The sequence below is a fragment of the Oryctolagus cuniculus genome, chromosome 3 (assembly GCF_964237555.1).
Source record: "Oryctolagus cuniculus chromosome 3, mOryCun1.1, whole genome shotgun sequence".
In the NCBI taxonomy this organism is placed as follows: Eukaryota; Metazoa; Chordata; class Mammalia; order Lagomorpha; family Leporidae; genus Oryctolagus; species Oryctolagus cuniculus.
The window spans coordinates 35,894,402-35,966,490 of NC_091434.1; the positions used below are offsets into that span (position 1 = coordinate 35,894,402).

The 72,089-nt window shown below is 44.4% G+C and overlaps 1 long non-coding RNA gene across 1 annotated transcript; it reads right to left on the minus strand.

The window, feature by feature from the left end:
- Window positions 1–8,655: 8,655 nt before the first annotated feature.
- Window positions 8,656–19,051, minus strand: LOC127491574 (uncharacterized). The gene is made up of 3 exons (XR_011387576.1): window positions 18,739–19,051; window positions 13,029–13,726; window positions 8,656–11,792 (listed from the first exon to the last, which is right to left on the minus strand). It is a non-coding gene; the product is annotated as an uncharacterized lncRNA (long non-coding RNA).
- Window positions 19,052–72,089: the final 53,038 nt, after the last annotated feature.

Sequence of the window (72,089 nt, forward strand, 5' to 3'; positions counted from 1 at the left end):
CAGTGAATGAATATAGGATACATTTCCACTTATTTCATCTTTTTTCCACTTATGTCTACTTTTTTCATCAGTGTCATAATATTTAGTATACAGATCTTTCACCTTCCTGTTTAAATGTATTCCTGAGTACTAGGAACTGTTTGTAAATTTCTTTTTCATATACTTCATTGTTACAGCACAGAAATGCTGCTTATTTTTTGTATGTTTATTTTGTATCCTTCAACTCAAAATTTCCACAAACCAAGGAAAACAAGGAACAGAGTAAAAAAGACAGTCTATGGAATGGGAGAAAATATTTGTGAACCACACATCTGAATAAGGGACAACTCAGTAACAAGAAAAAAGCCCAATTCAAAAATGTGCAACGGACATGAGTAAACGTTTCTCAAGAGAAGATACGCAAATGGTCAACAAATACATGGGGGAAAAAATCCCAAGATCATTAATCTCAGGAAAATGCAAATTAAAACCACAATGAAATATTACTTCACACCAGTTATAATGGCTGTTATTAAGAAGACAAAAGATAACAAGTGTTTCCAAGGGTGTGGAGAAAAGAGAAACCTTGCACCCTGTTGGAAGGAATGTAAATTAGCTCAGAGATTATAACAACAGTACGGAGGGTCCCCAAGAAATGTAACTAGCAGATGACTCAGCACTCCCAGTACATCCAGCGGAGATGGAATCAGCCTATCAAACAGGTATCTGTGCCATCATGTTCATTGCAGCAGTGTTTGTAATAGCCAGATATGAAATCAGTCTAGGTTTCCATAATGGGTGAATGGATAGAGAAGCAGAAGGTGGAATGGTGGTCCCGGGACCTGGGACCTACGGAAGTGGGAGGAAAAGAGGAGACATTGGCAGAAGGATACAAAGTTTCAGTTAGGAGCAATACATTCTGGAGTTCTAGTACAGCATGGGGACTGCAGCTTACAATGCACTATAGGTTACACGATATGTATAATACACTATACATATAATACACTATATGTAATACACTATAGATTACACTATATATACAATACACTACACATATAATACACTATATATGATTACACTATATATACAATACACTATACATATAATACACTTGAACATTGCTAAGAGAATAGATCTGAAATGTTCTCACCACAAACAAAAAAAGAACTATGTGCAATGATGGATATGTTAATTAGCTTCACTCTGGTAATCATTTCACAATGTGTATATAAATCAAAACATCACGTTTATACTGTCAACTATTTTATTTAACAACCATACTCCAATAAAGCTGGAATTTTTAATTAAAAAAATAAAAATCAAATCCCCAAGATATACAAGACATTTCCTTTTTTTGTGTCATTAGTCCCAAAACATGGTGAAAGCCTGAGTTCTTAAGCCCTTCCTTTAGGGAACAGGATAATTTCCTTATTGGTTCCATATGTCTGACTAGCGTGGCCTCGGAGGGTAGGAGTCGACATTCCTCCGTTCCCCAGGTTCCCCGGCTTCCTAAAGTCCACAGTCAAGCAGAGGTGACGACCAGCACCCTGATTTGCAGGTCCCACTGGGTCTGTAGGGACCACCTCCACAGTGCCTCCATCTCATTCACTTGCGTGAGTGACGGTGTAGCCAGCCAGTGTCCCGAGAACCCACGGGGCACCAGAGTTCTAGAAAGTGTCATTGTTGCTGTGTGGGTGCCACTGAGTGCTCACTTGAAACTCCAATTAATAGAGAGAGCATGGGCTCCTCAATAAGTGACTTTCTCTTTCCTTTCCTATCAGCCCACACTTGGACTCAGTCTCCTTCACCTAGAACGGCTGGTCCCGACATACGGGGGACAGTGCGAGCTACGGTGCTTCACAGTCTATCTGTCCCTAGGCAGTCGTTTTTGCCCACTGCCAAGGGAGCATCCACTTCCTTCCTTCTCTGGGGTGGGACGGGGTAGATTGAGGATCTGAAATCCGAGATCAAACCTAACTTCTCCAAATCAAGCAGCATAAAATGAAAGCAGATACTGTCCGGGAGAGGGTGGCGAGTCTGGAGCTGGAGACGCGGGTTCTGCCTTGTCCCAGGCACTCCACTAATTTGGTAGATGATTGGACCCATAGTAGGGACTCTGGCTCCGATGTGTCGTAGTAGGTGTGGGGAACAGCATGTGTCCCTCCTGCCCCTGATGGACAGGTCCGGGTAAGAGACAACAGCAGTAGCACGGAGCCAACGAAATGGAGCTGTAACAGACAATAGTCACTAAGCACCTACTGAGTACCTGGTGGGGAAAGCCCTGGCAGGGAGGCTAGGAACTTGGCTAATTTTAAAAATGGGGACAACTCCAACTTCCTTACCAAGTCACAGGACTAACCCGGATAACACCTGAAATATCTTGTAAGGTGTGTGTGTGTGTGTGTGTGTACACGTGCACACGTGCAATACTTTTTATCACTATGTTTCTCGCTGCAAGGATGGAAGGGTGAGACACTCGCTCCGGTTCACGATCAAGGTGACCATCAGGATGACGTGCAATGCCGCTGTTGAGTCCTGCCTCGATTTCCAGTGTCACCCTGTGCAGGTTACTTAACCTCTCAGGGTTCTCATCGGAGAAATGCAATCAGTCGCATCGGAGGGATAGGGCTGTTAAAAGCAAGGAAAGGACATTCCATGCGAAATCCGGAACAGAGAGCCTTAGATGAAGGAGGCACTCAAAAAAAGTTATTTCCTTTTCCTCGGGCAGAAAAGCAAGCCCAGATGAAGCAATTAGTGAGCGACTGTACGAAATTGCTGGTGGAGCCCTAAGTGCTCAAGCGAGGTGACATCAAAGTGGGCTGGAACCTCCAGGGCTCTGGAGAAGGCGGAGCAGAGCCGGCCCTGGAGGGTGGGTCAGCGGAACCGCTAGCAGGGCCCAGGCTCACCTCTATACCCTCTGGCTTTGAAACCCACGGCGGCGTTTCATTCCGGTTGGACCTCGTGATGTTTAAAAGCAGTGAGCGATAGGAACGAAACCGCCCCAATAAAGACACAGAGTTGTAAACCGACAACAAGGCTCTAGCGGAATGGGAAGCTGAAGAGGAGAATTGGTGCCTGGCCCTGTTTGCAGGAAGCCTGTTTCACGCTTTCCCCTTCTCCGACCGACCGGTGGCAGGATGGAATACAAAATTCCCAGCTGCTGATATCAGCAGAAGGGACGAGGAGGGGGTGGGGCGAGGCAGAAATCATCTTTTAGTTTAAATTGTTGTAAATCAGACCCGAAAACGAGGCTATACATTATGCTTTTGTTACTCTGAGAGTTAAATTACAAGGAAATGAACTGTGTGTAATAATTCCCCACGTCACTGACTTTGCTTCTCAGCTAAATGTGCTCTCCTGGAAGCGGGCAGAAGGCTGACAAGCCATCGCTGGGCGCAAGGCGCCATCTAGTGGCCGTGTGACGCAAGGCCGTCGGAGGGGGCAGGGGAGACTGGAGAGACCGCGGGAAACAAAGAGGAGTCTTATCCTTGCCCGGGGACCAGAGACTGCAGTGTCAGTTATCCTATGTCGGGATCAATCCCTTCTTGGTCCAAGCAGGAAAAGAAGAGATAATAATGTGGGGTCGGCTCTGTGGCATAGCGAGTTAAGCCGTCTGTAATACCCGTATCTCATATGGGTGCCAGTTCGAGACCCAGCTGCTCCACTTCCAATCCAGCTCCCTGCTAATGTGTCTGGGAACGCAGTGGAAGATGGCCCGGGTGTTTGAGCCCCTGCACTTACCGGGGAGACCCGGATGAAGCTCCTGGCTCCTGGCTTTCAGCCTGGCCCAGCCCTGGCCCTTGCAGCCATTGGAGAGTAAATCAGCAGGTGGAAGAACTCTCCCTCTCTTTCTCTCTCTCTGTAACTCTGCCTCTTAAGTAAATAAATACATTTTTAAAAAAATACAAAATATCAAGAAATTCCCATTTAAAGTATAAATTCGTAGCATGTCTTCCAACATTTGGTGAACACTGATGAGAAAATGTCTGCTCCCATGCACACACCCATCCGCTCAACCGTGGTCCCGGTCTCGGGGTTTCCTGAGCTCTGCTTGCTAAGATAGACTGGCTGCCCCCAGTGAGAGGCAGCAAACACAGGGAAAGGCTCAGACTGCAACAGGGTCCTGCAAAGCCTTTGACTGCCATGTGTTTGGGTTTTTTTCTTTCTTCTTTTCTTTAGAGCAAAGCATTTTTTTCTTTTTTTGGTTAAATCCGAGTTTCAGCAAAGAGGCTTCCACCTGACCAGGTGCAGACACCCCCTGAGAAAAGGTCTCGTTGAAGCAGTTTCTACCCAGGATTTCTTCCCTCTCCCGAGCACTTAGAGGCAGGACAGAAAGAAGCCACCCTGACCAAGGACACCAAGGGCGACCTCTACCCGGAGTCTCCCCTGGCGCATGCATCCTCCTTCCGTTTTTTAAAGTGGGCCCTGTGGCGTCAGGATCCCCTGCTACCTGCAAATGCTGAACCCGAACGCTCTTCTTCCTCCTTTCCACCCCAGGCCCTCCCAAGCTGAGACCCAGAATATGTGTGTGACTTCACAACTCTGTTACGACCTAAAACCCAAAGCCTTGCTGGGTGCACACGCGCGCGTACACACACACACACACAAAAATGGGAATTCCCAATTTCTGAGCATGCACAGGACTTCAGGCCCTGGATTCCTGATTGAGCTGAAGCGAGCACCCACATGCACACTGCGCTTAGAGAGGCGTCCGCGGGCTGGGACGCAGACGCCGGCAAGCAGATGCAGGCGCTGTACTTAAGCATTACATATGGGCTTAGCCACTGACAGGCTCACAGCAGAATTTATGGAGAGCCTCATTCAGTGTAACAGCAATCGGCTCCATTTTAATGAATCCCCTTGGTAGTATAATCATCACTCAGACAGGAACAACTGCTACACGGGGCTGTGCACCCCTCACTGACCTTTGCACCTTCCCGCTGAAACTGAATCCTTCCCATCTTTCTTTCCCCCCATTGCACACACACACACACACACACAAATCACTTTTAAAATGAATCAATATGTGTGCATGGGCAGTGCCAAGCGGTGGGGAACAGCAGAACCACAGTGCAAGCCCCGGAGTCTGGAGAAGAAGGTAAGTCGGCTTGCTTGCAGGCATGGATCCCCCTCTCCCCCCATAAATACCATGAAATAGAATTTCACGTTACAAATTAATGTGTGTGTGTGTGTGTGTAGTTTTTTTTTTTTTTTTAAGCAAGTGCTTTGTTTCTGGGAGCGTGCATAGGCGCCACATGCTGCGGTTGCTATGGTAATTACTAGCCTCTGTTGAATAAGGACGCAAGGGGTTACATAGAGGAGAACCAACTGCCGAAGTGCCTGTTAGAATGAACAAACCCACTTATTTGCAAAAGGTTGTGAGAGGTACTCGAACAGAAAATAAAGGAAGTGGAGGTTGGGGCACATTTTTATGAAGATGCAAAAAAAAAAATTTGCCTCCAGCAGTTTTCGACACATTGCTGTAGTTAAAAATGTCAAAAGCCCTTGAGACATTTGCCCAAAGGTTTCTATAGGCAGAAGACACAATCCAATCCAAAAGCCCCACAATACTATGCAACAGTATTCATAGTCATAGTAATAACAATTGTGCTGGTAACAATGGGGTGATCGGTTTTTTGGGTGAGTGCAATGTATCCATGCTTTTCCTATTTTAATCCTCACAAAAAGTCCGAGAGACTTGCATTAATTCATTTATCCCGCATATTTTAAGCAACTCCTCTGAGGAACTAAGTTGAACCCTGAAGATATTAGATGGGGAAAATATGGCTGCTCCACCCTGGAGCCCGTGGCTCCTGTGACAGATCAGGGGTCAACAGGCTCTTGCTGGTGCAAGGTGCTGAGTGCAGAAGACATTCCTCATGGGTCCTTGGGGTACCACTGGGGTTGGGGAGGAGAACCCAAGCAGGCATCTACTAGGGGAATGACGTCCAAGCAGGGTCTAAGAGTGGTGAGCATTTAGCAGAGCGCCAAGGAGAAGGGGAATTGGAAAGGCTCCATCTGAATCCAGAGCCGGAAGGGTTGCTGTTTAGGGGACAGTTCACGGCAGCTGGAAGGTGAACCGAGTTGGAACTGGTGGGAGAGCCAGGAGAGAAAAGGCACAGCCGGATTAGAGAGGGTTGTAGGACCCACACCATGGGGTTTGGACCTTGTCCCTGGACAATGACAAGTCACGAAGGGACATGCAGCGGGATAAGAGGAATGCGATCGGCTCTGACCAGCACACAGAGAATGGATGGGAGGACGGTGACTAGACGCAGGGAGATCCGAGGGAAGGCTGTGTAGTCATCGAGAGAGAGAGACGTGACGGAGGCAGGGAGGAGTGGCGATTTGTGGCTGCTCAACTCACTGTGTGGTGGCCAAGGTGGGGTGGGGGTGGGGTGGGGGTGGCTAGCATGGAAGTAAGCCAAGGCAATATCAGCCCTGGGTTACTTAGGAGAGAGCTGATGCTAAAAAATGCTAAACAACTAATTGCCCTGTGACTAGGTGAACTGCTACTAAGAGCAGCACTTGAATCTGTGATCCTGACTCCAGGATCTCTTTTTTTTTTAATTTTTTTTATTTGATAGGTAGAGTTATGGACAGTGAGAGAGAGAGAGACAGAGAGAAAGGTCTTCCTTCCGTTGATTCATTCCCCAAATGGCCACCACGGCTGGTGCTGCGCTGATCCGAAGCCAGGAGCCAGGTGCCTCTTCCTGGTCTCCCAGGAACTCTTCTTTCCAATGTGTCATCTCCCCTACATGGCCAAAGAGGAGGTTCCTGGCCCAATCAGCCATAGGTGTGCTGCTTACAAACGAAGAAAGAAGTGGATGCGACTAACTGAGGAATTCAATGACCAAAGGTAGCCCAGGGAATGTTAGAGATGATTAGTGTGCATTAGAAAGAGAAATGCAATTGGAAACAATTTATGAATTTTGTAGCTGGTTCTCTCTTAGCTTAGCCTCCTATAGAAATATGTTCACTCGGTCACAATAACATGAAATACCATTTGCTTTTTTAGGAAATTGATTTAAGAAGTATTTAATTAACTTAAGAACCATCATCAACTGTGTATTGTCTACAAAACCAAAGTTAAAGATATTTGCTTTGTACAATGTTCCTTCTGGAAGAAGCTACATGATTGACCAACTAATTAATCAAGTGTTATACCTTATTCCAAGAAGAATTTAAGATAAAATACATGCTTATATTTCTTCTACAATTTAATAATAGCTACCAGTTTAAATTTCCAGTTAGAAAGGTTTTTGAGAGAGAGGAGAGAGAATAAACAAAAAAAGACAACAAAAATATAGAGAATTATATGACCATTTTATTTTAAGCTATTAAGTTTTAGACTCACTTTTTCTTTCATTTAAGTTCACCATGTGATACATGTTTGCTTTAAGTTATTTCTGAGTTCTCTTCCTTACTTTTCTAAACTTCTATTTTCTGTAGTTTTAAATGAAGGCCACTTCTGTTGGTTTGGGAAATAGGTAAAAATAAAGGTAGCAACCGTGGGTTTGGGTTCATGCGCTGTTTGCTGTGGCCATGCACAACTGCACCAGAGAGCACACTGCCATCAGAAACCGAAACCAGATCATGGTGCTTGGAATCCTAAACACAAGGAGACCTGGCTCCGGGAGACCACAGCGTGCCAGGCTCGGGCACCACACAAGCAATTAACAGTCTAGCGTAAAGGCCCACACACTGGGTCTGGACGGGCCTTGAAATCTAGGGAAGGGAACCAGAGGAGCTCTTCTCGGCTCTCCTCATTTGGCTGTTCCTCACCCCCTCATCACACTCTCACTCCTCACCTGGACCCATTGTACTCCAACCCTTGGTTCTCCGCGATCTGGGGGGAGGTGGGATATGGGCCAGGAGAGGAGTCTAAGTGCAGCAGAGAAGAGCTGAGACGGGAACGTGAAAGCCTGAGGCACTCACACCACGGTCATCGAGAGAAGAGTCCGAACGTGGGTCTGGTGGGTGCCGAGCCACTTTGAGAAGCAAGCCACTGCTGAATCTTTAATATGGGAAATGCTTAGGCTTTATGAGGCTCCTTTTTTCCCTAAGATTTATTTATTTGAAAGGCAGAGTTACCCCGACACACACACACACAGAGAGAGACAGAGAGAGAGAGAGAGAGAGAGAGATCTTCCATCCACTGGTTCACTCCCCAAATGCTCACAATGGCCAGGGCTGGGCCAAGCCGAAGCCAGGAGCCAAGAGCTGCATCCTGGTACCCCATGTGTGTGCAAGAACCAAAGCACTTGGGCCATTTTCTGCTGCTTTCCCGGGCACATTAGCAAGGATCTGAATCAGAAGTGAAGCAGCAGGCCAGCGCCGCGGCTCACTAGACTAATCCTCCAGCTTGCGGCGCCGGCACACCGGGTTCTGGTCCCGGTCGGGGCGCCGGATTCTGTCCCGGTTGCCCCTCTTCCAGGCCAGCTCTCTGCTGTGGCCCAGGAGTGCAGTGGAGGATGGCCCAAGTGCTTGGGCCCTGCACCCCATGGGAGACCAGGAGAAGCACCTGGCTCCTGCCACCGGATCAGCGCGGTGCGCCGGCCGCAGCGGCCATTGGAGGGTGAATAACGGCAAAGGAAGACCTTTCTCTCTGTCTCTCTCTCACTGTCCACTCTGCCTGTCAAAAAAAAAAAAAAAAAAGTGGAGCAGCCAGGACTCGAACTGGAGCCCACACGGGATGCTGGCGTCACAAGCAGCGGCTTTACTCATACACCATAATGGTGGCCCCGAGGCTCCTCTTTGTCACCACACAATCCAAAGCTGGAATCAGGAGGTGGTAAATCACCCTACTCTTCTTTAATAGAAACACAAGCTGGAGCTGCCCGGCAACACCTAGCACGGAGTGAGTCATCCAACAAAGCGACCCAGAGGAGAGCAACGCCCTCCCTCGCCGTGGAGCATGTATCCAATGGGCTACATTGCACAACCGCATTTAGGAGGCAATGCTGTCAGTAGTGTGTGGTGGTTCTTTTATGTCCCCTTGGGACTCGGTAAACTTTAGAAGCCTAATTACATTCACATAGCACTGTGAATGTTTTCTAGGAAAGTGGGTTCCCCTTTTCCCTGCTTCTGCCTCCCGACATGAACAATGACTGATCTAGACCTACCCTACAAGTTCTTTCCCTTTTCTTGATTGGCTTAAGGGTGACTAGGGGGCCCAGTTCTAGCCAATGAGACGACAGAGGGGAGAGAATGATTCTTGGTGTTCTTAGTGTCTTCTTGACATTGGACATTGTTACAGGAAGTCTTAATGCTTAGAATCAAGGTTCCAAGAAAATTTGGAAGAAGCTGTTGCAACCTAACCGGTACAGGTAGAATGGTTAAACCTGCTACTTGTAACAAGTGGAGTAGTTGAGAATTTATCTTTCAGTGCCTCCCTTCGGAGACAATACTTGTAGGATGTCCCTACCTTCCTTTGTCAGGGAGCAAATGCTTCTTCGGGTTCCTAGGACTTAAAGCCTTTGTTAGATTTTCACACTTAAGTCCTGTTTCTGAAAGTCCAGGTAGAAGGCAGAAGTGTGGCATAGCCAGCAGCAGACAGCAGGGCACTTCTTGGCACATGGGCCCCGCAGCATCAGCGCCATGCTTTCCTCCCAAATCCCAGCTCGTTCCGTCCAGCTGTCTCCCATCCAGACCAAGCTAGCCTCTTGTTCTGAACCCACATCTGTGCTTTCCAATCAGCTGGGCAATGAGTTCCTACTGCACCACCAGCCTGAACGGCTTTGCTGTAATGACTTTCACGGTCTGTTTTGACCTCCCTGAATCACCTTTGTTGAACAGTCGGAGCCTCTGTGGGCTATAATTACAATTGCGATTTATATCATTGAGCAGTGACACACCAAGAAGAAATACAGTTTATTATGAAACAGAGAGCACACCCAAATATACTCATTTTGGGTCCTTAGAAACAAGCTTCGGGGCGGGCATTTGGCCCAATGGTTAAGATGCTGCTTGGGATGTCTGCATCTCATATCAGAAAGCCTGGGTTTGAATCCAGCCCAGCTCCCAATTCCAACTTCCTGCTATTTAGCACCCTGGGAGCCCATAGCTAGGTGATGGCGGTTGAATCCCTACCGCCCATGTGGGAAATCTGAATTGAGGTTCCAGCTCCTAGCTCTGGCCTGGCGCAGCCCCAGGTGTTGGTTACCATTTGGGGAGTGAACCAGCAAATGGGAAATCCCTGTGTCTTTCTTATGCCTCTCGCTTCCTCTCGTCCCTCTGCCTTTCAAATAAATTAAAAACCATGTCTTAAGTTTGATAAATTAGAACAAAAGAAAGCTTCTTCTGTTTAATAGTATGTGAGACAAAAGAGAATTCCTTTTGAATTGTTGAATGGTGTTTTAAAAAGGCAAATCCAAATTTGAGCTACCAGTCTTTGTTGGAGCTTGGCAAGGGTTGGTGTCTCTTATGAGACTTGTGTACTCAAATAAATTGAAACATTGTGGTACAAGTATATCTTCTCTTCACACATCCTTGAATAAAAATTTTGCAAATCAAATCCCATTTTAAATGTCACTGAGTGGTTCCATATTTAAAAGAATCATTTTAAAAACTGGGTAATCCACATATATGAAAATACTGAATTTGGGGTAGCTTAGCTTCAGATTCCCTGTGTGGTACTTTATTATGCCGAGGAAAGAGACAAAGACATCTGCATTGGGGAAATAGTGTTCCTCTACACCGCCCACTTGGAGTGAAGGCAAAGGACACCATATTACGTCTTTTGGTGGCAGCACAAGGACACATGCCCAGGAAACAGCATCTTGGCTTCTACAGGATCACTCATCGGAAACAGCCACCAGAAGACCAATAGCAATTCACCCAGGAAGGCACACTTCTGAGTGAGGGCACGAGGCAAGCTGCTGGAAACGTTCACCAGGAAGAGGAAGGCTGGGAACTCATGGGTGCAGGGGTGATTTCACAGCCTGAGCCCAGAGGCCTGCCGCCAGCCCCACTGCTGTGTGCACCGACTCCAGCCCAGGGCCAGGGTGCCAGCTGTGCAGGAGCCCGGCCCCCTGCGCTCCGTAACACAAACCCCTCCAGGACAGCCCGATTCCACGGGGCTGCTAGAGGCTCCTAGCACACTATGAGAAAAACGACAAACACGTGCTCCCAAAGCACCCTGTTTTCACCCTTTTCTAAAGGAGTGCAAATGTGTGTGTGTGTGTGTGTAGAAAACAAGTTTGTAAGAACTTTGTAGCTGGACAAAAAGAGCATAAAATTGGTTTCTAGACACAAAGAACTCTTCCAAAAGTGGGTAATCTTTAAAGAAACTCCTAAGAAAGACAGAGATTTTGTATATTCAGTGAGTCCCTTGGAATAACAATTGCTTGTGTTTTCACTGCCCAGGAGTGTTAAGAAGCAAACAAACCAATTTACATTTCCCTTAGCTGTAGCTTGTTTGTTGTTATTTTCTTTAAGAGTATCAGGGTCGCTGGCTGCAAATGGAATTTAAATATGTAAAGAGGCAGTCAGACTAAAAGTAAATGAGATTTTGAATAACTTCTGTAATATTTATAATCTTGTACAGTGAATTCCCATCATCTCTTACTCATCCAAACAAACTCAAATGGGTTTTTGACCCATGGGCCTCCTTACCACTAGATACAACCCACACACATGCACACACACACACACACACACACGATCTGACCTGAGACATTTTGATGATACAAGAGGATGGGTTTGGAAACCTGGAGACTTCCTCCCAGTACGGGCCTGCAGTGGCTTTCCAATCAAATGTTTTCGGTCCAAATCTGCCTCCACACGAGTCATGCTGAGGCAAACACATGGGGCTGGTCAAAAGTAAGCGTTGAGAGGGGAAAAGGGATTAGTGAGTGATCACATTGAGGCAAAACCTGGGAGAAATAGCTCTGGGGAGCAAGAGGGAATCTGCCTGGGCAGGAACACAAATTCTCTACTAATCCACCACCCCCAAAAAGGGGAACTGGAGAATGTCAGAGGCCTCCAGGGCCCACACAATTAACTCCTGGAATGGAATCAGCACACCTGCCTCCTTGGAGCGCACACGCTCTTTCCGGGGACGGCGCGTCTCCTGGCCTCAGCGAGCTGTAAATACAGCGGGCTGTAAATACTCTCACACTGGAGCTTCTCCTTAGTCTCACTCCCATCCACTGGTAAGGCACTGGCACCTGCACTATCTCAGCTGCCTTCCCCTACAGTCTTGCAAAGGATGCAAACTAGGCATCATCTCCATCTCTCGTGCACAGGTTAGATAAAGGGTGACTTGTCACTGTCGCAAACCAGGGCAAGACCCAGGCTTACTGGCTTCCAGACTGGTGCTGCTTTTTTCCCTGCCACAGCGCTATCCACGGAGCTCCAGTTTTGGTAAAGGGCTAAGCCCATTACCTCCAGCATTCCCCTTATACCACACCAACCCAGAGCTACTGAAAATCCACGCTAAGTCCCCACTCATCTGTGCTTTGATGAGTTAAAGGTAAGTGGATCCAACAAAGAGGCAAGCCAGGGCCGAGGGGCCGATTGATCTCTCCATTGTTCATCTCCTTCACATTCGGTGTTGACCCCCACCCCCAGCACCTTTCAAACTAATCTTGGACGGTCTGGAAGAAAACCCTGTTTTAACAATTAACGAATCTCCGTGAGCCAAGCACCGTGGCCGGATGCAGGAGATAGAGGAGTGAACGGCAGTTTCCTGCGCCAAGGAGGGTCCCCTTGGGATGGGAAAGATGACGGTCAGTACAGACTGTGATGAAAGAAAAGATGGAGACAGGACACGTCTGGGCAGCGCATCTGGGGAGAGGCCCCAAGGGCTCTCCCTCCCCTCACGCTCCTCCCGCTCTCCCTCCCTCCGACAGGGGTGCTTCTAGGTGAAAGTCCACAGTGAGCACAGTGAGCCCCTCCACCGCCCCTTATCCCCACCCTCAGCCCCGGGTGCTGTCGCTGGTTCCAGAAATGTGCTGCCCCAAACGCCTGCAGTGTGGCCAGTATCCGATCTGGAATAGGATAAAAGGAAGATGGGGAGGTGGGAGGAAAATCTTAGGCAGACTCACCAACACGTGTGTGCGCCCAGGCAGGTGAGTGAGGGAGAGGGCGGAGGTGGGGCGCTGGCCAGACAGAACTCCAGGTACTGGGGAGCAGATTCACCAGCATTGCCTTGTGCACCTGAGGGAGGGGGGAGGGGGGGGAGGCATGGGGTGAAGCCTGCCTGCAGCAAGAAGAAAACCTGCCTATGCTCCCCCAAGGGCCAGGTGGATTCAAAGGGAGAGATTTTAGGAAAGGAACAGTTGCCCAGGGAGGCAGGACTGAGGCAAGACCCAGAGCGAGAGGCTGGCAACCGGAGTCATGCAGGGTCAGGGCCGAACGCACAAGGGGAGGCAGTTAGGCGAGCCGGGCCCAGGGTAACTGGAGCATCGGCGGAGGGGCCGCTGACTGAAGGGCACGGGAGATCCTGCTCTCACTGAGACAGGGAGTGAGGACCTGGGACTGAGGAGGGAGAAGCCCACCCTTTGTCCTCTGCACTCTCCCCTTCTGCGGGTGCTTCTCATTGACTAAATCCAACCAGGCGCCAGGCCACAGGGGAGTGTGATGATGGAGCCCACGGGAGCCAGCCTCAGTCACCCAGCCCTGCACATCTGGGCAAATCTGGGGGCCGCAGAGCGAGACCAGCACGCTCGGTTCCGAATGCCAACATTACAGTGAGTGAAATCAGCCAATCCTCAAACGACGGATACCGCATGTTCTCCGTGATCTGTGGTAAAACAGAGGATCAAAAATGCAATGCATAGGAGTGAAATTGACGTTTTGAGCTTGGATGATTGTTTATAGCCCTGAACAGTGTGGTTTTTTTTTCCCTCTCTTCTATTCGTTGAACTCTTTACTTAGTGCAGGGTTAATCTTAGGAGTATAAAGTAAACTGAAAGTAGATTTTTGTAAAAATTTTGAGAGAGGGATCAGGAGAGGGAGGAGGAGGAAGAGTGAAAGAGAGGGCAGGAGGAAGAGTAGGGTGGAAGAATCACTATGTGCCTAAACCTGTGTACATGAAATACATGAAATTTGTATACCTTAAATAAAATTTTTAATTTTTTTAAAAAGGAATGCTAACAAATGGGCCAAGCAAATGAAGGGAAACTCCATTTGCCTTTGTAAAAGCAGTATTAGCGAATCATACGTTATACTTGCCTCATTACACGCAGTGCAATAACAATTACAAAGTTATTAAATATAGAACACAACCTTGTTTCATCGAATTCAATGAATTATTTCAGTGCATGACAAACTTAGCTATGACATGCACTGTGCCCATTATATATAACTAGATATAGCATATCTGTAACACATAACTTTTGTGTTATAAAAAATAAAGATTTTGGCTCACATATTAGATGAATAAGATGTAACAATGGTGGAGGAGTTTCAGCCCTGGGGATTGGCATTGTGGCGCAGCAGATTCAACTGCCACTTGGGACACCCACATCCCATATGGGAGTACCTGGCTTAAGTCCCAGCTACTTTACTTCCCATCCAGCTTCCTGCTAGTGCACCTGGGAGACAGCGAATGATGGTCCAAGTAATTGAGATTCTGCCACCCACGCGGGAGACCCAAATGGAGTTCATGGGTCTTAGCTTTAACCTGGTCCAGCCCCCTCCTCCACATTGTGGCCATGTGCAGCATGAAGCAGTATATGGAATCTCTCTCTCTCTCTCTCTCTCTCTATTTTTCATTCTCATCAGTCTCCCTTTCAAGTTAATAAACCTTTTTAAAATCTTTCAAAAGAATTTTTCATCCTGTTAGATAAATTTTCTAATCTGGAAGTTCAACAGGCGCCCTGCTCCCTGATACCGCACAGGGGTAGCAGCAGTTTGACTTTCCTGCCTCTTGTGTCAGTCCTCTCCGTAACTGAGCTTCATCTCATGGGACTAACAGCACATCCAAGGCCTCCATGAGCGCGTGGAGCTTAGGGCATCACTCCCCGGAATGGTGGACACCATCAGTCCCACAGATGTCAGAAAGAGATGGGAGTAGAACAGTTCCCTCGTCTCAAGCCCTTGTTCTCTGTCTGCAATCCCCCTTAGCAAGCCCAAGACCAAAGAACAAATAGTACATGCTTATATGGACTTTCTGATGAATAACTAGGGCTGTGTTGGAATTACAGCACAGGAATGTTAGCGATTGGCATTTCCGTTAGCTTGGACTTCCCCTGGAATCTCATTAGGAAGCTACTTTTTAAAAGCCACCAGGTCCTACCCCCTGAACAATGTCCAAAGTCTGAGACCACAACTCACGCCCTGAATTGTCCTCTAGAGTTAATCCTGTGGCCCTGTTGCTATTGCTATTACAGGTTTAGGAGAAAGGCTCCTACGGTAGGGCTCAGGCTGCAAGTGCCCCTGGGGGCTCCCTTTCAATGCTTCTACAAGCTGCAGGCCTGCTGGAAATGTATTAGTTGACCTATTAAAATAAGCTCACCTCCCAAGGACAAACCTTGACTTTTCCGGTAGTCGTGAAGTCTCAATCCATATGGAAGGGAATAAAAGAACATTTACCCAATTAAGTAGCCAAGCACCTGGCTTGACCTTAGAATCCATGGCTTCCCCATTATCATGATGAGCAGCTTTTATTTGTTTTTTCCATTCTGAATGAGGGGCCCTGGCCACATCCCAAGAAAGGGCAATATCAGCTTTTGATGGCTACTCTCCGTATTTCCAACAGAGCCTCTGTCTGTCGCTCCCCCATTCGCGGAGGAACAACACAGGACCCTGCGCTGTTCTTTTGTCTGCTCGGCCCTTCCCGGGTTTGCTGCTGGTCCTTCCCGGGTTGGCTGGCAACCCCTCCACCTCCGTGGAGGGGCGGTTCCCTCTGCCACTTTCCCCACTTCCGCGAGGGAGCGGCACACCGCCTGCCGGCTCTCTCGGGGGCTGCTCAGATGTTATCCGGATGTTCCTGGTGCATGTTGTCTCTCTCCTCCTTTATAGTCCTCTTCCACCAATCCCAACTCTGCTACCCATACGCCGAGCACGCTGCTCTCCTCCAATCAGGAGCAGCTCCTGCAGTTTATTGGTCGAACTGGAGGCAGCTGCGTAGAAGCTGTTTACTCCTCTCCCAGCGCCATATTGTGGGAGAGCAGATGCATAGAATAAGTCTTAATTCCAGTAACTTAGTCTAGTCCAAGTTGCTCCCCACATCTGTCTATTTAAATCCAGAACTCCTCCCCTTAGGGTGGAGCAGATGAAGTGGCTCTCTGAGATGCAGGCTTGTATGTAGCACTGGCTGCATCATTAGCAGGCCCACTGCCATATGAAAAGGTGAGTTTCCTTTGACCAAAATTGTTGCAAATTTCAAGGTGGCAACAGCGGAGCATGTAACCAAGAGTGGAATCTTTGTGCCCGCGAGCCTGCTGCAGACACAGGGACAACATGCCCATGAAGCCAGCTCTTCCTGCAACCTTCAGGCCATCTGTACCCCACTGCATGCAAAGACCTAACAACACACACAGTGAGCAACATGCCCGGGGTGATGAGGACCCTTGAAGCTTGGCAGAGCAGTGCTAACCCAGACATTGGGGCGGAAGGTTGGTTTAAGAGACATCAGGTGGGGCCGGCCTTGTGGCACCCCGGGGCAAAGCTGCAGCCTGTGTGAGCATGTCACGAGGGTGGTGGTTCATGTCCCTGCTGCTCCACTTCCTATCCACCTCCCTGCTAATGCCCTGGGAAAAGCAGCAGCAGATGACCCAAGTATTTGGGTCCCTGCCACGCACGTGAGAGATCCAGGTGGAGCTTCAACCTGGCTTAGCGCTGGCTGTGGAGGCCATCTGGGGAGTGAGCCAGTAGATGGAGGATCTTTCTCTCTCTCCCCTATTCTCTGTAACTCTGACATTCAGAACAGATGAATAAATCTTAAAAAAAAAAAAAAAAAAAAGACAGCAGGTGATCTCCAGGAGTCCTCAGACTAACAACCTAAAAATTTTCCCTGACTGCTAAGCCCTCTGCTTTCTAAATCTCTCTCTTGCCCCAGCCCAACTTTGCCCACTGGATTCTCTCTTATATTAGATGCTCGGACAGTCCGCAGTATCTGTGTACTCTCAGCACCTGCTTGCCAATACAACATAGCTGATGCTTTAGAGCAAGGTGGCCTGGAGACCTGGGCAGGTGGCTCTGGTAGGACACACCTCTCATACCTCATCTCCTAATCTTTTTTAGTTCCACAGCAATATTCCTGGCTGCATATGCTGAGTACATGAAAGCTATTCAGCAATGCTTGCTAAAATGGGCTGGATGGCTTTTACCCACTAGATTAGATAAGCTGGTCATGACGAAGGCACTGGGCCTCTTGTCTGGGCTATGGTTCAGTGGTGTGGAGCCTCAGAGAAGCTTCACGATCTAATGCCCTGGATTAAACACCAACAGAGAGAAACAGGGTAGTGATTTAGATTTTGCTTTGTATTGTGAGCTGGATGTTCAGGTTATTGTGTCAATAAATCTTTACATACCATGAGCTTTATGTACCAGGGTCAGTAGGTGTTTTTATACCTGTAGGAATGAAAGTACATTTTAAACTTGAAGGGAGAATGAAATAAATTTGTTTTTAATGATAGTCCTCCTTTTAAGAGTCAAATACTGCTATCAGAGAGCTATTTTCAAAGCCTAATTTGGGTTGCACTGCTCTTACCATTACAAATGAGACTCGCATCAGCTTCCTTTTCAGCCTTTAAAGAGTGGTAATTCTGGGCCTGCACTGTGGAGTGGCAGGTAAAGCCACCCCTTGCAGTGCCGGCATTCTCGTATGGGCACCAGTTCAAGTCCTACCTGCTCCACTTCCTATCCAGCTCTCTGCAATGGCCTGGGAAAGCAGTGGAAGATGGCCCAAGTCCTTGGGCCCCTGCACCCACATGGGAGACCCAGAAGAAGTTCCTGGCTCCTGGCTTTGGATTGGCACAGCTCTGACGATTGCAACCAATTAGGGAGTGAACCAGCGGATGGAAGACCTTTCTCTCTCTGCCTCTCCTTCTCTCTCTGTGTAACTGTGACTTTCAAATAAATCTTTAAAAAAAAGAGAGAAGGAAGGATTCTCCTCTTATGTTCTCCATTTAAAAAAAATAAATAAAATGAAGAGTGGTAATTCTACCATAACATTTTTCCTTGACCTGAAATTCTATTTTTTTCCCTATATTGCAGCATCCTTTCAAACAAGCTGCTGGTTCCTTATTAGCCAAAGAAATCTCCTTGAGAAAGATGGTATAAGCCTCAGCCCTGCGGACTTCAGTGGAAACTGATGTAATTGTCACAAGGCTCTCACCCTAAGTACCTGAAAACTTGGGAGAATAAAGGCAGGAGACCCTTTTAGGTAGTCATTTGCAGTTCTATACTACAGAGAAGTGAAAAAAATTTTTTTAATTTGAAAGCCTATTAGTCCTGATGTTTTTTTTTTCTTGAAGGTTAGAAAATGTCCCATGGGATTCTTCTTTTGTAGCTTGAAAAGTGCTCCAGACTAGTAGCCGGAAAGTGAGTGTGGTGCGCTAGCGTTATAGAGCCATCATGGGGGCTCTCCTCTTTCCCAGGCCAAGTCTGTGAGCATCATGGCTTGTTCAGCTGAGCTCCTTGTTGGAACCAGGGGCCAATGAGAACCTCCACTGCTGTTCTTTCCTTGTTTCCTTGTTTCGCTTCTGTAGCTACACACACACACACACGTGCACACACACACACACACATATGTCAGTTGGCCAGTCTGTCAAGCATCCCTTTAGGCTTAAAGCAAATACCACCCACCTTGCTGATAGAACATTTTTCAGTGCACTTCAATTTCTCCAAATCCATCAGGAAAAATGGCTCAGTCGCCAGGGTGGACCCAAGTTCGTGCTTGATGACTGTAAAGGGCCCCAGTCTGCAGTCGCAGACATTCCATCGACACTACTCCAGGACAGCGACCATTCAGTGGAAATCTGGAGCAGGAACAATTTCAGGATTAGGCATCCAAACATTTGCATTGAGGCTTCTCAATGGCCAATTACAGCTGCTTGTATAACTCAGTTACCAAAAGCATCGTGGTATGCCTTGATGAATAAACACTTGTGACTAATTGGAAAATGTATTTCTAGAGTGCCATGCTGCAGCCCGACATGGCTCCTTTATTATCACTTTCTGGCACGCTGCCCATCGCACAGAGACCACTTGCCTTTGAATACGGCTTAGCTGTGACAGGCTGACTCCGTCTTCCGCCGGCTTCAACAACACAGCTGATTATTCTACCATTTTCTCTACTCATTGCTGCCTTCTGTTCTTTTTTTTTCTTTCTTTTTTTTTTTTTTTTTTTTTTTTGTTTCTTACCATTCAAAAATTCTGGCTGTGAGAAGCTACAAAATTACTAGTTCTCTGAAAACATGCCTTCAAAGCTCACTTTGCATCTGGTGTATAGAACTGTTTCTCTTTAGCACAGTTGGGAGTAGTGGTGGGGGGTGGGGGTAGCAATGTAATTTCAAGCAGTTTTCTTGTTTGTTTACGGGAAGGTGGAAATGCAATCAAATGGAAGTTAAGTTAAATATCTGCAAGTGTGTACATACAGGCACACACAACATATAAGGAAACATGTCAAAGTTAATGAGTGAGTCTAAGAAGTGTGATGAATATGAATTTCTTTTCTATTTCCTCATTTTTGTCTTAACTATGTGTCTCCGATATGATCAGAAAATGCATATAAGATGCAATTAAATGCTGTTTTCTCCATCTATGATCTTTTTTCTAGAGATGATGGTGCAGCTCAGAAGTCAACATTACTTTTTATTTTTGGTGGGTGGGATGAGGAGAAGTCATTGGCAGAGCAGTGCATGAGAAAATAAATTCTCATTTGCATTTCTAAAAGTGTCTGCCAACGTGGGTAAGAGACAGTCTTATGTCAGGGATACAGAGCGAGTAGACAGGGGAGAGGCTGCCTCTCTGCCCCCTCTCAATGCCTCCTCCTGTCTGCTTGCTCTCTTGTTCTCTCTCTGACAAAAGACACAAAAGCAACTGCAGGGAAACAGAACATGTTCTATGAAGGCTACATCTAAATCCCAAGATGGGACAGTGTTTCGGGCTCTGAGGGCTCACCATCTTATGTCATTGTAGAAATTAAAAGAAGAATAAGAAAAGGAGGAGGGAAGGTGTGAGTGAGAGAGGGAGGAAGGATGGGGAGGGCAGTATCATTTTGCTGTTAAAACTGTATATATGAAATGCATGAAATCTATTCCCTTTAAATAAGTAAAAAAGAAAGAAAAAAGCCAACAATATGAGAAGCAAGTGCTTGAAAATACCACAAGTGAAAATTCAGGGCAGGTTACGAATATTGAAAACTTCCTTTCTATTGAGGAGGTGAAAGGGAAGGACCAGCTTAGTGAATTATCGAAGTTGTAATGAAGTTTTCCAAAGCACGTTCTTTCATATACAAAGAAAAAAAAACGTACTATTGTTTTGGGCACCGGAAGGACTAATTCTGCAAAACTCTGAAAGTCGATGCTGATGTCCAACAAGACTCATGAATCCGAATCCTCTGTTTACCTGGGAATTGCGAGGTTTTCGCAGGAGCAGGGGGAGCTGTGTGGGTAAAATAATGTCAAAGTTTAACTTTATCAAAACGGAGTGTGTAACGATGCTCGACAGAAACGTCTTCTAAAGGGAATTAACGTGGTCTCCTTGTCTGAATCATTTATATTTTATAAGCCAGCACGGAAATTTCGGCCAGCCTTCACACAGCCTTACAGGCCTAGAAACAACAGGTGTATCTGTTGCTGGAAAAATTACCGAAGTCTTTTTCCCCAAAGGAACAACGCTAAATCTCAACTGACGAGCAATGCTGTCATCCCAAGCCGTTCTCTCATGATCTGTACCAAGTCACTTAGGGCTTCGGAAGTGACCCAGTGTCCAAATGTGACATTTGAGTCTAGGAAGTGGGTTGAGATCTGGTCCATATCATAATCCAGTGCTTATGGTCTAATGCGGAGTAAGCAGTAAACTCGGGAATATTTGAATAATATTGATGGATATTATCAGGGATAGCAAAAATGAGCAGAACACTGTTCTTTCCCTCAGAATGTTAAAGGTGGGAAATGGCCATTAAAACATGCTGTGGCCGGCGCCACAGCTCACTAGGCTAATCCTCCACCTGCGGCGCTGGTACCCCGGGTTCTAGTCCCGGTTGGGGTACCGGATTCTGTCCCTGTTGCTCCTCTTCCAGTCCAGCTCTCTGCTGTGGCCTTGGAGGACAGTGGAGGATAGCCCAGGTCCTTGGGCCCTGCACCCACATGGGAGACCAGGAGGAAGCACCTGGCTCCTGGCTTCGGATCAGTGCAGCGTGCCGGCCGCAACGCACTGGGGGTGAACCAACAGAAAAAAGGAAGACCTTTCTCTCTGTCTCTCTCCCACTAACTCTGCCTGTCAAAAAATAAAAACATGCTGTAACGACAGTTACTACATCTAGAAATAATCCTAAGGAACTACTACCATTAAAAAAACCCTTCATTCTCAGGGAGAAGAGCCAACATGATAATAAAGGAACATTTCTGAAGCGCCCCTGGGCACAGTGGAAAGAGAAAAGGTTTATTGTGTGCAAGCTCCATACCGTGGGAGGGGATTTTCCTGACCCACTCTCATTTCCGCCAACCACCCAACGCGGCTTACTGTCATTGTACCCACTCTACGGATGAGGAATCTGAGACCCAGAAAGGTAACAGATTTCAGAAAAAGAAACTCAGCTACAAATTGTTGTGATTTTTTTTTTCCCATTCTCCTCTCCCCTTAACCCAAGGAGAAGGGGACTCTCTCTCCCTCAGACAGCCCAGGGTCATCATTGTTGCAGAACATGGGGAGTAAGGGTGAGAAGACCAAGTCATTCTCCAAAATAAAAGGAAAGAAGAGTGTGGGCTGAGACAAAGGGAGACTTCTGAGAAATTCACCTTGGGAAAGAAACCCCATGATAGAGAGAGTGAAAGGGAAAGAGAGATGGATGGTAAGCAATTTGTGAGACCCATCACGAATGTATTCTCCCATCTGTCTGCTTCAGAATGCCCACAGTAAAGAGTTAACTGTGTTGTGCTGATTTTAATGTTGGAATTAAGCATCTGGGACAGTGCTGTTGTATTGAGCTAGGGGCCAAGAGGAGGTGAGCATATCAAAGGTGCCCGTCATCAGGCATGAGTGACAGGATGAGTTTTTTTTTTTTTTTAAGATTTATTTATTTATTTGAAAGAGAAAAGAGGAGGAGAGGCAGAGAGAGAGAGAGTCTTCCATCTGCTGGTTCACTCCCCTCTTGGCCACAATGGCTGGAGGTGTGCTGATCCAAAGCCAGGAGCCAGGAGCTTCCTCTAGGTCTTCCCACATGGGTGCAGGGGCCCAAGGACAGGGCCAACTTTTGCTGCTTTCCCAGCCCATAGCAGAGAACTGGATTGGAAGTGGAGCAGCCAGGACTCGAACCGGCACCCATATGTGATGCCAGCACTGCAGGTGGCAGCTTTACCTGCTAAGCCACAGCGCCAGCCCCAGGATGGGATTTCAAACTCTTGACCCTAAGAGGGAACTTTGTGGAGATCCTGCACCCCTCCCCTTGCCTCTCTCCTGGAAGACGCTTGAATTGTAGATGGGAGAGGAGTGCCCAGAAGTATCTCTCCACCAAACTGTCTCTCCCCGCCCCTCTGTTTCCAAAATTAGAGCAAATGGAAGGAACCTGACAAACACTTTACCAGCATAAAAGATGGGGTTAAATCTGTAGCAAGGCAATCTCAAGAGACAGAAATATTTCCGTCAAAATGACAAGAGATGTCCCTAACATGTTAGGATGTTGAGAAGCAAAGCCACTCTTCCACTGTCATAATGGGCCTCACATTTTCAAGGGTTCATTTAGCAATATTAGGTTGGAAATCCATTTAGTTTTGAGTCAGTGGGACCACACAGATACAATTACAAATATCAGTTTTCATTATTGTATTTGCAGATGTAAGTGGCATATTTGCATCCTGTCTTCGTCGGGACCTGATAAACAGCTTCAGCAGATTGGATTGGAATGTCAGGAACTGACGATCTTTCTGTGGATTTCCGAGTCAGAATGTGCATCAGGGCCCAGCCGTTCTCATTGGCCTGTAAGATCTTGCTGCCTTCCTTCAGCTGTTTCTGTTGACAGCAAAGAATGCTGACAGCCAGCTGAATTCCCTAAACTCTCTGATTTTCTATCAGACCAGAAGATGACAAATGAGGTTTTCACTCGTGTTGATGAGCACATCACCAAAATGACATAATGGTGTAATTTTTCGCCCCAAGACAAGGAAAAAAATGTATTGAAAATCACCGTGTTCATGTTTTTGTTCCCTTTCCACCTTCATCTGGCCACAGTTGTCACTCAGACTCTAAAGAGGGCCAGCAACGGATGCTGCTGTTGAATGGCTGCTTTGGTGTGTGTCTACGACAAGGTCAGGCTCATCACAGTGGCTAGGACATGCTCTTCTTATTGAGCGGGGTTATCTCAGGCACATTTTACAGGCTGGTAACTGACATCGCTGGAATTGGATGTGACACCCCCAAATGACATTTCTTGGAGAGAAAGTTTGACAGACATCCATCCAGAAAAATAACTACTTCTACTTATTCACTACCTAAAACAATACTTGAGCAGCGAACATGACTTCTCTTCAATCTTTGCAATATTGCTCTTGACCGACTTTTGGACAGAGCACCCAAGTTGACCTGTGAAGTTATTTAGGTTGAAGTTAGTGACAATGTGAGAAGCAGGTGAAAGCCTTTGGTTCTGAGTTTAGGTGTTTATTAAATCTTGTGAAATATCACACAGTGTCACCCCCTGAAGCACAGTTCAGCCTGGGTCCGCGTGTCAGGTGCAGGTTGCAGGAATCATTGAGCACAGAGGTCCTGGCTTTCACTTCCCATGATGAGGCAGGGTCACACAAAGAACTCTGCTTCTGCTGCCCAGTGCCAATCCAATGGGAAGTTTGCACCATGTCTTCATTGTTTCCCAACTTGTTCAATTGTGTTGCTATTGGGATGATCCATAGAATTTTATCTTAAACAAGACTCCAAAGACAGCAGGTAAGGCCAAACATGCTCATAATCAAAACTGCCATTCAAGAGTAGCATTTGTCCTAGCAGGTGAGACACCTGTGTTCCATATCAGGTTGTCCAGGCTCAATACCTGCCTCCAGTTTTTGACTCCAGCTTCCTGCTAATGCAGACCCTGGGAGGCAACAGTCATGGCTCAACTAATTGGGTTCTTGCCATCTACCCAGGTGGCAGACCTGAGTTGAGTTTCTGGCTCACAGCCTCAACCACAGCTTAGCCCAGGTGGTTGAAGTATTTGCATAGAGAACCAGGAGATGGAAAATCTCTCTCTCTCTCTCCCTCCCTCCCTCCCTCCCCCCCTCATCAATAAATACATATTTTTAAATTAATAATTGCCATTTGAACATGGGCAGATGTTCCCTCCACTGGCACAGGTTGCTGGTTCTTCCACTTAGTAAAAGCTGATTCAGTAGGCTTGCATTTTGCCGACTTTAATTTTACACTCTGGTGGGTAAGGAGTGTCCCATCTCACACACTCTAATCATGCACCCAAGCATGGGAAGGACTTCCTGCTATTGCACAAGGGAAACGGTTCTCATTCTTTCTCTCTAAGCTTTGCATAAACATTTGTATTCTAAAACATTAAGTACGTGAATGATGTGACTCATTTATTCCCAGTGGAAAACTGAAAGTTTCAGAAAAGGGATTTAGAGAAAAATCAAAGTTTGTAGATTTATTAGAAGAGTAATTTCTTCATACTCACATAGTCTCCTGCTCACAGATTTGCTAGCAGTATTTCCTGTAGTCTGATGAACCAGGTTACCAATGGATATCCCTTTCACTTAACACTCCCTGAGCTGGGTTCTGAAACCTAACCAATTTGGCCATATAAGACTTATGATTTCCTCATGGTAGACTGAATATATTAATGGCCCTATTTTTTCACACCTCCTTGTATTTACACCCCTTGAAAGTGCTCTCACACACTGACTCTGGATTGGGCCATATAATTTATTTTGGCCAATGGAACAATAACAAACTTGACATAGGGACTTGAAAAGGCTTTGTTCTTTTCTGCTCTCTCTTTACCCCTGCCATCCCTGTAAGAATATGACCAGACTAGCTTTCTGGAGGAAAGTGAGAGACAAATGAAGGAGAGTCCTGTTGCCCAGTCAACCATAGGCACATTTGAAGCTCAGTTCAAATGGTCAAGTCTCCAGCTAACCGCCATCTGAAACCAGAAAACCAACTTCTAAAACCTAAATCACCAACTGCAGACACATGAGCATTGCAGGGTTACTGTTGTATGCTACCAAATGCTGTTTTTGTTACTTGGTATTTTTGTAGCAACAGCTCCATGATGTTTCCCTGCATTTCAGTGTTTGTTTTGGCGTAAGTTGCATCAAGAAATGTTTTGTGGAAAAGAATCACAAGTACAAATTTGTAGCAACAACAAAAAAAAAAAAAAAGAAAGAAAGCTTTAAAAGCCTTAGAAATAATGTCTGGACACCTGATAGGAACAGTGGAGTCAATGATGTGGTTAAAATGTATGCATGATCTGCTCAATCGGACTTGCCCCAAATGGTAGAGTTACAAACATGCCAGGGGATTCCAATTCAATCCCATCAAGGTGGCATGTACCAATGCCATCTCACTAGTCAAAGGGATCAGTTTCAGTTCACAATTGATCATAATGATAGGATTAAGAGTCAAAGGGATCGGCTGTCACTGCGGCTCAATAGGCTAATTCTCTGCCTGTGGCACCGGCACACCAGGTTCTAGTCCTGGTCAGGGTGCCGGATTCTGTCCCGGTCATTCCTCTTCCTGTCCAGCTCTCTGCTGTGGCCCGTGAGTGCAGTGGAGGATGGCCAAAGTCCTTGGGCCCTGCACCCGCATGGGAGACCAGGAGAAGCACCTGGCTCCTGGCTTCGGATCAGCGCCGTGCGCTGGCTGCAACGCACTGGCCGCAGCAGCCATTGGGGGTGAACCAATGGAAAAGGAAGACCTTTCTCTCTGTCTCTCTCTCTCACTGTCCACTCTGCCTGTCAAAAGAAGAAAAAATAGCCAAAGGGATCACATAAACAAGACTAGTGTCTGCTAATACTAACTGATAGAATTAAAAAGGAGAGAACTATCCAACATGGGAAGTGGGATACACAGCAGACTCATAGAATGGCAGAGGTCCTAAACAGCACTCTGGCCTCAGAATCAGCCTTTAAGGCATTCGGATCTGGCTGAAGAGCCCATGAGAGTATTTTAAGCATGGAAAGCCAAGACACTCTGTCAAAAAAAAAAAAAAACAAAAAAACCTAAATGAAAGATCTCTGTGAGTGAGATCCCAGCGGAAAGAACAGGCCATCAAAGGAGGAGGTACCTTTCTTTGAAGGGAGGAGAGAACTCCCACTTTGAATATGACCTTGTCTAAATAAGATCAGAGTTGGCAAACTCCAAAGGCTTCCATAGCCTTGGCAACACATAACAAGAGCCTCGGGTGATTACTGACGCCATAAACAAGAGTGTCAATTGTTAAATCAACAACAAGAATCACTGTGCACTTACTCTCCATGTAAAATCTCTGTCCTTATTGTGTTGTACTATGTGAATTAATGGTATAACTAGTACTCAAACAGTACTTTACACTTTGTGTTTCTGTGTGGGTACAATCTGTTGAAATCTTTACTTAATATATACTAAATTGATCTTCTGTCTATAAAGATAATGGAAAACGAATCTTGATCTGAATGAGATGGGAGAGGGAGCGGGAGATGGGAGGGTTGTGGGTTGGGGGGAAAAGCCATTGTAATCCAAAAGCTGTACTTTGATAACTTATATTTATTAAATAAAAGTTTTTAAAAAGTATGCATGATCAACAATACAGCCTCATTCCTACTTCCCACCCATTAGCCACCCATATATTCCATGATCCAGGGCTCCCTGTGGACCTCCAGTTTTATAGGCAAGATGGAGACTAAAGGATTGAGGCAACTTGGTCAAGGTCATCAGGCTAATTAATGACCGAGTCAAGACCAGACACTGAACCCTCTTATGAAATATTAGAATCATCAGGGGCCCTGATGTGGGCATTTGACACAATGGCTAAAAAATACACTTAGGACCTCTTCATCCCAGGTGACAATATCTGGGTTTGTGTCCAACTTTGCTCCTGATTCCATCTTCCTGCTAATGTGCACCCTGGGAGGTAGGAGTTGATGGTTCAGATGCTTGGTCTCTGCCACCCACATGGGAGACCCAGATGGAATATCTGGCTTTTGGTTTCAGCCTGGCTGTGGTAGGTTGGGGCAGTGAACCAGCAGATGGAGGGTCTCTCCTACTCTCTTTCTCTGTATCTCTCTGCCTTTCAAATAATAATAGTAATAATAATAATAATAATAATAATAAAATCTTTAAAAAAAGAATTATCTGGGTCTGGCGCTGTGGATCAATGGGTTAACGCCCTGGCCTGAAGTGCCGGCATCCCTTATGGGCACTGGTTCTAGTCCCAGCTGCTCCTCTTCCAATCCAGCTCTCTGTTGTGGCCTGGGAAAGTAGTAGAAGATGGCCCAAGTCCTTAGGCCCCTGCATCCACATGGGAGACCAGGAAGAAGCTCCTGGCTCCTGGCTTCAGATAGGCACAGCTCCAGCCATTGTGGCCATCTGGGGAGTGAACCAGCCGATGGAAGACCTCTCTCTCTCTCTACCTCTCTCTCTAACTCTGTCTTTCAAATAAATAAAATAAATCTTAAACAAAAAAAACAAGAGTTATCAGTGACTCAAGATAACCTTCAGTGTGGAGATTTCCTAACAGGAATGAATGTCTAATCTCATCAACTACAGATTATACATCTAGGGCCCATCCTTATACCTTCCACACTGGCTGAACACATGACACCTATTCTGGACACTCTTTGGTAACAGACAGTAAACAAACAAGAAGAATCACCTTATTCTTGCAGGAAATGATCTCAAGGTATAGACACCATATATAGTTGCACAAATTCCAATGTGCAGCTTCCTTGGAATTTCTTTTTCTTCAATTAGTTTTCTTTTCCTGAATGCATGGCACTCTGGTCAGCTCCCCTGTATAATTCTTTTCCCTTCTTCTTTTTCTGGATTTTATGCTTTCCTCTGAAGTCCTTGAACTGAAGTTCTACTACTGTACTGTCCAGTTTCTCCAAACAACCTTGTCTCTCATTAAGCCACCCTATTGGTCCTCTTATATCTTTCTAGTTTGACTGCAGTTTTACTTACTCATCCACCTCTCAGTACAAATATTAGCATATCTAAAAATCCATATTTAAAACCTTAATACTTTATAGAAAAAGATGTTATCACCCTCAATCCCTTTTGATCTTTCCTTCCTTACTTTAGAGACCTGTTAAGAATCCAAATCAATTATTAAGATTTTAAACACTCCTTTTTTTCTTAGTCATCATTTTGAACATCACCTTCCAGATGTCTTACAGTTCTAGAATTGGAAGATCAATTTAGCCACAAGTCCTGCAGAAATTCTTTTCATTCATTTTCTTGGATGTCAACCCAATGGTTACAACAGGTAGGTTCTGGTGTCTGGGTGATTTTTTTTCATGTATACTGGAATTTGCTAGAATAATCTTCAGGGGGTTCTTCTGTATACCAGGCAAAAAAAAAAGGCACAAAAGAAATAGTTTGGAATCAAGTATAAATTCTTTGGAAGCAAAAATTAGAAATTCTATAGAAGACTGCCTCAGAGAAAGGAGTTAGGATATTTTTCCAAGCCCACTCCCAAACTATTTCAATACATCAAAAGAGAGAGAACTTTTGCAGAAGTCAGAACAGAATACATCTTCTAAAGTTTCTGAAGAGACGTGGATTAATAAGAGGATTGGGATTGAATGAAAATTATGATTTTGTGGAAACCGATTTACATGCTGATACATTTGAGCATTGTCATTTCTTTCTTGCCTTCAGGATAAAGAAAGATGATATTCATTCTGTTTGGAAGTGTGCTCTTTTATTTCTATTTCTGTTTCATTTCTATTCAACAGGAAATCATCGTTTATGACCATTTGTTCTATTTTTCCCAATTCCAACACAGATCATTTTTGATCCTGAATAAATGTCTGTTATTAACAATCATAAAAACAGACCCAATTAAAGTGATCAGGATAAGTTTTTGAGGAAGGCAGAACCAACTTTGTAGCATCTTTAACAGCCTGATTTTGATGTCACCTTCCCAACCCTAAAGTGTGTGTGTTTGGGAGTAGGTGTAAGGTGTAGGAGGGCATTTAGACCTGAAGGCAGATTTGCTATAAAAATTCACCTCTTCATCTGCATACAAAAAGGCTAAGAAATTGCCACCAAAATCTGAAGACAGGTATTGCTGTTTTGCGTTATTATTGTTCATCATCACAATGCATCATTGTATTGCTTGTTCCTGCTTTTATGGTCTAGAAAGAGACATGAACAGGGCAGGAACACCTCCACATCTCCCTGGATATAGAAAAATGAACCGTATTTAAGCATCTACCATCTCCTCCGCATGTCACTTTTTGGAACCTCTAAATGCTGATGTTCTGAGCAATGTACTAGCTGGAAGTTTACTTTTTTAAAGGAAAAAATTAAGGTAACTGTGTGCCGAATCTTCCAGATCATTGCCCAAAATGTGGTTAGGAAATATTTAAAAGACTATAAATACGTTGTGCTGATATTAAAGTATCATATAAGGCCGGCGCCGCGGCTCACTAGGCTAATCCTCCGCCTAGCGGCGCCGGCACACCGGGTTCTAGTCCCGGTCGGGGCGCCGGATTCTGTCCCGGTTGCCCCTCTTCCAGGCCAGCCCTCTGCTGTGGCCAGGGAGTGCAGTGGAGGATGGCCCAGGTGCTTGGGCCCTGCACCCCATGGGAGACCAGGAAAAGCACCTGGCTCCTGGCTCCTGCCATCGGATCAGCGCGGTGCGCCGGCCGCAGCGCGCCGGCCGCGGCGGCCATTGGAGGGTGAACCAACGGCAAAGGAAGACCTTTCTCTCTGTCTCTCTCTCTCACTGTCCACTCTGCCTGTCAAAAAAAAAAAAAAAAAAAAAAAAAAAAAAAAAAAGTATCATATAGTTGCTGTTGATGATGTCAGGGGTGTAAATTCAGAGGAAAACTTCACTGAATTTGAAGATGAACCAGCTGTTGCCTTGTCCTTTTTCCCAGTAGCAGGCACTTTCATGGAAACCTTAGAGTTTTTCCATTTCCCCCTCTACCATATTAGGGTATTTCCTTTCTTTAATGCTACAGAATGGCAGGGGAATTCCTCAGGGAACATAACTATGAAATCTCTCTCTTTTTTTTAATGTATGTGTTTCTGTTCTATTTCTCTTTTTTTAAGATTTATTTTTATTTATTTGAAAGTCTGAGTTACAGAGAGAAGAGGCAGAGAGAGAGAGAGAGAGAGAGATCTTCCATCCGTTGGTTCACTTTCTAGATGGCTGCAACGGCCGGAGCTGTGCCTATCCGAAGCCAGGAGCCAGGAGCTTCTTTCTGGTCTCCCAGGCGGGCGCAGGGTCCCAAGGACTTGTGCCATCATCTACTGCTTTCCCAGGCCATAGCAGAGAGCTGGATTGGAAGTGGAGCAGCCAGGACTGGAACTGGTGCCCATAAGGGATGCAGGCACTGCAGGCGGCGGCTTTACCCACCACGTCACCCGCCCCACCTATGAAGTTTCTTAACACAGCCCTACTCCTAGTTTCTCTGAGACACAACATCCAACAACAGAGATTGGCCCACCTTCCTTTCTCTGTAAAGGAACACAGGAACCATTTGAATACAAAAGATAATGCTTTTTATAAAATTTTTTTTTTCTGTCTATTTGAGAGACAAACAGATAGAAAAAGAGCTCCCAGCCTCTGGTTCACTTCCCCCCTAATGCCCACAAATCCCCCCACCTGCCACCCCACTCCTCAGCCAGGACCAAAGCTGACAGCCAGGAACTCAACCCAGGTCTCCCATATAGGTGGCCAGAACCCAACCACGTGGGCCGTCACTGCTGCCTACAGGGGTCTACAACAGCAGGAAGCTGGACTCAGGAGCTAGAGCCAATAATTCGATCCAGGCACTCTGATGTGGGATGACGGTGACTTAACTGCTAGACCACATACCTGCCTCCAAAGGATAATACATTGACCCTCCCTCTACTCCTTCTCCAATGAAGTCGATCACTCAAGAGCAGTCAGTATTTTCAGCTGCAATCTCATTTCCCAAAATGTCTTATCAGATACCTAATGAGTCCGGTTCTCCTGGATTTAGGGACAAAGCTTTTAATACCAACCCTAATTCAAGTTGCTGGTTAAAGTAATACATCAACTGAAGCTTAGTTTACATAAATAAGTTTGAATAAGCAAATAAGTCAATTCCCTGGAAAAGCAAATCAGGCAATCAATCAGGAAGTGCAAATTCTGAAATTTTAAGTAGGAAGAAGGCATGGGCTAGGTAAAATCAAGGTGGGGTAGGTGGAGGAGGTGGCCACTGACTCCAACGTGGAGAGGGATGGGCAAGGTGATTGGCAGTTTGGAGGGGATCTGTCTTTCTGCTTTAAACGCCACAGGGACAAACAGAAGTCCTTTCAGAAGGCATTTTCATCCAGTTAGTATACTCAAGCCATGCTGTATTGTATGATTTATAAGGAGTTAATCTCATTTTTAATACGGGCACTTTATTATAAAAGAGCTCAGCTCCTGGGGGATTTGTTAATTGAGATGTCACTGTATTCCCGATGGTTGTGAATCTTCATCCTTGGAGGATAGATATGACCTTTTGGAGCGAGCCAAAAGTCATTTAGAACCAAGCGGAGTGGGCAGAGCGGGAGATCCAGCTGGGTAATACAGTCCGAGGACAAAACAAAGAGAGGCCATAAAGCAAGAAGAATGATTCCTGTGTGTGGCCCATAAACGGGCGCTGCAACAGCTTGCAAGGACTCCACAAGAGAAGGAGCCACATCTCTAGATCAAGACATCACCTTCCAAGGTGACTCCTAGGCAAAGAAGACGCCTCACTTGCCTGTCAGCAGCTGGCTACTTGTTCATTAAGATGAAACTCATAGGCTCATGAAATGCAACATGTAACTAATATCTCCATATGTGGGTGGGGTATGCCAATTTTAAAGATAACATCGAAATCTCTCAATTGCACTTTGAGAGACCTATTTTGTGCCACCTATTTCATAGCAAGTCCTTGTGTATGCTAAATGGATCCTCAACTTCTAGACAGAAAGGACATCCACACGGTTTATTTTTACATGTACATTAGCTAAAGCCAAGCATTTTCTTACGGGTGAAGCTGCACAACATGGCTCAGCTCTGTAATAACAACACAAACTAGTATTATCTTGTCTCATGTGGTGGAAATCCGAGGTCACTTTAGTTTCCCCCACATGGTTGTACTAGTATCCAACATGGTATTATGTTTCCCTGAAGTGAACAAGAATTTTTGGTGAAAAAAATTTCTCCAAAATGATATGCTTGCCAGATGTAGAAAACAAAAAGAACACCCACCTTCACTTGAATTTCAGATAAATGACAAACAATCTTTCAGTATAAGTAAAAGGGTACTTTTATAAATTCATGGAAAATGAAATTAAAAGATAAGTTTATTTTGGTGCAAAAACATTTGCAATCCGTGCGCTGATTTTTCATAACACACATTTGCCATGACCTTTCTAAAAGACCCTTGGTATGGCCCACATGCCCCGGATGTCCTGCGTTTTATCTGGGAATGCTACAAAAGGAACTAAAGAAGTGGAGAGTCGGGGAGAGGCGCACTCGTGGGGACTGGCGGCCATGTCTCCTTCGGAGGGGTCTTGCCGGGTCTCCAGAAATCTCACAGCATCACAGACAGGTGTGTGCGTGTGGCCCCAGGGACAGACGAACGAGCGGTGCAGGTGCTGTTTCTGGGAGCTCCTGAGACGGGAAGGCTGAGCAAGGAGTGAAGGGAAGGGACCCCGCGTCGGGGGTGTTGTGTGTGTAAAAGAACAGACAAAGAGAAGGGAATTTTCCCCCGTATTGCTATAGATTATGAATTGGATCCCCTTTAATGTTCCTTGAGAGAACAAGGAAAGATGAAAATTGCTTTTTAAATTACTTCCAGTTGACTGGATTGTGTTTCTTTCAGTGATGCTGCACTAAGATTAAGTCATAAATCCTTTGGGATTGATTTGGGCTGCAAACAGTGTAATTTTTCCTGTTTTTCTCCTCTCTGGTTCCCTGTGGTAGAGTATGCGGCTGAGCTGCCACCCATGAGGCCACTGCCAGGAAGCTACTGGGCAGCTGCTGGGTCCAGACCGCCGACCTCTGCAGCTCCCCGCTGCTGACCGAGGCTTGCCTCTCCTGTCACTTCTGTCACGATCCAGACGTCATCAAGGGAGCTGGAGCTTCCAGTGCCTAACGGATTATTAATGAGACACATTCTCCGTGGTGTGTGTGTGTTAAATACATGTGCTTTTGTAGATATAGGTCGCCTGCTTCTAACAAGCATTAGAATTAGCAATATTCTGGCATGACTGACAAGATTAAAAGAAGAGCAAAGAGACGAATAAAAGGGGAGGGAGACTTGTCTGGGAGTTCAAAGCCCTTTAAATTACACTTAGCAGTGAACCTGCCCCCACTCTGTTTAGCTGGCCTCCTGGTGAAAGCTCACCAGTGGCTTTCCTGGAATCGATGCACCTGCTAGCGATGGACTCGCTTTTCCATGAAGATAGCCTTTGATTTATTCTTGTATCACATTTTGTTTTGAATTGTGCTTCCGTGTATTTTATCATTTTGACGATTGAATCTGTGGCTTTTATTCCTAGCTTGTTTTCAAGATATTCGTATTTTGTACTGTCTCTACTCCTTAAGGCAGTGTGAGCCAATTTCTTAGAAATTGCCTCTGTCTCAGACCACCAAGAAAGTCCATGTATAAATGGTTACGATAACTTTAAGAGAAGTTCTTACAGATTTCTGAGAGACACACACAGGTAGCATGGTTCTCCAATGATTTTGCTCTCTTTTCATTCTCTTTTCCCATTGACTTTTTCTCCTTTCTCCTAAGAAATGTGTGTTTGACATTTACTGAAATTCCAGATACTAAACCAGAAATGCCAGATACTCTTCTTGCCATTCAATAAACATCTCACTCTTGCCTTGAAAGTTAGCAGGAAACAATTATTGTGACAGAGTAATTTGCAACTACGACAGGACTTTGTGAATTGGCAAAGAATTTTCACCGACACTGGTAGGTGCTTAAGGATGGAGGCTATTTTCGTTTCTAAATTCACACCTTCTTTGTAAACTCAATTTTCAGTGGGAGAAAGTGATTCTTTCCCTAGTTTGTCTAGTTTCTTAGAGCTTCTTAAACTGCATCTTTTTTTGCCTGATAAGATTCAGCATTTCATGGAGAAGAAATAGGTAGCCACCCACTGGGCTTGGCTTGAGGTGCGCTCAAAAGACAGGTTTCCTCTGCATTATCTCAAGCACAGGTCTACATCCCCTTAAAGGAGAGAAAGCCTAAGCAATGAAAATTCTTTGACTTCTTATTTATCTTGGCTTCCCAAGAAGAGAAAATTAACACTGTGATCTGCCCAAATTGGGCCCTCACTAAATGTACGTTTGTAGAATGGAATTGAGTTTCCTGGCCTAAAAGCAAAGGATGGTGGAATTAGTGAGTAAACCAACAAATATGCCTAGATGGTGAGCATTAGGGCTTGAAACGTTTCCCCAGATTGGCCCAGAGTTTCTTCCCACCATGGCCTTTCTAAAGGAATGATGGTGAATTAAGTCTCGTCAAATTTATGCATCAGACAAGGCAGTGAAGAATATGGAAAATCAAGATTCTAAATGTTTTTGACAGGCGAGACAAATAGTGAGCCAACTAAAACGATCAGATTTTACTGAAGTAAATAAAAGGTCTTGCAATTGGTCTCAACAATCTAGCTATGTATAGGTGAGATAAGAGAGATCTAGCTGAGCCGCCTTTGATGTTTAGTCAACAGCAACGTCAATGTTTTCTAGATCTACCCTTCAAAAAGTGAAATCCACACATGAGCTTGAAACAAAAAAAACAAAAGGAAAACAAAAAGCAGAAGGCAGTAACTGGAAAGGAAGCCAGGCAAGGAGTTGAACAGCAGTCACAGAGGGGTGGGCATTTGGCAAAGAGATTAAGTTGCCACGTGGGACACCTGAGCCCCACATTGGAGTGCCTGGTTCGAGTCTGAACTCCTCCACTTCTGATCCAGCTTCCTGCTAATGCACATCACAGGAGGCAGCAGATGGTGGTTCAAGTACTTATGTCCCTGCCATGTGCATGGGAGATTTGGAAGGACTTTGAGGCTTCCGGCTTTGACCTGGCCGAGCCCTGACTATTGGTGGGCATTTGAGCACCAGAGAATGAAAGATCTTTCTTTCTCTCTCTTTTTTTCCTTTCAAATAAAACAATAAAACAATAAATAAATAAATAAGTATTTTTAATGGATAGTCAAGATAATCTCCTCAATACGAAATGAGTGAATGACAACTTGGTGGTTGGCCTTCTCTTAATTGGATTCTCTAGAAGTAGAGCCCGTGGTAAGAATTATAGTCCAATCTCAGATTGTTGGAAGTGAAGGAAAAAGGCATGTAAGGTGAGGAAAGGCACAAATCAACATGATGTGATGCATTTCTAGGCGGATCCTGCTTCCTAAGGTACCAGGAAGCACAGTACACGTGGTGTCAGTTTGGCAACAAGATTTCTCTGGGGGTGATGCAAGAAGGAGGAAAGATGGGGAATTTAACCAGCTCCTTCTTTTCTCATATTCGTCCTTGGGCAAGATCCAAGGGCCCTCCCCTCCCCCGCCACTTGCAGGTTGCACAATCCAGCCTCTCAGTGGGCCACTCACGACACCAGATGCATCCGTGTTACTTTTCATTGAAGGGTTGAACTCCCCCATGGGTGTGCTGCTGACCAAGAAAGAGCAAGAGGGAGGTGCTCAGGGGACGCTGAACCCTTTTATCTGGTGTTCAGCTAGCAGGACAACCAGGACAACCAGAAGGCACATTGATCTGGAAGAAGAAAAATCAACAAGGTGGTCTCCAAAAGACGCTGTTTCCCTCTTGAGCTACAGCAGGGTTCTACTGGCTCTTCGATCAGAGCCAAAGAATACGGAGTACCCAGTGCCTTTTAGTCACCAACAGCACAGCCCTTACAGTTTTGCTTTCCACAGGCCTATAAAAGTGTTTTAAGATCTCAAAAGATTTACTGTTTCCCAAATATAAAACTGATCATACGAAATTAATAAATGTTTAATTAAGCATCTAAAAAACGTAACATGATGTCAACTTCATTATTTGTTACATTTGGTGCTCATAAAAATGTCGTTACTTTGGAAAACAATTTGTAGGCTAGATTTTCTCATTTTATAAGAATTCCTGAGTATGCACGATGCTTGCCAAGAAATCATTGCCAATCATAAATTAAATGAGTTGCTCTAAGATAAAAAAAAATTTTTGAAAGCAAATGGTTTTTTAAACCCTTTCAAAAGTTTTATGACAGAAAATTCATTTCATGTGGGATATCAGTGTGCTTTACTATATTGTATGTGATGTAGAAGAGTATCTGAAAGAAAACATCATTGTTAAGAGAGACTTGCAGGAGTAGGTCTTCTCTTCCATGGACAAGACCAGGCAGGGTCTTCAATTCCATCTGCTACCCCTTAACAGAAATCTACTCAAACTGGAGGTTCTGGATTCAAATTTTGTCCAGATGTCCCACTTTACGTATTTGTCATGTGAAACAAGATCGGTTACTTTGTCGTCTGTGAGCCAAAGTTCCTCATGGCTAATACAGGATTGACAAGTTCTATCTCACAGGGAAGTTGGGAATTCACATGTAGCCCAAGGCTAACACAAGACAGAATCCTCAGTAACTATTAGTAGTAGTAGTATTTTCCTTGTGAAATCTGAAAGAGAAGAACCAGATTCTAGAGGCTTCTATGTTTTATAAACAGTGAAGAGAGAAGGGTGGGTGCTGTGGCACAGCAGATTAAGATGCCTTTAGGATGCTTGCATCCCATATTGAAGTGCCTGGGATAGAGTCCCACCTCCACTTCCAATCCAGCTTCCTGCTGGAGGCAACAGGTGACGCTCAGGTACCAAGGCCACTCACAAGCCTCGCCCCTGGGCTCCACCTTGGCCCAGCCCTGGCTGTTGTAGGCATCTCTGCACATGCACACACACAGACACACACACACACACACACACACCTGTCTCTCTCTCAAATTTTTTTCAAGTGAAGAGAACTGAGATATTTTAAAGAAGAGACTTGAACACAAATGTTCTGAAGAAGACACCTTAGATGAGACCTACCCCAAATTGCATATTGCACAGTGGCTACCATAAAATGCAAAATGAATCAGTGTATGAGTAAATTGATAAAGATAGCCAGCTTTAATACATAATAGCCTATAAGGCAGAAGAGAGCTTGAACTTCAGCCTTTTGCTTCTAAAGGCCTGACTAGGACCTGTGTTTCAAGGTTATATAGAAAGCAGATGTCTCCTAATTTTAAGGAACATCTGTACCACAATTAGAAATGGCCCAAACTCAGATGTCCTAAACAGCACTCTGGCCTCAGAATCAGCCCTTAAGGCATGAGGATCCGGCTGAAAAGCCCATAAGAGTATTACAGGCATGGAAAGCCAAGATACTCTGGCAAAAAAAAAAAAAAAAAAAAAAAAAAACAAACAAACAAAAAAAAAACACCTAAATGAAAGATCTCCGCGAGTGAGATCCCAGTGGAAAGAACAGGTCATCAAAGAAGGAGGTACCTTTCTCTGAAGGGAGGAGAGAACTTCCACTCTGACTACGACCTTGTCTAAATATGATCAGAGTCGGTGAACTCAAAAGGCTTCCATAGCCTTGGCAACTCATGACAAGAGCCTAGGGTGATTACTGATACCATAAACAAGAGTGTCAATTTGTTAAGTCAACAACAGGAGTCACTGTGCACTTACTCCCCATGTAGGATCTCTGTCCTTAATGTGCTGTACATGTGATTTAATGCTATAACTAGTACTCAAACAGTATTTTTCACTTTGTGTTTCTATGTGGGAGCAAACTGTTGAAATCCTTACTTAATGTATGCTAAACTGATCTTCTGTATATAAAGAGAAACGAAAATGAATCTTGATGTGAATGGAAGGGGAGAGGGAGCGGGAAAGGGGAGGGTTGTAGGTGGGAGGGAATTTACGGAGGGGGAAGCCATTGTAATCCATAAGCTATACTTTGGAAATTTATATTCATTAAATAAAAGTTAAAAAAAAAAAAAAAGAAATGGCCCAAACTGCAATGGACTTCCCCGGGGAGGGGGGGGTGCAGTTCCCACAAACAGGAAAGTGCAAGAGAGAGGACAAGGCTGGAGTAGAGTGGCACTGAGACTCCTGACCCCTGGATCTCTCTGCTACGGCTTCAGCTTGGACAACAGCCAGGCATGAGGAGGTTCTCAGCTGTGATTTCCAACTTCCCCATGGTGGCACTGAGCAGCCAGAGGAGATGAGGCCTCCGGATGCGTCCAAGGACAGAAGCTTACTGGTCTATGGCAAAAGAGCTCCCACTCAAATGCCTGGGAGCCATCCGAGGAAAGCCTCGCCCTAACCACGGGCAAGCTGTGCCAGCTGCTCTTGGCTGCCTTCTATTCAGTTACGACTCTACGTCTCACAGAAACCATGAACACTTAATAAAATACCTTGGGTAAGAGTAAAAGAGAAGCTTGGCAAATTCTCTACATTATGGCCAGGAATTTTTGGATTACATGGAATTCAATCTAAGTGCTGACTGACTTCTATAGTAACGTATAAAAGTCCTTTTAAACAATGGTTAACTTGTTCAAGTTGTCAGAAAGGTTGGAAGTGAGCGGCAATCTCCGTTAGGATGCTCTAAAGTAACTCCATGTTACAATGTAATGTGTTGTGTACTCTGGGGAATGCGGAGAAGTGCCTAGGCCACATTTCTTTGGGAGGTCTAAGGGGACCTCTTAGCTGCTTGGCTCCGCTTGACATCCAAGGCTACCCAGCGTTCTTTCTGCCTGCCTCACGTTTGCTCTCGACAGCTTCTTTGTGTGTGTGTGTGTGTGTTTTGTTTTTTTTTTATTTGACAGGCAGAGTGGACAGTGAGAGAGAGAGAGAGACAGAGAGAAAGGTCTTCCTTGCGTTGGTTCACTCCCCAAATGGCCGCCACGGCTGGCGCTGCGCCGATCCAAAGCCAGGAGCCAGGTGCTTCCTCCTGGTCTCCCATGGGGTGCAGGGCCCAAGCACCTGGGCCATCCTCCGCTGCACTCCCGGGCCACAGCAGAGAGCTGGACTGGAAGAGGGGCAACCAGGACTAGAACCCGGCGCCCATATGGGATGCCGGCACCGCAGATGGAGGATTAACCAAGTGCGCCATGGCGCCGGCCTCTCTTTGTGGGTTTTTACAAAATCAGACAAAGTCTGATTAACTAGCTCACCCTTGCACAAACAAGTGTAGCTGAAATGGAACACCCATGGACGCGAAGGGCCCTATGGACATGACACAATACATGACGTGCCTTCACTTGTGTGTTTCCAGGCTCCTTTGTTCAACTGTGGCTGAGCTTCCCTTCTCTCTGTCCTCATCAATGTGCTCCGGTTTTTGACGTGTGAAGCAGGAATAGGGCCGTTCAGGTAGGAAATCAGGGAGACCTTTCATTCATTCCTGTTTATATTTTGCCAAAGACTCCCGCAGTTGAACTCTACCACACACCTCACTGTTTATCTTTAGCCCAATCGTGGAAAAGAAGTTGGCTATCCAAAGCGACAATAACCTAGCCCATGATGCAACCCTAATGCCTTCATTTTTCTCTTTGAGTCAGCAACGCAGTAGTCATGTGCATCTAAGAAGCTATGTCATCTACTTTATTGAAAAGTCCAGGAGGCGAGGGTTGGGCATGGAATAGATGTTCTCTCATGGTCTGATCGTGAGTTAAAAAAAAAAAAAGATAATTTTACTTCTCTGTGTCTTAGATCTTACTCTGCAAAATAGGAGTAAAAATTCCTGTTGCTACCATTTCGCAGTAAAGTGAAGAGAATGGGTGTAAAAATGGGCTCCAAGGAAGCCTCACTTTTCAACCTTAAGAAACCTTTTACAAAACATCTGCCCCACGTATAGTAAGCTGATTCCACTGAGAAACACCTGACATTGTTTGTGCAGCGGGGTAGGGTGGGGGGATTTGTGCTGTGTCATCTTTGCTCTCACCTGGTTTCCCTGGGGAGCAGTCAGGCTGAGTCTGGGGTATGGGCCAAGTCCAGGAAACAGTCTTTTTTTTTTTTTCCAATTGTGCAAAGCTAATTGGCCCTTGTGGAAATTGGACCCAGGCCTTTGGACTAATTAACACTATTGCCTATTAGCTCCAGCGGAACCAACTTCCTCAAACTTCTATTCATTTTATTTAGTAGATAGCACTCGCGTTTTTCACTCGCCTGCCCGTAGCATCTGGGCACTAAAGATGTCTCAAATTCTGTGCACACTCAAGACAGCACAGACCCTGTCATTACAGTCTGGCTCCCCAGGTGTTAGGAGCTATTTAAAACTCGGTGCTTTGTCAGTGCGGCATAGAGGGTTTGCAGCGAGAAACTGTGGGCATAGCTCTGACTCTGCCACTACATTAACCACCCTCCTGGAGTAAGTGATGAGCCTCATAGGACCCTCATCTCCTCTTAAGGTGAGAGGAGCCTCGGTGAACTTCATTACCCAGGCTAGGTTAAAATTCTACAATCTTACAATTCCATGCTTGGGGAACACCCATCTTCATTAATACAGCAGTGTTTGCTTTCTGTAGGAGACACTCGGCGAGTAAGTATGCCTCCTCCTCATGCCCCCTACACGTAATTCTTAATTAAGTTAATGGGAATTTGAAACATCGCAGCAAAAACAGTAATGCCCAAACCTTTAACCCCTGACCTCGTGGCTAGCCATTTTGTTGCTTATACCCAGACATATTTCCATAACTGGGGAGACCTGAACGAGCCCTGAGCAGAATGGACTTAAAGGGATTGGCGTCAGGCACCCTGGTGGGGAGACCGTGTTCTCCCCAAAGGCCAAGGCTGGATGGAGGAGAACACGCAGCCAGACAGATGGAGAAAGAAAGGCGTGAGCCTCGCGCCCCCTCCTTGACAGTGTCAGCAGCGCATCTCGGATGAAGGGAATCTGCCTGATGAGTTGACAAGAGGGTTCCGTCGTGTGCTCTTCTCATAAAGCGTACAGTGTCGTTGCTACACACACGGTGGGATTCGCCACTGAGGTTATTAGAGCTCTAGGACTTGATCACCAACTCTACATAACTAGGTGTTATTTCACCAATACCGCATACTTTCCCTTAAATTCCCCCACTAATCTCTACACAAGACATTGGCAAACCCCCCAGCCTGCACTCACGCCTCCCCCAAAGCCCTCGATTGTTCTCTAGTGCTTTGAACGGCTGTGCGTGCACCACAGCCACAGCACAATCTGCCGGGATTTGCTTTCCTGCAGGAACCGAAGATAGCAAACAGGAGAAGCACATGTGAAGGAGCTTTTCCTGCCTTGCACCGGCTGGACACTGTCTGGGATTTCTCAGTGTTCCCGGCATTCTTACCCTTGACCCTGCGGTGCTATCCAGTTCCCCCTGTGTCAGGTCCCTCCGCAAGCTGCGATTTCCTCTCCTGACAGGCGGCAGGAAGGGGAGAAAGCTGCAGGCCAACCTTTGCTCTGAGAGCCGTGGAGGGTTATTAACAAAGGGGACACATGACAGGGTGTGCTCAGGAAATATTGATAAAGTGAGAGAGAACGAGGCGAGAGAGACGCCTGCCCAGCCCACACCTCTCTCCATCCTGCACCCCACCATGGGTGGAGATATTCTGTAGGCTATTTTAGAAGCTGGCCCAAGTAGGCTTTTATTGTTCTTCCTAGCCTTGTTGCAGGATTGCTTCCCAGTTAAGAAATCTTGCAGATAGTCCCATGATCCTCAATAAAATGGGATTGATACTAAAACCCACCACGGGGAGTAAATGGATCCATCAAGGGAGAGGGTGTGGTCTACAGTGGGACCCAAAGTAAGTACTTTAAACGTCTGAGTTACTGTTAGTATATTATTACTAATTATCAGGTGATACTGGAAAAGTAACCATACCACAATAACATATTATTTCCTGCTTTAATTTTTGCTCATGTTATAGGCAAGAGGGCTCTGGACTTGAGGAGCAGCAACATAAATGTGTTCCCAAGCCCCCCCCCCCCCACCTCTTTGTTCTGTTCTTGCTAACTCCAACTCTGTTTTCTGCAAATCTTGGACATAAATAGTAATGGCCTCGGATGGCCTTGTTCTTGGCCTTCAATGGACTTTATGCTGTCCAAGTTTTGCTGCTTGAGTTTGTTTTATTTAAAAATATATTGAGAGCACAGGTATAAAGGCAGGAAACCTGGATCTTGTCTCAACTCAAATATTTACCAGCTTCTCAACCTTGGCTAATCCCTTAGTATTTTCTCTCCCTCTCCCTCTCTTTCTCTCACTCTCACTCTTTCTAATTGATTTATATGAAAGGCAGAGAAGGGCGGATGAAGAGAGAGAGAAAGTGAGATCTTCCATCTGCTGGCCCTCTCCCGACATGCCCACAACACCCAGGGTCAGAAGCCTGGAACTCATTTCAGATCTCCTAAATGGGCAGCAGGGATCCAAGGACTTGAGGTAGCATCTGCTGCCTCTCAGGGTGCACATGAGCCGGAAGCTGGCTGAGAAGCGTCAGGACTCAAATGCAGGGACTCACGTAGGAGACGCACACACCCCAGGTGCTGTCTTAACCCCTGCCTTTCTGAAGGACGCTTCCCTCATTCGTTGAACAGTGCAATAATGTTTATCCTGACTGCTTCATAGCATTGTCCTAAGAATCCAATGAGACAGTGTAATGTGAAAAGACACTGGGAAGTCGAAATGGTTCTGGAGACATAAGCGGAGACCAGCTATTTGATTTGGTTTTTATACATTGATTAGGCAGCCCAACACCTGTCACATAGCAGTCTGTATTGATAATGAAGATGTGGCAGCAGGCCTGGTCACTCAATTGCATCTCATCAGGCCCTGCATCAGAACTTTCACTCTCAAAAATTCCAAGCAAGTCACAGAAAGACGCTGAGTTGCTCAACGCTCTTTAATGCCACCATTTGCTAACCCTGTTGTCAGCCTCTTCTGCCACACTAAATTTTAGCACTAGAATCAGGCTGCAAGCTCTTTCCGTTTCAATGGAGGTTTTACCCCTCGCCTTTAATGTAAAATGACAGCCAAATCTTCAGAAGGCTTGGTGTTAAGATTATGTCTTTTCCATTCCTACAGTCTCTGTTGTTTAGTTCAGCTTGTCAGGCTGTCAGATAAAGGCCCATGGAGCGTTCTACAGGAATTATTAATGAAGATTCGACTGGTTTTTCTTCTAGTAACGGATCACTTCACTTTTCATCTCGCTGGCTTTTACATTAACAAACTAAAAATAGCCACGAGCGTTCCAGGGAAGAAATTATCAATATTTGGCAGTGTGCTCTTTGCTTTCCTGTTGTCAGATTTGGTATTTTGCCCGCTTAGGACACAGAGAAATGAGTAAATCTTCATAGTATAATCCCCAAATCAGTGTCCACGAATTGTTATTCAGCACACAAAAAGCTGCAACTGGTTTCGGGACACCTTGCTTTAAGCAGAGGGTCTTCCTCTACTCGCCCTGGAAACAGCCATTTTAGCACAGTGTGATGACAATGGCTGCCCGCCGAACTCCTCCTGTAGCAGCCCGATCGCTGGCCTGCAAATGCACCAACGTTGACAGCTGACTCTCTGCTGGCTGCTGGCTCCTTGTCCACACCGCTCTTGTTTGTGTGCCTACACCGACCGCAGCGTGCCGCAGTCCCCCGCTCTGCAGAATTCATTGTCGTCCACCCACATCCGAGCTCCTCATTCACAGAGAGCCACGTGTGTCAGAATATCATATGGATGAAGTTTGACGTCTTTATTCATTTGCTATTTAGGGGAGGAACGCACAGTTAAAAGGTGGCTTGAGACCATCAAACCCACGTCTAGCTGTGATCTAAGTGGAATTTAACGTAGGTCTCCTGAGGTGAAGGAAAGAAATGAAGTGCCTGTTTCAATTTAATACTTTAGGCCGCTTTTTTAAAAAGAAAAAAAATTCAAAAGGCTAAGACCTTCCGTGGCCCCCTGAAGTTTTAGGGTTTCAGATGCTCAGAGATACAATCTGTGCAATTTCGCGGCATCTGTTTTTTCCAGACAGTCTATTACCACTATAAAGTAGCCTGAACAGTGGGGTCCTCCCTACTGGGGACCCACTTCAAAGGCAACGTCTGAAGTCCCCTGATGCTGGCTCTGGGTGAAAGTGCCGATTGTGGTGTTCAGTTTATTAATTACCTAAAACACAAATAGAAAGGCTAATTTTCTTCTAAAGGTCTCAGTCTGTCTTCCTTCTTTGAGTTACCATCTTCCAATCTGGTTTATTATTATTTTTTCTGTCATACATGAATAACTTTCATTCCGAATATCGGTACAGTGTAATTATTTAATAACTTTCAATCTGAGGATTTTGGCACATCGTGCATGACAGCGATTGCTATTTGTGCTAAATTTTCGAAGCAAAAATGTAGACACAAAGAGAGGTCAGTCCTCCCTCCCAAAGTTACACCATGAGCTACATGGAGACAGGAAGGAAGCGTAGGGTCCTTCAATGCCATCAAGGCAGGAGAAATCCTCTCAAAACATTGCCAGCCCTGGAATGTCCCCAACATCCGAGGAAAAACACTGTCCCTCTGTGTCCTCACGGACCAAATATCCAACCAGGTTTTACTTGCAATGAGTTTTCCCCCTAGCCACAACCAGCTTTTGGCTAAATATTTTCTCGAAACTAAAGCTAGTCAACAGAGTTCTCTGTGGTGTGAGGAAAAACAAAAACACCCCAAAGTTCGTATGTTGTCACCAGACAAAAATTTGCTAAGAACAAGCAGAAATGAGGAGTTAATGGCTCCCATATGCGGCCACTCACTGTGGTTTATGAGATTTTTCCAAGAGATTCCTGTAGCACACAACAAGATGAAACATCCATTTTCCTGTCAAACAGGACAACCAACGCTCACTTCATCGTCCCTGCATTTATCTTGGTAAACATGGAAAGAAAATCTGGTCGTAATATTTGCTTTGCAAGGAGCTGACCGCACGATGTGGGACCCTGGAGCAGAAGAGAAAGGATTTAAAGACGTAGACTCTGCCTCCCAGCATCCGCTGAGCAGCCCTTCCAGCCTACTGCTTGGTATTCAATCTATCCTGTCGAGGAAGGCTGATCAAGCAAAGGGGAGAGCCGTGGAATTTTCTTCATCCAGGAAAAATTGCATACATGAAAAAATTACCCGTTCCTTCAAATCGCTCAGCTCCTTAAAGTTGCAAACCTCACGGAGGAGTTGGGAGGGCATTTCCTCTGCACGTATCTCAGTGCCACACTGGCCAGCTCGGGGACACACAGGGTGCCTGGCCCAGGGCGGGGGCTGTGGATACACGTTTGAGCTCACCCCATCAGGCGCAGTGTTGGGGCAAGGCTCCTTGTCGCTGGCCTTGTGGTTCTCGCTGTTGTTGGAGTGGAGGCAGGCCAGCTTGGGGGGTGAGGGGGGGGTGGGCTGGGAGGGGCCGTGGTTTCCATTGTTATTGTTTTCGTGTGTCACACACGCTGAATGACAGAAATGAGGAATGGCTCTACTGTAGCTGCTGGAATGGCTTCTGTGAACAAATTCCAGCCACCAAAACGTCCCTGCGAATTGCAGCGAAAACCACAACAGACTTGGACATGTGTCTGTGCTGTGGGAGGACTGCCCGGCTCCCTGGCCCCTTCCCTTCTCCCTCCTGCAGGGAAGTGGAACACACCAGACAAATGGCGGAGGAGCAGTTGGGGGTCAAGGAGGAGGGAGAGGGAAACTGGCTGAAATGTCAAGACACCAAAAAAAAAAAAAAAAAAAAAAAAAAAGGAAGAAAAAAGAAGAAAGCTTTGGGACAAAATGTCCCCATAAACCAAGAGCTCACAAAACGTGCCTGGGGGCAGCAGAGGCCTGCAGCACCCCACCAAGCACCCGGAGTCCTGGAGCTGCTCCGTGACAGTGAGATGTGCCTACCCCAGACAGGTGCACCAATCCCAGAGCTGCCGGAGGCCCGTTGGAAACGCTCAGCGTGCCGAGAGTCAGCGTGATCTGTGGAGATAATGGAGCATTCAGCCTGACATCTGAAACTGGTGTGTCCATGAAGAGCTGGATTCTTGCTGGGAGGGGAGACAGTAATTGTTTCTAGCGTGACAGATAAGACAGTCTGGCTTCCGTAGATTGCCCACAACCGGGGAACAACTGCTTCCAATGTCAGCGCTAAATATTTAAATTAAGGTGTGCAAATTCTTCGGCCTCTCTCCTCCTCCTCCTGCTCCTGCATGATCACATTCTAATAAGAATGCCCTTTCTTCTTAATTTTACACTCAGGTAAAAGCATCATTTTAGGAGAATGTTGGCTTTTCGTCTTACCAAAGCAATATGTCACTAAGAACCTACTAAGAGATTTTAGGAGACCTTTGTTGTGTAGCTGGACTGGGTTTCATGACTGGAGGGAGGACTATCAACAAACCCCAGGATGTGAGCCCAGGGCTATTTAAGGAGACAGAGTAGCAGCGTCTCAGAAGAGGATGGCCAATGTCCCCTTGCAGGCGGAAGTAAGCAAATGCAGAAACAGCCCGTGCCCTGAGAAGTCTGGGCTTCCCATTGCAGGCTGCTGTCAAGAGCTGGGTACGCTCCCAGCACTAAGGAGAAAACCATCATTCTCTGCAGCGGCCGTTCCCAGTTGTATCTGTGGCGCGGCGCCCCCCTCAGGCCCCTCATTCCCAGAGGGGGCAGATATTTAACCTTCATAAACATGCATTTGGGGAGACGCTGCATTGTTTACTCCACCTCCTGACCCAACTCATATTCTCAAAACAACAACGTGCAGAACAGTGTTGTCTGCAGAGAGGGACCCCCCCCCCCACCCCGCCGCCGCCACCACCACCACCACTTGCGCTCCCACTTGGGCTAGGTCAGTCTATCTTTCTTCTCTCCCACCCCCCACCCCGCCACAGCCTCCCTAGCAAACTCTGGGAAAACAGTAGTAACTAACATTTGTGCCTTTGGCAATAAAACCACAGGCCTCGCAAACCCCAAATGGCAAAAAGACATTTCCATTCCAATCCCAGTTTTAAATTAAACTGTAATGAAAAATCAGCAGTGGCAGCTGGGACCAGAGACACTGATTGTCTCTAGGAACAAAAAGGAGGGGAGCAGAGGGGGAGAGGAAGAAGAAAAGAGACTGCAAGGAAGCCTCGCGCTGGTAATAAAGCAGCTGGTAAACCTTCAAGTAAAAAGAAATTAGAAAAACAAATCTAGTACAGAGACAAGCCAAGATGGCTGTTTCCCTACAATCACAGCGAGGCGGATCACAAATCACCCTCCACTTTATGAATGGACAAGGAGGGGGCTGGGGGAAGAGAAGATGTGTAGGCCTGTACTGACACCTGGAGGAAGACTGGGGAAATTCTCAGGGGGGCTCGCCTCACCCCCACACCCTGTCTATGAATGGAAATTTGGGCTTTCCGGGGATTACAGGCAAAGTGAGGCCCCTCCTGGTTTTCAGGAAAGACAGGGAGACCTCGATGCCTTCTTATGGTTGATAAAGGTAACACATGCGTTGAGGAAGGCGTGTGACCTCAACATGGGTTTGTACCAAGTGCTGTGGCCAGAGTAAACCCAACCATGTGGTTTTGATCTTGATTTTTTTAAAAAAATAGACAGCATAGGCACCCAAGTTAGAAATGGGAAAAGAACCCAAGATTCATGTACATTATTTTGTAGCTTTCCCAAGCTTGCAAGAGTGTGCAGGTCTTTCAGCAAATAATATCAGTTTTCCAGTGGTGGTGATCAGAAATCTAGAAGGAAAAAAACCTGAATTAACCCATTAGAGCCAGTGGTGTTGCCAGGAAATGAAGCAGTTAAAGATCAGCCCAGTGGACAGGCTTATAGGTGAGAGAGAGGAATTTTAAATTGGGGAACTCATGTTCCTGAACCTGCTTTTGTTCCTAGATCTCTTTAAGAATCTGATGAAGTTACTGAACTCGCTTCTAAAACTGCATGCCTGGGTGCACCCACACTTTCAGATGTTCCCACAGCGACCTCGGGGTAGTCCACAGGCTTGAGTTGAGAACAGATTCTTTAAGAAAAGGCAATCAATGGAAAACTGCAAACCAGCTGCAATGAGGGCTCCTGGGATCCCAACAAGAGCAGAAACTTAGATAAGAAATTCTGATAAAACTTAAAATGTGGGGCCAGGGGCTGGTGCTGTGGTATAGCAAGTAAAGTCTCTGCCTGCAGTGCTGGCATCCCATGTGGGCACCAGTTCGAGTCCCGGCTGCTCCACTTCTGATCCAGCTCTCTGTTATGGCCTGGGGAAGCAGTGGAAGATGGCCCAAGTCCTTAGGCCCCTGCATCCATGTGGGAGACCCAGAAGAAGCTCCTGGCTCCTGGCTTCAGATTGGCCCAGCTCCAGCCATTGCAACCATTTGGAGAGTGCAGCAGATGAAAGACCCTTTTCTCTCTCTCTCTCTCTCTCTCTCCCTCCCTCCCTCCCTCCCCCCCTCTCTGTAACTCTGCTTTCAAATAAATGCATACATCTTTTAAAAAGAAATGTGGGGCCAGCATTGTGGCAGAGCAGCTAAAGCCACCACCTGTGACGCCAGTATCCCGAACTGGCACAAGCTTGAGTCCCAGCTGCTGCACTTCCAATCCAGCTCCCTGTTAATGTCCCTGGGAAAGCAGCAGAAGATGGCCCAAGGGCACAGGACCCTGCCACTCATGTGGCAGACTGGGCAGAAACTCCTGGCCCCTGGCTTCAGCATGGCCCAGCCCTGGCCATTGTGATCATATGGAGCGTGAACCAGCAGGGGGAAGATCTCTCTCTCCCTCTCTTTCTCTCTGTAACTGTCTTTCAAACAAATCAATCTTTTAAAAAATCAACTTAAAATGTATGATCCCTATTTAGATGTCAAATGAGATTTCTTTATAGAAGGACAATTGCAGTAATCAAAATTGTGCAAGATCTGTGCAGAACGAACAGCCTCTTCAAAGTGTGTCCTGTTGATTGTGACTTACAGTGGAAACTTGATGGATACTGGGGAGAGTCGAGAGAGGGTCTTCATCAGCACCGAACGGCAATGCCAGATGAATTCATTGTTTAAACAGAAAGAGCTACACATGTAAAACTAAATGATTTTAGGTGGCTGTTGTTTGTTAGGCCTCTGGCAGGTTAAAGCCCTGAGCGACCCTTTGGGTGGACGTGAAGTTCATTGACTCTGCCATGATAGCTTGAAAGAATAAACCCAGGCCAGCGCCACGGCTCACTAGGCTAATCCTCCACCTTGCGGCGCCGGCACACCGGGTTCTAGTCCCGGTCGGGGCGCCGGATTCTGTCCCGGTTGCCCCTCTTCCAGGCCAGCTCTCTGCTGTGGCCTGCGAGCGCAGTGGAGGATGGCCTAAGTGCTTGGGCCCTGCACCCCATGGGAGACCAGGAGAAGAACCTGGCTCCTGCCTTCGGATCAGCGCCGTGTACCAGCCGCAGCGGCCTTTGGAGGGTGAACCAACGGCAAAGGAAGACCTTTCTCTCTGTCTCTCTCTCTCACTGTTCACTCTGCCTGTCAAAAAAAAAAAAAAAATCCATCTGCCAATGACCCAACTGACCTTAACCAATTTTTCAAACAAAAGCTATTGATTTGTTATTAGCATTTTAAAAAAGACCCTTGGGGCCAGTGTTGTGGCATAGCAGGTAAAGTCACCACCTTCAATGCCGGCATCCCATGGGGGTGCTGATTCGAGTCTTGGCTGCTCCACTTCTAATCCAGCTCCCTGTAAACATATCTGGGAAAGTAATGGAGGATGGCCCAAATGCTTGGGCCCCTGCACCCATATGGGAGTCCTGGCTGTTGGCTTCAGCCTGGCACAGTCCCAGCCATTGTTGCCTTTTGGAGAATGAACCAGCAGATGGAAGATCTCTCTCTCTCTCTCTCTCTCTCTCTCCCTCCCAGCCTCCTCTCTAACTCTGCCTTTCAAGTAAATAAAATAAATCCCTAGATTTGGCTATTATATGAGTATCTGAATCCTCCTTGCTAAATTATTTGTCTAGAAAACAATACAAAACAAATAGCTTTGGAGACGATGTGAGTGGCAGTGTTGCGAGCCCAACCTGTGCGTCCAGTTAGCTCTTCCCCTGGATTCCACTCTTCTCTGCCTTCCTACCCTCTCTCCATGCCCCCTGTTCACTGTTTTACTCTTGGTCTCCATGTTGTTGGAAGGTAATGAGGAGCGATTAGAGAAGCAATCCTCAGCTTGCTCGGCAAGGCTGGCTGGGGAAGAAGGCTGCGCATCTTCACAGACACAACACAGGGCTTAAATTTAGAAAGTTGAAAAGCAAGGATACTTTCTTTTATGGTGTGGCAATGATGCAGGTTTTTTGTCAAAGCTTATTTCTCCCTATTTTTTGAATGGTGTTCAGGTCTGTTTGCATAATATGGTACCCTCCTCATGAATGACTACTCTGCAGGATCAAGCACTTTCACTTGTAATTCTTTATTGTTTCCTAAGATGTAACTAAACACACCTGATGTATGTTTTAATGTCATAAGAAAAAAAAAGTTTCTCGCTATCTCTGTGCTTCCAAAACATAAAGTAAATCCTAATCATCCCAGGCTCCAGCCTGTTGGAGAGTACTTGCACGCAGGTGCGAGGAGTGCAGTCAGGCTCTTTGGGGTGGGAGCCATGGAGAACTTGGTTTTAAAGATGCAGAAGTAAACCCTCTATCCTTGAAGCCACACAGTCATGGATAGAACGTGGATTTGAGTGGAACTCAGGATGGTTTTCCAGTCTCCAATTTGCTGCATATAGCTGTTAAATTGTTGCACAGTTCTCTAATTTCTTTGAGCTTCTGTTTCCTTATCAATTGAGGAGATTATTATCAAAATGTGCTCAATATTTCATGAACATTTATTCTCTTCCCTATAATATAAGTTTGCCACAGCAGGCCTATGTCTGACTACCTCGCTGTTGGGCCACAGGATCTAGCCAGGCTTGGTACTCCACACTTAGGTGTTGCATAAAAACTGCAGTGTGTGGCATTTGATGGCATACAGAAAGCTTTAGCTTAAGTTACAGATTAATCTCATTATAGCTAATATTCATGGAACCGTTTGTATTTTGGACACATTACTGAGGACTTTTCATGTGCAGGTGTGTGTTGCTTCATAATGGGAATATGTTTTGAGAAATGTGTTGTTAGGCAATTTCATCATGTGTGAACCATCATGGCATCATGTATTCACCTGAACTTAGATGGTGTAACTCAGTTACTCCCTGGGGGCTCTCTTGTGTGGACTGAGGCTCTGCTGGTATTCTTTTGTTTTACAGTGGGCTTTTGTTTTTATAAATAGAAGGTAGACATTTTAGAATAGTAATAAGAAGTAGAGTAAATACATAGACTAATAACATAGTCACTTATCATTATCAGGTATTATGTACTATATATAATTTTATTTTTTAAAAAGTTATTTATTTATTTGAAAGTTAAAGTTACAGAAAGGGAGAGGGAGGGAGAAAGAGAGAGAGATCTTCCATCTATTGGTTCATTCTCCAAATGACCACAACATCCAGGGCTGAGCTGGGTTGTAGCTAAGAGCCAAAAGCATCATTCAGGTCTCCCACGTGGGTGGCATTTTTGATTGTCTTTCCCAGGCACATTAGCAGGGAGCTGGATCAAAAACGGACCAGCAGGGACCCAAACCAGCATCCCGGTGTGATGCTGGAGTCACAGGTGGTGTGTTTACTCAACCACACCACAAAACCAGCCGCGTATGTGCTACACTGTTAAACAACTGGGAATGAGTAGATTTGCCTACACCCACATCACCACAAACACAAGTGTGTGTTGCACTTGACTTTACAACAGGTAGGCCATCACTAGCTGACAGGAATGCTTCAGTGGGGAGTGTTCCTGTAGTGACCCTCATCCCACCACAGCCTTCACTGCCAGCCTTGCCAGGGTTCTTCAACTCCAAGAACCCACCGTGACCATCACTCCGTGCCTCCGAGCCAGGGCGACCTAGACCACTTCACCGATGAATGAATACCAACCTAGAAGCAAAAAATCCTTTGGAGTTATTAACATCTCAAAATTGTAATTTAGCCGAACTTGATTCTTTTGGCCCCAAAATTTCCGCTAGAGAAAAAGTACTCTTCTTAATTAAAGTCATTGTCAGAGATCACAATTTTTTTATAACAGATTTTAAACCTGAAACACCACGGAATGTGATTTGGTATTATTTCTGAATCACAGCAATGAAACCGAATTGCTTTCTCATCCTGTAAAAAATTTAAATAATAATATAATGCTTACCAGTGCAGTGTATGCAAAACAGTAGATTCCACAAATGGTAATGTAGAATTCAAACATGTGAATCCCATGCATCTGTGGGAAGTAGCACATGCTGTGTTTTTAAAAATGCTAACTTGTGGGTGTACATGATGGTTCAATCTTAATTCAGTTCCAGACGACCCTGCCCAGGGAAGGATTTATTAGCAGTGTTTCTTCTAGTGTGTTCTGGGGCTGACCTGCATTAGACTCACCTGCATAGAGTCACCTGAGTGCTGGTTAAACACACAGATACCTGAGCTCCCATTGAAAAACAATTAAATCAGAGCCTCTAGGGACAGGACCTTGGCATCCTCATATTTAACAAATATCCTCAAGTGACTTTTAATTCAAGCCAAAGTCTGCGAGCCACTGATGTATACTGTAGTGTATTAGTTAAGAGCAGCGACTTTGGAATCAGTCAGATCTCAGGTTAAACCCCAGTTGTCCCATCAGTGGATGATGGTAATCTATTGTTGGGATTCCATGAAATGACGCATCGGAGGCAGAGCCAAGAGCATGAGAATGTGAGTATTCAGAGCCTCCCCTGTCCCTTACAGGGAGGACACTGTCTGCAGCTGCTTGGCTCTACTGAGCAGATAAAGGGCAAGGAGCTACACTGGGAGGAAAAGGGGGGAGGAAGTCTGAAAAGTGGGGGGAGGGGAGAATGATCCAGACAGTGGGCCAGGAGAGACCGGAAGTTGGGGATGAGGGTGCAACACGGGTATGGTGGTGGAAAACCAGAGACTGCGGCAAGGTGTGGAACTTCAGGGAGAGACATGGATAAAGAAGGGTTTTAGGAATCTTTCTTGTGCTTTATATCCTAAAATTCCCACCTTTGCCACTTCTTCGAAACACTTTTCAAAAATTAAAGACATTTTTTCTCAAAGCACTGACAAGTCAAATGTGAGTTTCTTTTAGATGCATCGCCATTTTGAGAAAATTCCCCATCCAAGAAGTGCCAGATTGAACACATTTGATGGATGGATATGTGGGTGGGTGAATGGCTGGCTGGATGAATGGACATTAGCAAATAAGCACCCACTTCCTCAAATGGCTGCCTCATCCTAAGTGATGCAGTTATTCCATGTCATACAATTTTATAATCCATTCCTACTTTTTAAAAAAAAAGTTTTGGGGCTGGCGCTATGGCGTAGCAGCTTAAGGCACAGTCTGAGGTGCCAGCATCCCATATTGGCACTGGTTCCAGTACTGGCTGCTCCACTTCTGATCCAGTTCCCTGCTAATGTACCTGGGAAACCAGTGGAAGATAGCCAAAATGCATGGTCCCCTGCAACCATGTGGGAGACCTGGAAGAAGTTCCTGGATCTTGACTTCAGACTGGCCCAGTCCTGGCGTTGTGGCCATTTGGGGAGTGAACCAGAAGATGGAAGAGTCTCTCTCCCCACCCCCCTTTCTCTCTCCCTCTTTCTCTCTCTCTCATTCTTTCCTCCCTCTCCCTCTTTCTCCGTAATTCTGACTTTCAAATAAGTAAATAAATACATCTTTTAAAAAAAGTTTCTACCCCACCTTGCCCTAAATTTCCATCATTAATTTTTCTCTATTTTCCATTTATCTATCCATGTTATAATGTGACTTGTACTTGTGTTTCTCCTTTCTCTTTCCCAGGACTCATGTTTCCTTGCTTTTCTGAACTCTGGCGCTTCTATACCATCATCACCTTTTGGGGAAACCACTGGAATTCCTAGAACCCAAGCTTCAAGCAGGACATCAGCGAAGGGCCAACGTGGCTCTGAATGGTGAGAACTCTGGGGACTCTCAGCCTAGAGCTGTGATCATGTCTGAGACCTGCGTTGCTTGCTTTCCTCCCAGAGCCATGTTCCTTGTCTCTGCAGACGGGTAGAGATGAACTGTGACCTCGAGACACTGGAGGGTCTTACTGCAGCTGTACACCCTGAGGCTTGTTCTTTGATCCTGGCCTCTCTGAGCCCTCTGTGGATTCTTTTCATTCTTCCAGAAACTATTGATTGTTCTGTCTGCACAATATCCCCTTTTTTTTTCCAGTAGAGAACAGCTCTTCTCCCAACCCGTGTAACTCTGGAGAGACTGTGATGGGATAAGTTTCAGCCTAGCCAATCAGGGCTGTTTATCCCTCAGTCCACACTCATTTGTTCAGGAATAGGCAGTGACAAACATGACGTGACTATCTAATGGGCTTTAATATCTGGATGCTGTACTAGGAAAACAATATAAACTACATCACGTGTCATGAGAATTTGCACCCCTGGAGCAACCCTCAAGCAATAAACAAAGGAATTAGGTGGATAAATACCCCAGCTTTCTCACCATTCAGTGGCGTAACTCTGAGATGTGTTCCAGCTGCTTTTTCAATAGTCCCCATAGACTGAGCCCCACTCAACTGCCCACAACAGTAAGTTGCTCATTAACACATCCTTTTCTTGCTTTTTCCCCCATTCCCTATCTCACGCCTACCTCCTTCCTAGTGCTCCCTACGATCACTCCCCAAGTGAAATACTTACACCCAATCTTTGTGCAATGTGAAGATAAAGTTTGCAGCCTAACTTTGGAAACCTGTGACTGTGGTAGGTTATGTAACAAGGGTGAAGTAAGATTGCATATGCGCATGAGGAAATAAGATTGCTAACCAACTGACCTCAAAATAGGGATAATTTCCTGGATAATAGGGCGATACCAATGTAACCACAAGGGTGCATAAAAGTAGAATAGGGAATTGGGGCCGGCGCCGTGGCTCACTAGGCTAATCCTCCGCCTGCGGTGCTGGTACCCCAGGTTCGAGTCCTGGTTGCTCCTCTTCCAGTTCAGCTCTCTGTTGTGGCCCCGAAAGGCAGTGGAGGATGGCCCAAGTGCTTGGGCCCTGCACCCACATGGGAGACCAGGAGGAAGCACGTGGCTCCTGGTTTTGGATCAGGGCAGGGCGCCGGCCATAGCAGCCACTGTGGGGTGAACCAGCGGAAAAGGAAGACCTTTCTCTCTCTCTCTCTCTCACAGTCTATAACTCTCTCTCACAGTCTATAACTCTCTCTCTGTCTCTCTCACTGTCTAACTCTGCCTGGCCAAAAAAAAAAAAAAAAAAATAGAGAATTGGAGGAGATAACCAGAGAGATGGCACTATGATAAAGGGCTTACTTGGTCTGGTGAGTTTGAAGACGGAGAAAGGAGGTTATGAGCCAAGGAAAATGAGCGGCCTCTAGAAAGCAGGAAAAGGCAAAGAAATGTACTCTCTCTGAAGTCTCCAGAAAAGAATGCACCCTGATGACACCTTATCTTTTTTAAGATTTATTTATTTGAAAGGCAGAGTTACGGGGTAGGAGAGAGAGACAGAAAGACAGAGAGATGTCCCATTCACTGGTTCACTCTGCAAATGGCTTCAGCAGCCAGGGCTGGGGTAGGCCAAAGCCAGGAGGCAGGAGGCAGGAGGTAGGAGCTTCATCGAGATCTCCCACATGGGTGCAGGGGCCCAAGCACTTGGGCCATCTTCTGCTGATTTTCCAGATGCATCAGCATGGAGCTGGATCAGAAGTGGAGCAGCCAGGACAGGAACTGGCACCCATATGGGATATGGGATACCAGCATCACAGGTGGCAACTTAATCAGCTGTGCCACAACACCAGCCCCACCCACTAGGATCCACGGAGGACTTCTGATCTACAGGACTATGAGATGATAAGTTCATGCTGTTTTAACCCACTAAGTTTGTAGTACTTTGTCAGAGCAGCAGTAGAAAACTAATATACCTTGACTCAGTATACCCTTTGGGGGGAAACCCAAATTTAAGAAATTATTTTTCTTATTGTTCTTGGGGTATTTGGTCCCTCTTTCTCGATCATGTGATGGGTAAATTCTCAGTGGATGTGACTGCCAAAACAATGTAGAGAACTGAACTAATTTGGAATGATGTCTGGCTAATCACATTAAACCTCTGTCTCGTTGGCAGAGGAAGCTTTACCTTGGAGTGCCAGAGAAATCTCACTAGGGTAACAGTTTTAATTAGCCCAGCTCTGTCTCATATCCAATGCCTCATTCTGCATCTGTTGATATTTTCCATTTAAAATATGAGATAATCTAAATACTCCAGTATTAAGAAATAATTGTTAGAGACACTTCTGGGTCCAGCTATTACCTGGATGCACATTGTTTCATGGTCTACTACAAAGGAAATGATTTCTAGCTCTAGAAATAATGTAATATCTCTTCAGATCTCTTAATGCAATGCTTTTTTAAGGTAAAAGCTCTGGAAAAGAACTATAAGCTTCCTATTTATTTATTTCTCAAATCCTCAAAGTATGGGCCCATCACATGTTCTTAGTCAAAGCTTGCATCCCTTTTGCCCTGCTAATGACCTCGGCTCCGTTGATGCTTCAGGACGACGTACTCTTTGATTAATCATTCTCTATGTTAATATCAAACGGCCCTTGCCTTCTTCAAACAGATTGCTGCTTCTGTTAAATAATGCCCTAAATATACAAAGCGGATAAATGATGACCATTGAGCCAATGGGAACAGAACTGAGCTGCAATTATAATGAAAAGACACATAACTGATGAGCTCCATATCTGAACTTGAAATGATTTGTGAAGCACAAGATCAAGAGCAGTACAGAATGAGGTCTCAAGTTAGAGTTACTATGATTAAGTATCAGCTGGGGGTAGAAAGCATTTTGAAATTGCTTGATATATGTGTATGCGTACGTGTGCGTGTGTGCGTGAGCGACAGGCGGTGGGGGGAGTGCATGTCCATATTTCTTCTTCCTTGAAATGGTTAAATGCTCCAAGAAGCAGGGCCTCTTTTGGGGGACAAAGGCCCAGAATGATATGCATCAGGGTTTTATTTCATTTCGGCTTCTTGCTTATTTTAATTTATGAGGTGTGGAGAATATTAGTTTTTAGGATGATTTAATATTTTATGTTGTAAGTGATCTTCCGCAGTCAGTTTGTTAATTAGATACTGCAGACAGGCTGTTAATATTGTGTGTTGACTCTGCAGGAAAAAAGGAAGACAGAATATTTCTGATAGACAAGAAGAATTGAAGGCACGTGATCAAAGTCCTTTTCGGGACCATGTGTTAGAGGTGCTTTGCTGTAGAACAAATTGCATTCTGCCCTTCCGAGTCTCCCCGAGTCTACTGGAGATAATTGGAGGCCTCCCTTGCTTTCCTTACTTAGAAGTTTTCTGGAATTAAGCAGGAAAAGAAGACAAGAACCTGAGCTTCTATTTAAATTTACAAAGCTGTTTCTGGGAAAATAAGAATATTTTTGGAAATTTGGAATTTATTGAAATGAGTTGTCCTATTTTGAGTTCCTTAGAGAACTGAGTTTGCAACAGCAGAGCTAATGTTATTTCCTAGTGGCCATGTCCTCAATACCAGTATCTCCTAGGTAAAGAAGTGGCATGGGAGCTGGCATTCAACCTCCTGGTTAAAATGTCCTCAGCCCACAACAGAATACCTTTGAGATTGCAGTTCCTGACTCCAGCCTCCTGCTAATGCAGAATCTGGGAGGCAATGGTGATGGCCCAAATGTTCAGGATCCTGTCACCCCTACAGTAGACATACAGTAGACCTGGATGACGTTCCTGGCTCCTGGCATCAAGCTGATCCAGTTCCAGCAATGTGGGGAGTGAACCAGCAGATTAAAGATCTCATTCTCTCTGTCTCCCCTCCTCTCTCTATAACTCTGCTTTTCAAATAAATAAATCTTTTTCTTTAAAAAGCATAAAAATAATATATTAATGCATTTTTTTCTATCCTTGATATGAAAAGAGACTATCAGCTGACTTCTGTGGTTCATGTCAACTATGTGGGATGGTTCACCAACCAAAACTTTACAAATACATGGGAACTCACCAATAATGGCCTTTTCACACAACTTCATTACATGTGCCTTATTTTTGCTTCATATAAAATAAGTGTTTCCAATTCCAATCAAATATTTTAGTGAATATTCAAAATACGTTATAAGGTCAAAAGGGGTAAGTTGAAAAAAAGAGATAAATTGGGTGATTCATTTTAACATGATGTTCAAGTGCATGAAATTGAAGACTATTTCTCTAAAATAAAACTCCTGCCAACAGTTCAACTTTCATAAGTAGTTCAATAAAACCAATTATTCTATGCCATGGTATAAGCTTTGACAAGGTTTGAGTTGTACTTTGTAAAAACAAAATGATGGAACATGATATAAGAAGAGAATTACAAATATTTCTCCAGTACAACAAAAATGACAGTCTTACAGCCACTAACATCATTGGTTTGTTTTTATTCATTCCTTTATCTTTCGACTTTTGTAGTCCACTTACAATATCTGATAGTCTACTCATGGCCTTACTTTTCTAAAGTTATAATTGTTAGCATATCATAGATAAGAAATTGTTTTTATGATCAAAGTGATATTTTCTAACAGAAAAGTCACCAACATTTGCTTTTAAGAAATAGTAGGAGCAAGGTGACCGAGTAGGAGTTCCCCAGCCCTAGACCCCTTCCAGAAATACTGACTAGCAACTCTCCACAGACAAAGCTGCCTTTGTGGAAATCCCAGAAACTGGAGATAAGGCTGAAGCACTCTTGGAGCACAAAACCAAGAAAAACCACGTGAGAAAGATTAGAGCGGAGCAGTGGGTTCACTTGACCACATGGTCCCCTTAGAGGCCAGATCAGCACCACACCAGTAGTATGCCTTTGGGTCTCTGGTTTCTCCAGTGGGAAGAAGACAACTCAAGGCAGATGTTCAGCAGCCCTAGCATTTAGAGGCATTTTCTGGGGGACATATTTGGTCTCACCTTACAGGGAACACTGGGAGACGTGGCAAGGCTAGACCACTGAGGTCAGCTAGGAATGCCGATGGAGAGTGAGGCTGTTGGTGAGGACATGGATCCTGGGGTGGTGGCATTGCACGCCAGCTTGCAGAGCTGCTCAGTCAGAGAGCCCAGCCAGTGGGTCTGCACCTCTGCAAATTTTGTAAAAATTATGAGAGGGACCTGCACTGTGTTGTAGCAGGTAAAGTCACTGCCTGCAACAGTTGCATCCCATATGGCCACTGGTTTGTGTCCTGGCCACTCATGTAGGAGACATGGAAGAAGCTCCTGGCCCAGCACTGGCCACTGTGGCCATCTGGGGAGTGACCAGCAGAGAGAAGATCTCTGTGTGTGTGTGTGTGTGTGTGTGTCTTCCTCCTCTGTAACTCTGACTTTCAAGTAAATATATAAATCTTTCTTTAAAAAACTGGCAGAATTAATAAAAAAATTCAGTGAAGTTGCAGGATACAAAAATCAAGATATAAATATAAATTCCATTTCTATACAATAAACTATCTGAAAAAGAAACAAAACCATCCTATTTATCATAGCATCAACAGATAAAAGACTTACAAATTTAACCAAGAACCTGAAAGATCTATATAAAGAAAACTATAAGACCCTGATGAGAAAGTGAAGAAGGCGCAAATCAATGGAAACATATCTCTATTATGGATTGGAAGAATTTATATTGGCAAAATACCTGCACTACTTAAGGAAATCTATAAATTCACTGCAAACCCTAACAAAATTCCAAAGGTATTTTTCACAAAAATAGCAAATACAACCCTAAAATTCATATAGAATAGCAAAAGGACTCAATTAGAACAATCTTGAAAAAGAACAAATCTGGAAGCATCACACTTCCCGATTTCAAACTATATTACAAAGCTATAGTATCAAAAGGGCTTGGTTCTGACATAAAACTGATACAGAAACCAGGAACAGATTATAGAATAGGAAAAGGATAATCTCAAGTAATTTGTATTGGCAAAAAACTGAAAATCACATGAAATTGGATCCCTATCTTATACAACTCACAAAATTCAACTTGAATTGGATTAATGATTTAAATGTAAGGTCTAGAAACATAAAACTTCTAGAAGAAAATATGGCAATGGGAGAAAATATTTGCAAACTATATATCTGATAAAGGGTTAATATCCAGCCTATATAAGGAACTTGTACAACACAATAACAAAATAAAAACAAATACTCTACTTCAAAATGGGCAAAGGACCTGAGTTGACTTTTTTTTTAACTTTTATTTAATGAATATAAATTTCCAAAGTACAGCTTATGGATTACAATGGCTTCCCCCCAATAACGTCCCTCCCACCCGCAACCCTCCCCTTTCCCTCTCCCTCCCCCCTTCCATTCACATCAAGATTCATTTTCAATTCTCTTTATATACAGAAGATCAGTTTAGCATATATTAAGTAAAGATTTCAACAGTTTGCACCCACATAGAAACACAAAGTGAAAAATACTGTTTGAGTACTAGTTATAGCATTAAATCACAATGTACAGCACACTAAGGTAACAAAGTAGATGGTAGTTTTCACGGGTTGGGAAGCGGGGGACATGGTCAGAGGGAACAAACTTTCAGTTACAGGATGAGCAAGTTCTGGGGCTCTAATGTAAAGCATCATGACTATAACTAATAATATGGAATTTCCTGAGAGGAAACTATAAGTGTTCTCACCACACATACAAAAAATGGTAACTGTGGTAGGAAAGAGATATATTGCAGTAATCATTTCATAAATGCATATTAAATCGTCATGTTGGATACCTTACATATATACAATGTATACAATTTTCTCAATTATACATCAGCAAAGCTGAAATAAAACAGTAGAAACTATGGAACTGATGAATCTGTATCATTTTTTGATATAGATATCACAGTTTCAAAAATATTTTGTCAAAACACAACAAAAAACATTCTATCCTTCTTACTGGAAATAATGAGTAATATATAAATATTTTATTTCCGGTGTTGAATGCTGAATGGCGTTTGATGCACAATGGCTACTCAGCAAGTGCTGACTGATGCTACCATTAGAACCTTCCTAGAGCACTTTCAAGCATCAATCGCTGCTTTACCCGCAGAACACCTTGCACACATGCGAGAGTCAGACTCAATGGGTACGAAGTTGTCTTGATCCTTCCCAGAAAAGTCACTTTCCTTTTTTGACATGGGGATTTTTTTAAACCTCATGGCTCTGTTCTAATTAGTTACGATACACTGACATGGTATCATGATATGGAACTACATCATGTACTTTAAAAATACATTTAATGTGATCATGCCACCAACCATCATAGCTCTAAAGAAGGCATTTTTCCCTTTTTCTATCTGCTGTTTAATTTCATTATGGTTTCTAAAAATTCTCTGGTGGTGTACAGCTGCTCCACTGTTAATAGCCTTGAAATAGAAATGTGTTACTTTGCTCAGCGAAAGACATCTGTATACTGTAGAAAAACAAAATCATTTGATGTGATTAATACATGAAGATGGTTATTGTATTTTTAATGCATATTGTTTAAACTCAAATATGTTTGCCTTCCAGCCATTTTTAGATATGTTATTCTGATCTATGATTTAAATCTGTGATGCTTTTAGGATTCACATTATAAAAAAAGAATGTTTGCCAGCCCATCCAACACCTCCTGCTGCTAGTTGGCTAGGGCTTTTTGAATGTCACAAACAGAGCTTTTGATATGGTACCCCTGGGGCTCCTTATCCAGGATGGAGTAAATAACTACTCCCAACATTTGGTCTTCCCACCTTCTTTGGTCATGTCATCTTAAAATTTGCCCTTGCAATGAGCAAGAGTTTCTACTTTCACATTAGAAGAGCTCACACTATATTTAAAAATGTCAAAGTATATAAGTCCTAGGAGGGCTATAGGACAGGTTCAAAAGTTTGCAGATAGATGGATTATTACAGGCCTAGAAATTACAAGAGTGCATACACGCTTTCTCTCATTCCCTCATAGTCTTGCAAATCTCTTTACTACATCATGAATCTTTCTATGTCTGTGATCCCATTCTCTAGCCATTTCACAAGTGGTCAGTCTTAGGCCTCAGATTTACACACAAAGCTCTGGCACTGACCTCACTGGAGGACACAATTTATGTAGTGGAGCAGTGACCAAGTGTGGAATACAGTCCAGCCCTCTGGATGCACAGCTGAAATGTTCTCATCAGACTGCTCCTGCTTCCCATTCACGGGGTGTCAGTGCTTAAAGAGACCTTGGGATGCACCTGCTTCATCCTCCTGCTTTTGTAGGTAAAGAAAAAACTTGAGTGAAGCTGTTCACCTGAGGGTTACACATCAAAGAAAACTTCCTCTTTCTACTTAGTGCATTTTGTGCTGTTGTGTAACAGAATGCCTAAGACTGGGAATTTATAACGGTTCATGGTTCTGGAAGCTGGGAAGTCCAAGATTGAGGGATTGCATCTGGTGAGGTTCTTCTTGGTGTGTCATCCCATGGCAGAAATGGCAGAAGGCATCACAATAAGAGGGAGACAGAGGACAGGAGTGAGAGAGAGAGAGAGAGAGAAAGAAGCTCATCATTTTATGAGGAACCCACCCTCTTGATAATGAATCCACTCCTGCAATAGCAGCATTAATCCATTCATGAATGGCAGAGCCCTTTTAACGAATATCCTCTTACTCAACAGTATTGCCATCAGGAATTAAGTTTCCAACACATGAAATTTAGGGGACACGATCAAATCATAGTACCTCTCATGTGGAATGTCTGTCCCTGTAACCAATTGAAGAAGATGCAGCACACACTCCTAGCATAACCTGGAGTCCAAGAGGCACTGATTAAAGACTTTCAACCTCATGAGTTCATTTTTAAAGAAACTCTACATTTCTCATTCATGGTTTTTGGGATAGTACTAGGACCTATAGGAGATCCGTGATGAAGCTAGGAGACTTAGAAGTTCTTTGCTGCCCACAAGGCAGCCCTAACAAGTTACACAACCAACAAGTGAAATATTTGTCAATCTTCCACTCAACAGTCAGCATTTCTGAACTTGGGATATGTTAAATGTGGCACCTCCAGCCAGAGGAGGAAAGGCTTTTGATCAATGGGTTGAGAGAAAAAAGTAGGCATCTGGAAATAATTAACTTGGATCTTTACCTCCACCCTGTACAATGATAAATTCTACATGGATCAAAACTTTGAACATCTGAAATAAAATCATAAAAGTACTAAAAGAATCTGGTAAGTTTTTAATCCTTAGAATGTAAAGGTTTCTTTTAAATTGATTTAAAATTTAGAGGCCATGACAGGAAACACTGACAAATTTGAATACATAAAAGTTAAATCCTTGGGGCCAGTGCCGTGGCGCAGTAGGTTAATCCTCTGGATGCGGCAACGACATCCCATATGGGTGCTGGTTCTAGTCCTGGCTGCTCCTCTTCCAATCCAGCTCTTTGCTATGGCCTGGGAAAGCAGCAGAGAATGGCCCAAGAGCCTGGGCCCCTGCACCCATGTGGGAGACTGGGAAGAAGCACCTGGCTCCTGGCTTCAGATCAGTGCAGCTCCGGCCTTTGCAGCCATTTGGGGAGTGAACCAGTGAAAGGAAGACATTTTTCTCTGTCTTTCCCTCTCACCGTCTGTAACTCTACCTCTCAAGTAAATGAATAAAAAAAATCTTAAAAAAATTAAATCCTCTATTAGACAAATACACACACACATAAGCAAAATCAAGGAAAGGAAAAACTACAAATTGGGGGAAAAGTATATGCAACTTATGTATGAACAAAGGGCTAATCTGCCTAAACAATTAAAAGTTGCTACAGATTGAGAATAAGAGCCCAACAAGTTAGGCAAAAGATATAAACACGTAGTTTACACAAAATGAAATACAAATGGTCCTTAAACATTTGGAAAGACACTCAACTTCACGCATAGTAAAAGATATGCAAATTACAACTACATTGAGATACAATTTTTCTTCTATCAGGTTGGCAACAATCCAAAACTCTGATAATACACTCCATTGTCAAGGCGTAGGAAACAGGCTCTCCCATACATTGCTTGTGGGAGTATATGTTAGCATAACCCCATATGGAGAGCAATTTAGCAAAATCCATCAAAATTACAAATGCATATATCTTTCACCCCGGCAATTTCACTTTGGAAATTTATGTTCCAAATACAGTTGCAAATGAATAAAAGTACATATGTTTAAGGTATTCATTGCAGTAATGCTCGCAAGACCAAAAATTGGAAACAGCCTAAATTGTTAAATCCAGTAAAATAAATAGACTAAACAAATTATGATATATCCATACAATGGTATAATACAAATAGAGCAATGTGAAAAGATGCTCAAGATACATTGGTGAATGAAAAAACCAGCAAAATGCAGAACAGTATGCAAAGTAAGCCACCTTTCATATAGCAGGTGGGAAAATAAGAACATAAATTTATACTTATTCTGACACACATAAAGGAACCAGAAGAATGTGCAAGAAACTAAATATAGTGACTGCTAGTAAAAAGTGAGAATGAAAGCCGGGGAAGTGGAATACAAGGGTCCCAAGCTTTCTTACTGCTAATGTTGATATCTTTGTTTAGAATCTAATGGATATATGATCTTTTCAAAAATCATATTTTTAACTCAAAGTAAAAAATAATCGAGTCCACACTTGACTCTAAGGAGGCTAACAAATCTCTGTCTCAGCACAACCATTAAGACTCCATGATGGGGCTGCCCAGCATCTTAATTCACTCATTTGTTGTCTTTCATTCATTCATTCCACAAATATTGATTTACAATTTTCTGTACACTTCTGTGAGGCACTAAGCTCTGGGGGTACATGGGGAATAAGGCCAACTAGATCTCTGCTTCACTGACTCTATAGACTCGTCTAGGATCTCTTCTGTTTGAGGTCTGGAGTCTGCAATAACCCTGCAAGCAGTCTAAGACCCACATTAACAAGTTTTGCTGCATTGCAAGAGCATCTTAACTGTAAGCACATTAAATCTCCATTGCTGTAGAGTTCAAAAATTCAATATCCTTGATTTTTATGAGCAAATAAGATGTGTACAGGCTGGAGGTATTTTTGGTTTCTCTCAATGGCACCTCTTCGTAGAATTCCACAATACCTTTTATTATGTATAATGTCATATAATTTGAAACTCTATTCCAAATATGGCCCTTGCTTATACTTATCTAAGGTTGCAATAATTTCCTGTGATTTATATTGATGCCTTTATTATTCATGCTTTAGAATTGTATAATGCATCACTCCTTTCCTTTCTGTTTTTTCCCTTAGTTTTATTGGTTTACATTCCATTATGATGAATTTTTCGAGTCAAATATCTTTTTGTTGGAGTTCAGACCTTTGAATAGCATTCCCTTCTTCCTCTGTTCTCCTGCCCCATTCCAGCTAATGAGAGCCGATGGCAAAGGTTTTTCAGCTCGATGTGTGCTTTGTGCATGAATGTGTGCACATCTATAACCACATCGTCGTATTTCAGAACTGAGTCTTCCTAGTTGGTAAACAAAGAACAAAGCGGCACTTTCAGGGCAGTCTGATAGAATGCGCTACAGTGATTGAAATGTGTAGTCCAATAGTCAGCTGCTAACCACGTGTGGCAACTGAGTACTACAGTGGCTAGGACAACTGAGGAATCATGTTTTTAATTTGATTTTATCTAAACTAAGTTTGGAAAGCTGCCCGGAGGGGGATAATACATGAAGGCGACGTTGCAGTCCCGAAGACAGTAACCATCAACCCAGACTTCAGTGTTCAGGAGGGAGAAGGTTACAGTCATAGGAATCTCTAAGGCTTGGTTATTCCAATCTGCTCATGAAGGCTTATTGCTTTGTGAGGGATGTCTACATAGACATGGTTTTCAGGTAGTTACTGAGATAAGATTGAGCACAATGCATTCTTCTCACACTCTTCCATAAAAAGACAACTGGCAAACCTCAGAAAGATTTGGATGGAGCTCTCTAAGAAGGTTTAATAGAATTCAAAGCTAAAGTCGAGTTCTTGAGTGCTCATGAGGAACATAGAAGAAAATAGTATCTTGTGATCTGAGCATAGCTCTAAGCACCATAGATGCCACACTTAGGAAAAAATATTCTAAATCTCCATCACTGGTGGGAGTGAGTTGTTACTACACGGCTTGTCTACACACATATTAGCTTACTGCAGGTATGGGCGTTTGACATCAGCTAAGTCAGCCCTTGGAACACTCACATCCTATTTCAGAGTACCTGGTTCAAGTCCTGGCTACTCCGCTTTCAATCAAGCTTCCTACTAATATGCACCCTGGAAAGCATCGGGTGATGATCCAAGTGCCCCCCAACCCCTGCAACCTATTTGGGAGATCTGTATGGAGTTTCAGGCTCTTGGTTTCAGCCTGGCCAAGCCTTGGCTGTCGCAGGCATTTGAAGGGAAATAACCAGCAAATAGCAGAGAACTCCCTCTCCCCGCCCCCATCCTGTTTCTCTTCCTCCCTCCTAATCCCCCTCGCCTCCTTCACTTTCAAATAAAATGGAAAAAGAAAGACCTGACTGCAGTTACACTCATGAACTGAAAGTCTTTTGTAAATGGGCTCAAATGGGCTCAGGTGCACAAGAACCAGCAAGTCACAAATCTACCCAGTTCATCCTCCTTCATTCGCTTGTTATTATTTAGAATACTAGGAGCTTATCTCCCACTACATATCCAAGGCACTCCACAATAGGGAGCCCACTGCTTTGCTCAGTCTCTGTCTCCACAGATTTCCCACAATTAGCTAGTGCCCCCTCCAAGCTTGGCTGTGCACGCTTATGAAACACGCCCCAGCCTCTCCCTCCTCCAGCCTTCCTATCTGGCAAAACCCCATCGACCCTCATGGCTCATTTCAGGCGTGCACGCTCTGAAGTCATCGTTGTTGAAACCCACAACTCTCAGTGCTCACTCCCTGCTCACAGCCTACTGTTTTGGCACTTGGCTCATACCTCATGTTGCAGGCATTAGTGAGTTTGTCTAATCTTGCTTCCTAATTTGTGAGCAGTTGGAGGATGGATGGGGCTTGTGTCACTCATGCTTTACATTCCTGACAGTGCCTGCCACATGTCTGGTCTCTAGTACTTGCCGGACTGAGTGAAGAACAGTCCTACATAGTAAGTGACAGAGAGAACTTTTGCTCCAAAAGGTAACGGAGAACATGTGGCTCTGAGTACCTATCAGAAATGAATATTCTTGTTGTCTGAGATATTTTTTCCTAATCAAAGGTAGCAAACTAACAATCTAGAGGTCACATGTGACTTCCATACCTGTTTTTCTTTGACATACAATGTTATGTCTGAGTTGTCACATTTAAAGTTTTGGAGAAATCATATGAAAATCCATGTTCCCAACTTTTCTTAAAAAACAAAGTCAGATCTGGTATATTACTAATTCATTTCTCTTTGGTTACTTGTCATCCATCACACTATAGTCTTTGTGTCACCCACTGCACTTGAACCCTAAAAGGACTGGAATGGCTTAAATTTTCTTTGCCCAAGTCAGATGTATGGAGAGTCTCTGCACATTTAGCAAAGATAATGGCCCACCCATGGCACCTATGAAACTTACGTTGACTGTTTTTTAAATAAATTCTGATTTTGGCTTGCTACTTTGTACTGTTAATCAAACTCCCAGGAGAACAGGTTATGTTCAGATGAAAATATGATTTAAATCATGTTAAGGGATGTGATGACAGTTACATGTCCATCGCCACTTGATCTGCAAGTGTCACTTTTAGACATTAGAGAACTAGTCAAGGGACCCAAGGTGGCAGAGCAAAAGGCCAACTTGCTGAAAGCAGGAACAATAGACATTTGAAAAGGAATAAAGAGAGTGAGACCTATGTGATATTAGACACTAACATTTCATTTCACATCTCTAACACCTTTTGTGTGAAGTTTTTCAAGTAGATTTCAGGCAGTAATTGAGCCTCAGGGCACTAAAGAGAAGGGCAAGAGTTTTCTACAGTTTCTAATGGAAGAAACTGAGGCAGTGAAGGTTCACCATTATAAGAAGCCCTCTTCAAGAGAATTGGTGTTTAAATTTAATTGTCCTCATTCTGGCCCTTCCCTTCATCACTTATTCTTCCTCTTTGGTTTCAAGGGTAATTTAGGTTAGATCAATTTAGACTCACTCCCAGGATTTAATAAAGACCATCCACAACTCATAGGCTCTCCTTGGTTGAAATTTAATCTTCAGAAAAATGTAAGGACCAAAGAGTATAAACAGGCAACATACAACATCAGATGGGCTACTTTCTGGTTTGTAGGACAATAGTGAAACTTAATAGTTCCTTTATCCTCACCTTCTCACACCTCCTTGCACCAGTTAAAGACTCATATTAAATTAGTTGCTTGTGTTTGCCATTTATTTAAATGCCTCATGCTTGGAACATCTGAAGGGAGACTTCTAACTTCTTTGACCCATGAGAAGTTTAAGTTAAAAAAAAAGGATTTTGTTAGCTAAATCAACACTTCAAGTGTCTAGCAAGTGCTTTCAGCTTAGAGAGAACAATACACTGCCTTTGACTGTGAAATCCATTACTCTAATCACATTTTAAGTGAACCATTGTGAGACACCCATTTAGTATAATGTCTTTGTGAAAACAGTATTTTTATAGCACAGGTATTCACGGTATTTTTAGGAGGATCCAGTGGTTGCATATTCTTTGCAATAATCATTAGAGATCAGAATCATCTCTCCTGAAACATTATCCTCCCAAAGCCATCTCTCTAACCATGTATCTGAAAAGAAGCGGACAATGCAAGAATTAAATACTAAATCATATGTTGCTTCACCAAGTTCATGAGCCAACCTTTCAACCCTGGAAGGATAGAATGAAATACCTCTTGGATAGGCTAATTCAAGAGCTCTCTCCTATGCATTTTTGAAGCTAAGAAAAGAAAATGAACATACAGAGCTAGAAATCATCCTTGTGGAGAAGAAAACATGAACAATATTTAGTCTGTGTTTCATGTCTCCTCAAATGGAGCTTGGTATCAACGGATGATGGTTTTCTCTACTTTTAAGTAGAATTTCAGATGTTCAAAATCTGCTCTAAGAGAGCAAGCCAAAGCTGTACCAATGTAAGCCTGGGGGACTTGTTAGCCTTCATTTCTCCCCGGGGATGGATACCATTTACCTCCAGCCTCCATCCTTTCTGATTTGGCCTCTGCTCCCTGCTTCTTCCCTAGCGTGTCCCTATTACTGCCATTTGGTCATACCATTGGATCATCAGCTTGTTCTATCTGTCATCTCTTCTTGTAGCCAAGTGACCTGCCCTGGATCATTTCATGTTCTGTATTTTTCTAAATTACATTGTTCTCTGGAGTCTGTTGCCCAACTGAAAGAGTTACATTTTCTTTCTCTGTTAGTTACTCAAAATATCAATCATTCTGTAACCACCTGTACTACCGTTAACCTTCTTCCTGTCTTCCAAATCAAAACCCATTTCTCACTTCCATATGTCAACACCAGCCACATGTATTGATTAAATGTCTTTCATTTGAAAGCACACAGTCCTGTTCTCCTTGCCTATGTCTGAATGCCTCCCATATGCTCTGCATGCAAGTCTAATTCTTCTGTTCCCTTCCTCTGGAAAGTCATTCTTCATTGTAATAAGTTGCCCAAAGTAAATGTATTCATCATCTTTTTCTCTGACAACCATGTTTCTCCACTACGGGAAATTAAACACTGCAACATATGGCCTGAGCAGCAAACTTTAGTGCTTGCTCGCTCAATTGTTTTAACACATTGCCGCCTTCACATAATATTCTGTTTGCCACTAGCATGTCAGGCTTCCGCTTGACATATGCATTAGACATGTTAATGGCAAGACAGAAACCAACTGAAGCTGACAATATGACGAAAGAAGGGTAAGTGCCTATTAATTACTAAAATTCACTTTTTTCCCACTATTTAGCAAGGGAACAAAACAAATTAATGCCTTCAGAACATGCCACCACAGTAGCCTGCTGCGGGGCCATCTGACACATTTTTAATCCCTGAGTAGCATGGAAGAGCTTTGTGTATATTCAGCAAGGCCAATACAAATGACACCAGCACTCTTCCGACTGTCATGCACCCTATACGTCTGCCCTTTCTGCTTCCTCGGCCGCCAGTTACACAGTGGCCAGGCCGTGGCTGCTGAGTTCCTTAGGTAGCTGTCCTAATGCCACTGGGACACGTTTCTGGATTCTTTCCTCTATTAGTTAAGCATAGGGAGTTCTCTGAAAGTATATTCTAAGTTTGCACATTTAGTGAACATAATGAAACAGTTTTCTCTTCTGGGTCACTGCTTCAGAGATTAGATTGTTTAATTGCTGACAAATGTCTGGGCTTCTATTGTGGAACTACTGACTCTGAATTTATCTGCAATTAAGTAATTTTGAGATCAAAATTACCTTTTACCTGAATGCAAATAGTAGTTTTTTAGATCTTTTTAAAATTAGTCCTCTTCAATTTTCAGTGCATAAATTTGTGACTTATACGTGTTCCTAAACAATAAAAATGTTTAAAAGGTCTGCTCTTCCATGGCTTCTATATTGAATTTTCTTTTCTATATTGAATTTTCTACATATACCACCTGAGCTTCTCTGGAGTCATGTGTTTTATTTGATGCTGGAGGACATCCAACAGTCAGTCAGTTTCCTGGAATCTGTGACTCTGATGCATCTCGATGTGTACAGTATTTCCTGAGACACAGGAGTCCATGGCTCCTAAGGGCATTCTCCATACCAATAACAGCATCATCTAGAACTCAGTGTCAGCCAATAGCTGCCCAAAGCTTAATTGAAAGAAACAATGTATGGAGACATGCTGACGTCCCCTCATGCATCTGACCCTCTAAAAATCTATCTTGCGAGTGAGTTACATGGCAGAGATCTGTGTCCCCAAGACTTCATCAAATTGGTCCTCTGTTGAATTGTTTTACGTGGAGTTCAATGCTATCATCCTACATTGATGGACATTATCAGAAGCAGTCCTGTGAAGCTCCTTGTTTTATTTTGTTTTTTGTTTTTGTTTTTGTTTTTGAGGACATTGTTGAAGGAATCATCAACTGAATTACACAGTGTCTTCTCTTTGAAGACCTCTGTAATAAATTTCTTTCAAAATCAGTACCAGGAATAATTCACCATTCCTGAATACCTAGTTTTATTTTATAACTAGTAGAAATGTAGAATTTTGGTTTATGCAGCGCCTTTTAGAGAGCTTGAATCAAGTCAATAGAACCTGGGTACTTAAAAATGTTCATGGAATATATAACTAAAAAATCATTGTGGGGCAGGCATTTAGCCTAATGGTTAAGTTGTCTGGGTCTCACATCACATGACCTTGGTTCCAGTGCTGGCTTGAGCTCCCAGCTCAAGCATTCTGCTGATGCAGACCCTGGAAGACAGCCATGATAGTTCAATGAATTGAGTTCCTAGCACCTCTGTGGGAGAATTGGATTCAGTTCCCATCTCCCAGTCCACTGAGAACATTTGGCTAGACAGTAGATGTCTCTCTCTCTCTCTATCTCAACTCTATTTATCTATTTATCTCTCCTTAACCCCCTTCCTTCTCTGACTTTCTCTAATATGTAACTTTTTTAGAAAAGATAAGCTGGGGCCAGCCCTGTGGCACAGCGGATTAACGCCCTGGGAGTATATAGGTACCCGTTAGAGACCCAGATGTTCCTCCTCCAATCCAGTCCTCTGCTATGGCCTGGGAAAGCAGTACCAGACGGCCCAAGTCCTTGGGCCCTTGCACC